Consider the following 67,587-nt stretch of genomic DNA (forward strand, 5'->3'; position numbering starts at 1 on the left):
ACGTGCAGTTAAGATGAATGGATGGATAGATAGACACATGATTGTTGGGTAAATGGATGACGATTGGAAGGATTCATGGATGGATTAGGAAAATGTGGATGAAAAAATGGAAGAAGATGGAAGATGGATGAGTTGGTGGATGAGTGAATGGATGGATGGATGGACAACACAATAGCTATATGGATGGAGAAAGGGGTGATAGAGAGATGGATGGGTTAAAACAGGACTCTCAATTGAAACTATGAAATCACACACGTTATGACATGGTGTGCCGTCATCCTGAGTGAAACTTGAAAATAAGAATGGACTGAACATGAAGTGTGTGTGTGTGTGTGTGTGTGTGTGTGTGTGTGTGTGTGTGTGTGTGTGTGTGTGTGTGTGTGTCTGTGTGTCTGTGTGTGCGTGTGTGCGTGTTTTGTCTGGAGCTGGATATGCTTGGTCTGGTAACCATATTTTCCTCCTCCAATTGAATCCGTGAGAGAAAAACAGGCTCCTGTCTGCTTACTATTGAATAAAGGAGGTGTCACATGTCAAGCTTTGGCTCGTGTTCTGTTATTTAAAAAAACAGCATGTCCTTTCTGGCATTACCATGAATGACAAATGGCACAATTTTCAGGAAGAAACCAATCTGTGTCGGTAAAAAAATGTGCGCATTTATCATAACTAATAATTCACTGGAAGACGGTGGGAGTATGACACGGCACTGTTTTGACCACAATTACGAAACATGTGGAGTCTAGGGAGTTTCGGCCTTGGCTGTTTTGATCGGACTCTTTCATGCCTAATTGAAAGCAGAATGTTAGCGGTAACAGAGACCTGGAAACTCAAATCTGTAGAGAATTTGCAGAATTAGTTCTGACTTGATTAGGGAATAGGTCACATTTGACATTCAGTGTGTTGTCACGGTTCAAACATGCAGCGGACACTGTTACAGATCCAACTGCATGAAGAAAGGTTTTTCGACTTCTACATTGTCTGATTGCTACATGTTGAGCGTTATCAAGTCTGTAAGTCTTCAAATGTTTATCATAAATGGTTTCATTATCCAGCACATATTATCAGTTGTTCATGTCACAATGTCTGAGAGGTATTTTTTGCCTTCCAGGACGTCTATTCCTTCTTTGTGTTTGTTTTTTTACATTCGGAAAACCAGTGACGCAAGACAGGTTTTAACATCAATAATGGTAAACACTGTTCAATGAGCCGGAGATGACGACGAGTGCAAAGACCTGAGCTGGAGATGATGATGGAGATGCTGCTGATGTCAACAGTGAAACCAAACACGCACGCACATACACATACACACACACACACACACACACACACACACACACACACACACACACACACACACACACACACACACACACACACACACACACACACACACACACACACACACACACACACACACACACACACACACACACACACACACACACACACACGCAGCTCACGGTTGACATGCTGATCCAAATACTTTGGGGTTTTTTGATCTTCTGATACACACCAGTTCTGTTGATAATTGTGTTATGTCCAGCCGAAGATTAACACTAAGAAATCCATGCTCACTTAATCCTTCCATGTATAGTATTTATTTGTAATGTCCTAATTCGGCACCAGCTTGTTGGTACTTTCAAAAGAAACGGCCCATTTTATATAGTGGTAAAACAGGTAAAATCGGGAGAAATTACTACTCCCCTGTGACTTGCTTGCAACATCCTGTTTATCCATTTTGGGTCTACAGTTCCAGTTCAACCGCATAAGTTTTTTTTAACAGTACACATATTCTCACAGATGCTTCTTATTACTCTGAGGTTTTTGTCAACCCACAATACACAAAATCGAAAAAATTCAAATTATTTCAAAGTAAAAGTTCATCTGTAGCGTGTTTTTTTAATTTATTTTTTACTTTTTACCTTTTACATTGCTTAGGATTGAACTATGTACTGAATTACATTTAATTAAATTTAGAACACCCACTGATATGGTACAATGGAAAGCTACACAAACAGGGTTTTCCCAGTCCTGTAGACAATACACAGGCACCTATAATGCAGAAATAATGAGCTAGGCCTGTGTTGGCTTACCTTGTTTGATGTAATTCAAACCATAATGGAATTTGAAGATGTTTTCTCTGCTAACAGAGGTTGGGTTTTTTCAGGAGTTTCGCTTGCTGTAGTCTCTGTCTAAACAGGCCTTGACTGGCATGTATGTCATCTCAAATGAAAATTCCCGCATACCAAATGAGTATGACACAAAACTTTCTTTCTATACAGCAGACAACCCAAACACAACATATGTTTTGGGGATGTTTACAAAACCTATTGCGTCAGACAGTTTTTGCAACACTCTGAAACCTTGAAATTTGCGATTGGCCCCGGTGTGAAAGTCTGATCTTTCTCTTTCTCATTTCTCACACAACCACTTCCATGACTTTTCATGACTTTTTCATGAGACTGTGCACTGTTTTCCCATGTCGCTTTTTGTATAATTCTTCAGACAGAGACTTAAGACTCAAGACTACAAAGACACAAACGACACCAAAGCGATTAGAGGCAGTGGGAGGTTTCCAGGAACAGGCTATGACTTTGTGCCTATGTGAGCATACACATAGAAAGTGAAATACCAGAAAAACCCGGGCTATATTTCTGCTGAACCCTTAAGCAGATTTACATTATATGCAACAAAGTGAAAGAGGCAACACTCTACCAAAGTGAAATATCACTTCAGTTGTCCCCTGGAAGAAGAAGAAAGGTTGGATACACGTGGTTCCCCTTTCTAGACGTGTTGAAAGTAAGAAGCTTTCACTTCTCTTTCCATTCTCTTTTGCTTTACCAGTCACACTAACTGACCATAGACACAGAGCAGTTCACACGATAGTGAAATAATAGTGAGCAGAAAAGTGAAATGCAAGTACTAATCATCATGGGACATTCTGTGACATCACAGCCAGGTGTATTCAGATTTGCACAGCGTTCATTTTCTCATCAACAAAATGTGGTGCATTGCATTGTGGGATTATCATTAAGAGAAAGTAGATACATAACATGGCATGGACACTGAATTGTTGAGGGCTAACAGATGTATTTAAACACTCAGAATTCAGACATTCAAATAACAATAACAAACCCTCTGGGATTAATAAAGTTTGATTGATAGATTGTTGATTGATTGACAGGAAATGTGTCGCCCTACTCAAATCTGACAAAAATGGAATGAATCCGTCTATATTTTTCTCGACAGTCCGATGAACTTCATACTTGGCGGGTGAATTGCTGACGACCCAAGGAAGTGCAGTGTCAAGTGTGAGCTCCTGTGATCGACGAGACCTATTTATTAGCAGTGTGTAGTGCATTAAGAGGGGGCCGTATTGTAAATCCAGATGGATTATTTACATCACAATAACGTAACAGCTGGCATCGTTCGTGTCTTTAAATTAGCCACAAGGTTACAAACATATTTAGGACTCACAGTCAGAAAGGTCATCTCATCTCATATCTCATCTCATCTTCATCCGCTTATCCGGGGTCGGGTCGCGGGGGCAGCAGCTTTAGCAGGGGACCCCAAACTTCCCTTTCCTGGGCCACATTAACCAGCTCTAACTGGGGGATCCCGAGGCGTTCCCAGGCCAGTGTGGAGATATAATCTCTCCACCTAGTCCTGGGTCTTCCCCGAGGCCTCCTCCCAGCTGGCCGTGCCTGGAACACCTCCCTAGGGAGGCGCCCAGGGGGCATCCTTACCAGATGCCCGAACCACCTCAACTGGCTCCTTTCAACGCTAAGGAGCAGCGGCTCTACTCCAAGTTCCTCACGGATGGCTGAACTTCTCACCCTCTCTCTAAGGGAGACTCCAGCCACCCTCCTGAGAAAACCCATTTCGGCCGCTTGTACTCGCGACCTCGTTCTTTCGGTCATGACCCAACTTTCATGACCATAGGTGAGGGTAGGAACGAAGATTGACCGGTAGATCGAGAGCTTTGCCTTCCGGCTCAGCTCTCTTTTCGTCACAACGGTGCGGTAGAGCGACTGCAACACCGCCCCCGCTGCTCTGATTCTCCGGCCAAACTCACGCTCCATCATCCCCTCACTCGTGAACATGATCCCGAGGTACTTGAACTCCTTCACTTGGGGTAAGGACTCATTCCCTACCTGGAGTAAGCAATCCACCGGTTTCCTGCTAATAATAATATTTAGGACTCACAGTCAGAAAGGTATTTGTTGATATTCATTCAACTATAGTTCAGTCTGGACCTCAGTCAGCAGTTGACAAAGCAATCTCAGTTAAAGGTATGTTCCTGCCTGTTCTTGAACTTTTGACCTTACCTTATGGTCTCCTTTCAGCCTCATGAAGGAGCCGTTCCTCGTCTGCTGTGGTGCTTTCAATGTGAGCGACAGGAATAAAAAGAAACAGCGTGTCCAGCAAAAGTTCAGCTCAACACTGGGGCGCCTGGTGGATGAGTCGTTAGAGCGGGCGCCCCATGTAATGAGGCTAGCAGTCCTCAACGCAGGACCCAGAATTCGATTCCCACCTGTGGCCCTTTGCTACATGTCGCCTGCCACCGCCCCCCCCCCACACACACACACACACACACAAACACACACACACGCACTCCTCTTTCCTGTCATTCTTCAAGCTGTCCTCGTAATAAAGGCATGAAAAGGCCAAAACAAAATAATCTTTAAAAGAAAATGCTCGCTCACATCTCTTGCTGTTAGGACACACTGTAAAGGGTTTTTCACACAGCAGGAGACACTCTGCCTGGGTACTTGCTTGGATCCTCGGGGTCTAAATGCGCTCCTCATGTGAAAAGACAAGCAGACAAGCAATCTGCGATTTATCCCTGCTGATCGAAACAAGCTAAATTAACAGCGTCATAACTTTCGTAGCGTTACTTTAAAGCTTCAGAACAAGCGAGAAAGTAGTACTTGAGGTGATTTTTTTTTTTGCCAATTGTAAAATTCCTTCTGCATGCTGTTTTCAGCACCTGTTTAGTTTTCAATCCATATATTTCTCTGTGATTACTGTATTTTGGGCTGGGTAAGAGTTTACTGGACACACATCCATGTGTTCAATACAGTCAAGAAAAAAAAGAAAGCTGTTGTGATCTGTAATTACAAAATGGTCCTGTTGGGAATTTCACATATAAAACTACTTCACTGATGAATTGATAGAGTAATAGAGTTCTGAGAGCCAACCATTTAAGGCAATGGGAAGACTTCTTCAAACCTAATAGGTTCTTCTTTGAGCGTCCCACATCAATTTCTTTTATTGATTTTTACATGGATGACTCATCCATAATCTCATTTGAAACACCATCATCATTTACTCAGTGGCGGCTATCTTCACATTGTGTTTTATGAACATTAGATTTTAATAACCCAAAGAGATTTTAATTTAAAACATCTAGGATATCAAGTTTATCAAATTATTGTTTATTAAAATGTTCTACAAGCATTTGTCTGCGCGATAGCGAGCTATCATCACACAGTACAATCCGGCTATGATAGCACACAAGAATGACTGAAATGTTGTGCAAGAGACAGTCGAGTCATATAAGCATGTACATGTTCAGTGATATCAGCAAATGTTATCCTTACACGCTCAGTCAAGTTGTTACTGGAATACTGTGATTGTCATAACCTTTAAAGAATGAACATTTCTTATCAAGTTTTCTCTAGAGAGGTCTTTTACAGGATGTCCTTTAGTACAATGAAAACTTGTTCAGTGTCACTCAACAGTCCCGCACATTCTTCCATATCGCTTTATGAAACTGTAGGTAGAATTTGCTTGAAGCAACAAATGGATAACAAAATTAGATGTTAATTTTATAGCAAGACAAGTTCAGCTATCTTGAGTTTCTGAAAATGCATTTTAGAAGTTTTAGTTTTATAGATTAACAACAGTCAAGGCTCTACCATACAGCTTATTTGGGTGTGGAAATTTAAGAAAAAGGCACACAGGACAGTGTGACCTCAGTTTACACATAACTTGTGGCATAAATAGAACTTATTTGAAAGGTGTCCTCGAAATTTTAGCATAAATGTGGACAATTTCCCATAATCCATTACTTTATTTGCCAGTGGTCCTCTTCATCAACTTAGAAAATGAAGGTCACGAGATAGATATATATGTTTACTTAAAAATGTGTCTCTGGTAAATGTACTACATGAACATCTGTTTTCAGTGCAGTGGTAGATGTGGTTGTGTTTCCTAGAGAAATTTCAAGAAAATACAAGAGGGAGCATCCTGGCGGCCAAGTGTTTAAGGCGATACCACATAACCTCGGCTATGACGCATGGCATACTCCTGTGTCTCTGCTTCCTATCAACTGACAATACAGATTGGAATGGCAAAAACAAGTAAATCATTTAAAGATAAGCTTTGGGTATGTTGTCACAAAAGATATGTTGGTTTTCACCTCTGACACAGCCATCAAATGTGAGTAAACATATTTTATCTGGTCATGTGTATTGTTGATTAGCCTCCTCCTCTCAAGTGATTGCTGAGTCCACTGAAGTTGATAGTGGTCTAGACCATTGGATTCCCAACCTGGGGGGCCCGACCCCTCAAGGGGGGCGTGAAAGATCCAGGAGGGGTCGCGAAGCCCTCTTGATTTTAAGGGGTTTAATAATTTTAATGTAATTAAAATGTTAAATAAATGAGTAGGCTAAGCATTTAATTCATATATGTGACAAAATCAACTAAATCCAAGGGCCACATTAAACATTTATTCGGATATTTCAAATTTTAGATAAATGAATAAGTTATAGGCCTATATCACGAGGAACAGAGCGTGTGTGACTTGAACGCCTCACGTGCAGCAGTCGTTGCTAGGCGGAGCTAAGGGAGAGATGGCGAAGCGTCAGGTAGAGGAGACTGCGGTAAACGTCAAAAAGAAAAAGCGGGGCTACCAAGAAAGTTATATTGAGTTTGGCTTCATAGAAGCAATGGATGAAATTAGAGCAGAATGTATATTTTTAATTTTATAATAATTCATTTTCTTTATTATATTTCAATATGTTACCTGCTTAAATGAATTTGAAAAAAAAGAACTTGTACTTTTAAAAGTTTACAAGTTCTGAAGAAATATGTTGTAATCATACACAGGTTCTCCTCATTGTCCCATGCTGTTATTAAATAACTGAAATATAAAGTATTTCATGTAAAAGAAGTTATGATATTCCTTATTTTATTTTTATTTTCATGGGGGGGGGGTCACCAAAGTTTACAATGGTAAAAATATGAGTGGACAAGGGATGAGATGATTAAGAGTGTAGCACATATTTCTGCTACACTGCTTTGATTTAAGGGACATCATTTTAAGGAACAGCTCAGTTTTGTCGAAGGTGTGAGTTACATGCTGGGCAGATAACTCAGGTGAGATGTGAGAGGAGGCCCAGTATGAGCAGAGACACTGTGTAAGTCCAAGAACCAGCACTGCTTAAACAAAAACACCCTGAAAACTACTGTATCTACTGTAATTTTACAGTACGTTACCACAACAGCTGGCTTTATGAGCCAACAATGATGCAATGGTTGGTGTAGGATGCCCTGTGATTTTGTAAAAGACACAAAGGAAGACAATGCAGTGTTCAGAAGAAGAAAATGTGTTAACAATGTTGGCGTGGTGACAAGCAAAGTGAGAAAGGGTGGCATGAGCCAGCCAGGCAAAAGTGAATCATGTCAAAACAGCAGCTGTAAGACAAAGACAGAGATTTTCCGTTATGGTCTTGGAAAGGGAGGGATTGTGTGTACACATAAAATTAACTATACAAACATTTTATCCCTGAAATAGTAACATTATTTGGGAGTTTGCATTGTGTTAGTATGTTCACAAAAACTCAACAAACACATGCATACATTGCAAAGTGTACACAACTATGGGTAGTGGGTGTGGTGAACTCCAGCAAACACACATTATTTACAATTCACGCATGCATGCACACACGCACGCACAAATTGTATTTCTCTTAATGTTTTTTTTGATTATTTGTTCATTCAGCCGTTTTCAGATATAGTGTCTCAGGCTCATTGTGTGTGCTGCACTTTGCCATTGACAGCTGAATTAGAGGATGCTGAAACACCACCACCTAGTGTTGAAGTGACCGCCAAATCCTACTGGTGTGGCTGAACTCGACCTTTATACATGTATATGTCTAGGTGTTTGATGAGAGATAACAGCGTGGATCAGAGGCTTAGTAAAATAATATCCTACGGCTCTGTATCTTATTATCATATTGGTGGAAAAATAGCCTTAAAAAAGTACTATTTTGTGAGTCACAGATTCTTTACCTAAGCAAAAGTAGCAAGACCACAATGTAAAATTACAATTACGAGTGAAAATCAAAACAAACATACTTAAAGTATCAAGGTAAAAGTTATCATTATGCAGCCTAATGCAACCTAATGCAGCCCGTTTTAAAATATTATTGGAATATTATTTTTGTTGTATTAAAATTGAAGTGGTACATTACTTGGTTGAGGTCGGCTACTTTAAACTGCTGTTATAATATTGCATCCAATTGTATAAACTCATCATATATTTTGTATGTCCAATTGCAGAACTATAGCTTTTTAAATAGTAGTGGAGTAAAAACAATTCCCTTTAAAACAGTGTAAAGAAGTACAACATTTAAAATTTTAGAAATACAAATACCTCAATAAAAACCCCAATATTAGCTAATGCTGTATGCCCTCTGCATGATTCATGCTCACAGTGCATTGATGAAACCAGCATATCATTTTTTTAATACATCTATAATTCTCACTGTTCTGTGAGAATTATTGCACACACAGTTGGGAGCAACATCAGCGGGCATTTCCAGCCTGCCATTACACAACCAGAGAGGGATAATCACACCTGCCCGTGCCTGTGATACTGCAGCTCTTATTGTCCTGCTGAGTGTGCTCCTGTTTCCTAATTCATTTCCCTTATCTACTTAACCAAACGATTAGAATGTGGATGCACATCCAATCACATCTACCTGCCCCAGATAACGCCTTGTTCCATTGGCTGTTGCCTGTCAGCAAGAAGGCGAGGGCTCCTTGTTTGCATTTAGTGTGTGTGGGTGAGAGGTTCTGACCCTAGCCTGACCTGGATTACCACATGCTCCTGAAACGATCTCATGAGCCTCTAAATATAGCCCGCACCTGGGGTAGTGTCTCCAGTGAAGTGCTACGGTGATCTGCCCTGACCCAATCTGAGACTGTCTGGATGGGATTAGTGCTCCTTTTTGGCACAGACACACCCACAGGCGCATCAAAATTAATTAAAGCTTTTAATACTTGATTTATTATGAAATGTTGTTCTTTCTTGCTCAGAATTTTATAGAATATCAGCTGCGGCTATACCAATGGGTTCAACTCTGCAGCTGGAGTTGCTCGCCAGTTCAGTGCTGAACAGGGCAAGGATCTGTCTCAGCACACAGTGTCTTGTCATTTAAGACTTTTTGGACTGAAAGCCTAGTCTGCAGTGACCAAACCTCATCGGCAGAAAGAATGAAAAGGCTATACTTGCCTTTGCTGAGGAGCATGTTGTGTGACGGAGGAGAACTGGTCCAGAGTGACTTCAGTGATGAGAGTACATTATGTCTGATGTAGGACTGGGAAAAGACTGAACCCAAAATATGTGAAGACGTCAGTTCAATTTGGAGGTGGAAATGTCTGCATTAGGAGTTGGGCCTCTTGTACAGCTAGATGGCAGGGTGAATGCAAATGTTTATGTGAACCTCCTTCAGCAACATGCAATAACTTCACTGCAATGGTCTCCCAATCAACCCATATTTTCCATGCAATACAATGCCCCCTAGGAATATTGAGGCAATTAAATGGCCAGCCCAGAGTCTAGATCTAAACCCCATAGAGAATCTCTGGAAAATCCTTGGCAACAATGTAATGGCTAAGAATCCAACAACAGTTACTGAACTGTGGAAGAGACTGCAAGAAGAATGGACCGAGATCAAACCAGAGCAGTGTGAGAAACTAGTGATGTCCTGTGGGCACAGATGTGCTGAAGTCATTCAAAGCTGTGGCCTCTACACTTCCTATTCTTTTTTAATCCTATAGCAAGAAGAAAAGATTGTTGAAATCTCCTCTTCTGACACAATGGTTACTCTTTTACTCTCTTTTTCACTGTTTTTATACAAAATAAAAGTTTTTTTTTTAAATGCCTTGTTATTTAAAAAAAACATGCTAGTACAGCAGTGGTACAGCCACATCCGATATTCTATCTAATTCTTAACAATAAAAAATAAAAGTATTTCAGAATAAATCAAGTATTTATAATTTGTTCTCTAATTTGGAGCTCCGGTGTAGTGCAATATTGAAGAGTGGCATTTGGCTTTAACCCAGTATAAACAGGATGTATGTAAAAAGGGATTCATGTTAAACATGACAGTGAAATGAGGGTGAAGTAAAGCTCAGTCAATTTATTGATTTATGGAAAATATATCACATCTTTACATTTTTGAGATACCTTCAGAAGTTAACAGTCTGTTTACCATTTACTTCCCCACATCCGAATCAAAGCTAATCAATTATAACGCGTAAAGCAGAGCAGTATTTAAGTTTCGTGCTTGGAGGAAATCATAAGATACCTCAGCTAACCTGCTTCTTAAATTTAGCCAACTGTTCCAAAGAAACACACTAACAATCTTGTATCTAAAGCTGAATTCTTGCTACAACTTAATTTCATCCCCATCTGAAAGTCCCATTCTAACAGCCCAAATTAAACACTTCAGCGCCACCACCAGTAGTTTTTGTGAATATACAGTATTTGTATTCTGTTGGGTAAAACAGCAAGCAGGTTGAAGTTTGGAATCACCGGACTACAAATCGAAGATCAGACAACAAGGACAGGAAATGAGTGTAACGTAGGAGTTGTTATAGCAGCAGCAACAGTGACATTTGGTTTCTTTTTCTTCTTTTACAACAATACCAAAGTGCAAATATGTTCAACTGCATGTGTTTTTAAATGTTATAGTAAGTAGATGTATTATATTCTATTGAACTACGAGTCTTGCAAGAAGGTTGAGGCGTTTTAGAGTATTATGGCACATTTCAAAACCAAAGAGAAAACATGTCACAGGTCATCTACTACAACAATAGGCAATGCAATCTTTACGAAACACTATATATATATATAGATATATTTGGTGACCAAAGTTTGTCATCAATACATAAATATTTGAGAACACAGTTATAAAGCATTACATCAATATTGTATCATCAGGATATTTGATTGCAGAACCAATATATTAACCGCAGTCCTCAAGTGTTGTTTTCACCGTTATCCTCCTGGAGCAATACAAGGTACTACTGTCTTTGAGTAGCGCTGCAGGCAAAGCCTGCCACTAAAAACAAGACAATATATCATCCCGAAGAGGACCAAACTGTCATCACTTTTCAGTCTCTCGTTCTTTTCTGAACTCTTCAAGGTATAAGGACTGCAACAGAGCACCAGTGAACACCCTACATGGCAACTATTTGCTCTTGCAATAATCAATAGTGACACAAATTTTACAGATATATAGCTATATAGTATTGTATATACCTCCAGTGTGTACACAGTCTGACCACTACCTCTGATGTCATCAGAGCCTCCTTGTTGTGACAAGAGACCGCCACAGAAAGGGTGCATGCAAGAAGAGTACTCAATTCAGTATTTAGAGTTTTTTTGTTGAATATTGGAAAGAATTAAATAGCCAACTTCTCTATACGGACTGTGGCATGAGTTCCTATCCCTCTGCCTTTTCAGTGTTGCTCTTTCCTTTAATTTAATCAGGAGCTGGGTGACTCAGCAGAATCTTGGTCTGGAGTCCGGGCTTCGGCCCTCTTAAAGCATGGTCCATTAACTTCTCAAGGGATTATTCTGTTGGTGTTTGCTATACAGATACCTTAGAAGTATTTGGATGTAGTGAAGCACTAATTGTTAAATTCTATAAGTGATTTTGGGGGGAAGTTTGTTTATCGTTTGATAATCGTTCCTTTTTTTTTAGTTCTTAAAAGACAGTGATCTTAGGAGGACAAGCAACGTTGAGATATATGTCAGTGTCCTCTTCACTTGGCAGTCATCATCTGGACAAACTCTGTGAAGAGAACACAAAACAATGCTTAACTGAAAGATAGAGGTAGTGAAATTTTGGTTAAGGCGTTTGGTTCGAGAAATTTATCAAATTACAAGTGCGCCTTATGAAAGTTATGTTGTGACTGACATTTTTTCCTAGTTTCTGTCTTAGTAATGTAACAATAAATGTATTCCCTGTTCTGAAAAGATTTTTAATGAAAACTGAAGTTGTAGTGAAAACAAGTGAAGTGGCAAAGAGAACAAACTCACAAGCAGCTGAAGGGTTGTAAGTATTGATGTTAAAATCTGCAAACTTAAAACAAAAAAAGCCTTTTCAGAAAGAAAGCATCCAAAAAGAACATCTCACCCTCGTAGTTGACCTGACCATCGCCGTCAATGTCAGCCTCGCGAATCATTTCGTCCACCTCCTCATCGGTGAGCTTCTCCCCTAAGTTGGTCATGACATGCCGTAGCTCTGCTGCACTGATGTAGCCGTTACCATCCTGCCGATGACCAAAAGAAGAACTCTTGTTATTGCATCCATTTACCATTGTAAATATCAGTACTGAAGTTAGTTTTGATGTCTTTACTGTGGCGTTTGTTGGGTCAGTTTTACCCTCTACGGTCCTCTGCGGATATGATTTGACTGCTATCATTGTTGTATGGTCTAACTCATGTTAGGGAATTAATGCCATATAACTTTCTTTTATTAATAAGTTTGACAGTCAGTCATTACGGATAAAGAACAAACAATATAAATAAATAAACAACTTTCTTCAGGTCTAAATTTTGTGGTATCATATTGGTGCATACACTTGCGTACTCACTGAAACCAAGAACAGCGTCTTAGGTAGTATCTGGGCCATTTTTAATACTGGTATTGGTGACGGAATAACTCTTCTTCTCTTTCTGTACTTAGAGCTAAATGCTTAATGTTTGCATTTTAGCATGCTAAAGACTGTCATTCAGCTGGGAGAGAGAAACTAATGAAAAGCCTTTTAATGGACCAAAATGTTTCAAAGGAAAATAAAACAGTGACCTTAACGGCTCAATAGCATGCATGAATCTCTCTCTAAACGTACAGGACTGTATTACATGAAGGGATTGACCGAGCCCCCACCACAGCGACTTCCTGGTTGATCCAATCAGGAAGTGCCAAAAACTGCAGTTCTCCGAGTGGCCACTAGGGTAGTTGGCACACTAGCACAATTTCTCATTGACCCCCATGTTAAACAGGCTATTTTCACAGCATAACCAAACCTGTTTAAGGCCTGGTACAAAAAAAAACTTCTAGTCTGTATGTTTAGGTCATATCTCCATGACAACGCTGAGGGTGTGATTTTTTGTACCCGGCTAGTTTTTATTTTATTGGAGGTTAAGTTTATGAATAATTAGGGGCGTAGCCTCTTGAGTGAGCCAGATGGAAGTATCTCACTCCCCCTCAACGTCACATACATGCCCTTTTTTGGCAAGAGGAAATGAGGCAAAGACAAAGTCTGACAAGATCGCAACTCCCGAAGGCGAGGACGATTGGATCAGGTTGAGAGAACGGACCTCGACGGGTATGCTATGTCCATTTTTTTTTTACAGTCTATGGGTTTGACCAGGTTTTAGTCTTTTCTAAACATGGGTAACTTGCTATCATATGGACTCAATGAATATACAAATCTGTTGCAAATTTTGTTGAGTGGTGCTAGTTAATATTCTCGGTCTACTCCTTCCTAACGTACCTTGTCAAAGACTCTGAAGGCTTCTCTGATCTCCTCCTCACTGTCTGTGTCTTTCATCTTCCTGGCCATCATGGTTAGGAACTCAGGAAAGTCGATTGTACCATTACCTACGCAATCATACAAACAGAACTATATTAGAGTAAATGTGTTACTTTGTTCACCAAGTCATTACAATAAAAACGGACTATATGAATACAGGAGGATTTAAAACCTTCATGGCACAAAACATAAGGGAAATAACTAGAGTAGAGCCCAACTTACACATCTGCATTGCTGATACAATTGGCAAATGTTTAGCTTATTTCAAATAACATTAAGATTCTGGTCTATTACAAAAGGTAACAGGGAGACGTGATCTGGAAGGCAACGACAGTCAGCAATGAAAATTGTCACATTTCTTAAGGATGGCATGAATGTCATGACAGTAATTTAAAGTGCATCTACTGATACTGTAAAAAGCTCCACACTGCAAATTTTATTTCGGCAAGAGAAACATTTGACATGAAGATTACCCTTAAAATTGCAGTGATTATAAGTTTCAACAAGAATAATTTTCTTGTGCATTTGTGCTTTTCCTCCTCACCATCAGCATCCACCTCATTGATCATGTCCTGCAGCTCAGCCTCAGTGGGGTTCTGTCCCAGAGAGCGCATCACGGTCCCAAGCTCCTTGGTAGTGATTGTGCCATCACCATCCTTGTCAAACAGCGAGAACGCCTCCTTGAACTCTGTGCATTTACAGAAATAACAAAGTTAGAATGCCACTAGCGCTCACATCAGTATGGACACTTCACTTTCGGTCTTTCAAGCAGTCTACGTAGAAAACACATTCTGAGCATTAACAGGCTTTGTGGAGGACTATTTCAATGCTAGGGAGGAACAAAGCATGCCGGGCGCTGGACTGATGACCCTTTATCTACACAACCACACCACCTGAGTAAAAGCACTGGTGCATCTGATGCAAAATTTAGAAAATAAATGTGCATATTGTGATCTTTTAATTGAGGTTCCATCCTTCGACTCCACTACCAGTTTATATCCTCCCACAGCTCTGGTTACTTTAATCTCTTAGACCCTCTAGTTACTCATGTTTGGCAGAGAATTAAAGAGCTGCAAGACCTAAAACAAACCAAACATGATTAAGGTATGCACTCACCAGCAATCTGCTCCTCAGTCAGCTGATCAGCCTGTTAACACAAGAATAAGACAGTCCTCTTAATGAAATGTATTTATTTTATCAGATTGTTTTTTGGGCAGACAACAGATTTCACTTCCCTCACTGATGGCATCTATGGCTGTAGTTGCTGGAGCACCTTAAGCCCGACTATTGGCTCCATCCAGAGACGTATGATAACCAAACTTAGGTGAAAGATGATGACACAGAACTGTTACATCCAATCCAGTAGTCTATGTTTGACTATGACTTCCTTTAAACCCATGAAGCTCCCCCAAAAAAAGAGATGTTATGGGAGGTCTTTCAAGAATAAAATGTTTTAGATCAGTTTTCAATGTAGTGTTCTCTAATGATTAGAAACTAGATAACTGTTCCAAACAATAGGATTTAAGATACAGTAGATGTACAGCAGTACATTAACAGGTTTTTCCCCCTACCATTGCAGTCACACATCAACAAGACACACCTGCTGTTGTTTGTGAAGAAGGAAACTACAGACTTTTAACATTCACCTTTCGTGCCTCGGTGGGTGAGTGTTTGATACTCAAAAGATTAATTTTGGGTGGATGCGACATTAAAATCTTCCAGTACAATTATAGAGATGAAAGCTTAGGGTAGGCCTCAAGAGGAGCACCTGCAGCAGACTTCACTGTTTAACCAACATACACAGCTCTATGCCAATGCAAATGCACTCTAAACAAACTCATTCAAAACAGACTGTGATATCATCTGACAGCTGGGCCCGGTTATTGTCTGCGACCTAGCTAAAGACTATCAATCCAGATGCAAGGTAATAAAAACAGCTCAAATATTGCCTGGCCTCACTGTCCTTTGTTTGGAGGGCACTTAATGGATAAATTACTTACTTCTTATACTATGATATATTAAAGCTCATATTTTATACAATACAAGATTTGGCCACATCTATGGAACCTGAAATAAAAGACTTGTTGCATTACTGGAGGAAAGTCATAGAACAAACACAGCCATATTGCTTTCAGAGAGTGGAACTGCATACATATAAGTTTAGCAGTATCATATTTTTAATGAAGAGAAACACACTAAACTAAATACTTTACACAATGCTAAGATCTGTTTGGAACTGGAAATATTATCCAAACCTGCTGCTTTTAAGATGACTTTCACCTTCTCATTCTTACATCCAATGGATTTTTTATTTATTTATTTCTACTTCATCTGATATGTCACTATCCCATTCCCGTGAAGTCTTACCAGGCCTTTCTAAGTCAGTCAACATGCCCACTTCAGGCTGAGAAAGTGTGATGAGGGACGGGTATAAATACTCCACAGCCCGAAATACACACGCCTGCTATAATTAGTGAGACACGAAGAGGGTCGCCAATGTAGCACACTGAATATCACCGCAGCTAACCACCTCGTTGTGCCTTTTTCACTGAACAGATGTGAGGCATGATTTATCATCATAGACTAAACCCCTGGGCAAACTGTTGCTTGAAAGTGCCGCCTTGCTGCTTTGTGTGTGTGTGTGTAGTCCTTTGTGTTGTCAGGAAAATACTCTCAGATGACTTGGAAAAAACTGGCATGATCAGGCTTAACAAAAATGAACTGCTACATACAATAAAACCTAAAATAATATAGTGCTGACCAAGGACTAATTTGAGTACAACCAAAAGTTGTTATTAAATCAATTGATGTATTGATCAGGTAAGTATGTCTGTGCCAATAAAGCTACAGAGCAAATGCAAATAAAAATCTTGTTTATATTGTGCTCTTGCACCACAGACTCGAGCATAAATTGGTTCCCAACAACCCCTTGCCTTTTCAAAACCAATGAGATTAAAGCAAACATGTCTGTAGCTCGAGGTGGTGGTAACGCCATGTGTTCTTCGAGTCAGTTTCAATGAGTCACCATGTTGGGGGGCGGGGGGGTAAAAAGAAGGGAGCAAGACAGACTGCAGTGTATTCACTGTCTACTGCCAACCGATTCGGTGGTGCTGAAGCAAGCACCGTCTGGATGAGAGCAGGGCACAGTTAGAGAATTTGTACTGCCGCTGTGTAAAAAAAATGCTCAGCAAAATAGTATTGCTGCTACTGCATCAGTAAACAAGAGATCCTGACACATTTTCTTATGTCCAGTACAGAAAACTACAGAGGCTGCAGGTGATTTTGTTTAGTGATTATTTCTTTTTTTAAACCACTCAGGACATGCAGATTATGTTTGGGCAGCTTGTGACTGAATAGGACATTGTACTTGCCTTCACATCTATTAAAAAAAATGGATAAGACAGGGGCATGGATCCATTTTTAGTGCCACAATATAGTTCTTTAAAATATAGAGTTCCCATTTTGGAGGGTGCACTGCGGGTCCTGACAGCCTACTCAGGAGGCCCTACTGCACCAAGCATGGTTGGTTCAATGCGGGGGGAAGGGAGGCGCGTAAGGAGGGGTTGCAAAAGAGGATCATTCAGCAGGAGCAGAATGCGGTTCAACGCGATGTCGCAATACGTAACGGGGGAGATGCTGTCACGGTGGTGTTGTGAGCACACACGAGCCAAAAATACTGCAACCTTCACAGCCATAATGATAAAACAATTGTTGCTAACGGTAGCAGCAGCACTACCTGCGAGCCGTGCTCTTATGTAATGGTGGTGGCGATTACAACCTTTTTATGGCGCTTGTTGCGCATGTCACTGCATCCAAAAGCACCCTTGCTGACGATGTGCATGCAGTAGGGCACTATGTGTTGCAGCAACTTGTTATGAAGGACGCCAAAAGCCAGAGTTTTGGTATCTGTGACTTGCAAGATTAACACTGGCCGGTCTATTTTTAAACACAGGACCTCCTTCACCAACACCACCACCACCGACACCACCACGCCTACTCTCGAAAAGCAAACGAGGGGGGGAAACGCTGCAAACCTTCGAGCTGAGCATGGAGCTTAATCCAAGTATTTACAAACACGTTGAGCAAAATCATCCTAATCATTAGTACAGCACTGCAGCTGCAAACAGACCACCTCGTTTGCTCTCGCCACACGACGTGTTACATTATGCTGCGCAGATGACACATAAAGAAAATTGTTTTCCTCATCAGCTGTTAACTGGGTAACAGAGAACCACTGACAACCGAGCGGCAACCTTGTTTAAAAAAAACCATAAGAAAGCCATGGTTGGCTCGAGCGGAGGAATAAATTGGGTTGTTATAAGACTAGCGGAGGATATGCTCTAATGCAATAAGGATTACTTGGTGGCTGTTATTTCGAAACCGACGCAAACCTGTGTAATCAAACATTTAGCCTGTAGCTACTCACCATTGTCCCGTTGACGTTTCGAGCTCCGTGAAGATGACAAAAAAGGGCCGGTGTAAGGTTTCGGACTTTGCTTGGAACACAAAGTACTTAAACGACACCAAACTTAATTGCAATATAGATATTTTCTGGAAATCTGTGGAGACGTTATCCTTGTGTTCTGCACCAGAGTGTAATTCAGCCCGGAAATCTCAATCCAGCCAGCGACACCGGTGTGCTCTGCCTCAGTTTCAGCGCTGTATCCCTCCGCCCGTACATCTTTTGGTCCTCCCCATGGATGTAGGTCCTCCCACTTGATGCATTATTGCCAAAATACTGAACACTGCGCATGTGCTTTGAGTGCAATACACGTTCGCTATCCATTATTACTGAATGTCAATTTGACACGCTACAAAGCGCAACACAAGCTAACTCAACACACAATGTTTAAGCGCGCAAAGATACCACCCCGTCTGGAGAAAGGATATTGTATGGAAGATTAACAACGTCCAAAATAGAGTTAGGCCTATTAGGATCGCTGAAGTGTATGTCTCCTTTCTCTATTCTCATTTCACTGAAACCTAGATGGCATCGCGAATTTCTGCATGTGATGCTGGCACCTCTAAGGCCACATTTACACATACCCGGGTATTTAAATACATGGGTCCCGTTTTCAATAATAGAAAGAAAGAAAAAGAAAGCATGCCTTCATTAGTCCCACAAGGAGAAATTCACTTTTCACTCTTTTGTTTTTTAAACACACACACAGACACACACACACACACACACACACACACACACATGCATTAATGGAGAGATGTCAGAGCGAAAGCATTGCCCCATGAGAAGCACCCGGAGCAATTTTTTAGGGGTTCGGTGCCTTGCTCAAGGGCACCTCAGCAGTGCCCAGGGGGTGAAATAGCACCTCTCCAGCCACTAGTCCACCATACTATCCGCCCTACTCCTATGGGGACTTGAACCTGTGACCCTTCTGTTTCGCAGCCAAGCCGCACCCCAATAAACTGTATGATCAAAACTATTTCATGAATTGTTATGAGGCACTGTTCAGTTCGGCATAGATGTGCATATTTTGTGACCGCTCCTGTCTCCTTTAAACACACCTTAAGTAAAGCTACATCCATCCTTTATGATGCAGTCTATGACTACAGTACAACTCACTCCTGGCAGATGTGTCCGCATGTGGCATCCTGTCTCTGCACTGGCTATTAGTTGCTGTTTGAATCTGATTCATCATGACACTGGTATTGCCTTTACTAGTCCACTAATAAACCACTATAACCACTAGTTGCGCTGTTGGAAGCAGTCAACTTTTCGTGGATCACTTATGCATTTATGTCTGTTGTCATGGCAATCTAGCAGCCAATGCAAAAACCTCATGCCCAGGGCAGCCAGACCGACAGATATAGAAACGACAGCCAACGAGGTAACTATGTTTCTGTTTCTCTCTTGATGTTGTGGCCAGTTCTGAACTTTTGCGCTTAGACTTTCACATTACAGGGGACCGCTTCCTCGACTCTTACTTTTCTGTCCACCTCAATGAAACACAAAGTCTCTTTCTCCGTTTACATTAGTTTATTTTGATTTTTCACAAAACATTTTATGCTGGATTAGGTGAGGTCGAAAACAGTGTCCATCCCCCTTTTACTGTGCACAGTCCGCTGCACTCTTCTAGTGCCAATCTGCCTGCTACTCCCTCACTATATGGAAGGCCCAGTTACCACCCAACAAAGTCACAACTTTTTGCTGTCCTTGGTCCACAATGGAGGAATTAACTCCCCATTGTTTCCAAAAATAGCTTGAAGCTGCAGATTGTACAATCGTTTACTCAACTATCATTAGCATCCGCCTGCCATTAGCGCCACGTGACAGAATTATAGTGAATGGAAGTTTCCTGCAGAAATTCATCTTTAGAGTCACAGTTAAAATCCCCCCTGATATTTTTACATAACTTTTACCTTTCTACCATGGTTTAACATAGTAGTTGATATTTTTGGACTGATGATTTAAAGCTGCAGTCGGCAAGTCTGGTACATCGAGTTGACTCAGTCAAATTTCAAATGTTTACAACTCTCACGCCCCTCCCCCACTACCAATGAGCTCCTTCGCTGTGTCCCATCGAGTGCTCATCACTGCATGTGCACCAGATTTCTGTGACCGCTCTCATCGATAAACAACAACAGTACATGCTACACAGAGGCAGGTTGGCTAACTTACTCATAGATAGCAATTGCTAACGTCATTGAGTGTATGCCTAGCTTGAGGCGTGTGTATGTGATATTGTAACATGTGCGAGCTGGGAGGGGGAATCTGTGGTGTGTGCACGAACTGTCACTGACAGTCAGCTCTCTCACAGCCCTGCACTGAGTGGACAGGGTGACAGGGGTGCGGTTGATTTTTGCAAAACAAACAACAGGCTCTAGTTGCATGTAGAGGCGCGTTTTTTTTTTCCTTAAACCATTTGATTTATGTTGTTCTATCATAGCATAGTGTCGGTTTCAGTGAATAGGATCAAAAAAATGCAACCAACTGCAACTTTAACCACAAGAGTTGCATGCCTAACCAGACTCTGGAAGTGCTTTAACTTTGACTCTAGGGGTTAGGAAGTGCAACAATCATTGTGACATCACATGTACTTTGGAAGCTAATTGTGGTTCATGTAACTAACACTTGAGTGACACAAAAACACGGAAATCTCCAGGTCACATGCAGAGTGAATGGACTTTTCAGTGAGCTAGAAGGCATTTTGTGTTCAGTGGTTATACTTTAACTTACAACACTTGTGTATTTGTAGATTCAGAATCAGTAGATGTAACACGGCTCAGCTCAGGGCCCACTACTTTTCATCCAGCACAGCATTCATTGATATGCAGATGACACTCCACTCAACTGTCCATCTTGATGATCTCACCCAACTTCGCCTTGTAAACTGCCTCTCTTACAACGAATGCAATATTTCCTGAATCAAACTCAGAAACAAAATAATATATCCTAGTTCACAGTCCAAAAAAGCTAATAAGGATCTTAATATTGACTCTGATCTCACTTTCCAGCTGAGATCAGTTCTATCATTTAAAGAAAATTCTCAAGAAGAAGACATACTTTACTTATTCCAGAAGGATATTTTTTTTCAATCTGTTTGTGTTTGTATTAAACACATCACACACACACACAAACAGTACCTATACACATACATTAAATGGAGAGACCTCAGAGCAAAGGCCGCAGCCATATTTAGTTGAAAACGTAATTCATTATGCAAATGTTGCTGGTAGAGCCCTCAAATCCATTATCTGCTAAGACTACTAAAAACATGACCTACGGTGAAGCTGAAATCTGCAGTAATTTACTAATTTAGTTAGTCCCTAATTCTTAACCCAAACTGCAGAATGTTTGTTTCTGGATCAATTCAATTAAGACTTAAAACACCTAATAAAATTGACATTTTCATTATTATAATCTGCTATTACTACTCCAATGCCACTTTTAAATTATAACCTTTTCTGTACAGTTTTTGAATATTACAGAAATGATAATGATGGTAATTGAATGGCTATTATTGTTACTGGTATGATCGGCATTCAGTCGGCATTGAAAATCAGCAAAAAGGTGTCTTACCCTGCTTTTAACTCAAGGTCATATGAGTCTATGATATGATAATATGAATCACTAGGACCAGCTGCAATTTTCTGTTAAAACACACAGACATTAATATGATGTCAACCTCAAGAATAGATGAGCAAATACCTATACACGTACTTGGTATAGGTTATTTATTTGTGCAGGTAAATTGTACTACACTTCAGTGACTTGCTTTTTCACGTGAGTTACAACTTGTAACTTATTGGAAACACCAGCAGAGGGAGATATTGCTCAAGTATTGTCTAGCAACCAAAGAAGGTCCTCCAGAGTGCAGACAGTGACACAATGTTACTTCAGAAATGAGAATGAAAGAGGATTTCAGTGAACAAGAACAAATTGATGAACGCAGGAAACAAATTCAGGAATTTGAAACATAGCTGATAGGCCTGTGAATGTTCTCATTTGTCCAGGTCATCGTTATCCTCAAAGCAATTTCAGTCAAAAGCAACTGGACTTGGTTATTTGTCTAGGAAGACGTTTCACATCTCATCCAAGAGGCTTCATCATTTCATGTACTCATCTGACCAGGCTGGGACTCGTCCAACTATCTGGTGTAGAGATCGCACCAGACCACATTTGCCAACTTCTGGATTTGTACCTGAACACCACCTATTTCCAGTTTAAGGTCACTATTTACAGACAAAAACACGGCTGCCATGGGTTCGCCAGTAGCCCCTATTGTGGCAAACCTATACATAGAAGAGGAAGCGGTCAAGGCTTTGAACTCCTTCAAAGGAGTAACCCAGAGCCATTGGTTCAGATAGATGGACGACACATGGGTTAAAATCGAATCCAAAGAGGTGCAAACTTTTAAGAAACATCAAGTTCACCGGAGAAAAAGTCAAGGACAATATTTTGCCTTTCTTAGACTGTGATGTCCACATGGATAATGACAGGAGCCTCCACATTGGGGTATACAGAAAACCCACTCACACAGATCGATATCTATTGTTTGACTCCCACCACCCCCTGGAACACAAGCTTGGAGTTATCAGAACCCTGCAACACAGAGCTGATAACGTACCCACCAGCTCACAGGCCCAAGGGGAAGAACGCAAGAACGCATGAACTGATGAAGCCTCTTGGATGAGATGTGAAACGTCTTCCTAGACAAATAACCAAGTCCAGTTGCTTTTGACTAAAATTGCTTTGAGGATAACGATGACCAAATGAGAACACTTACAGGCTTTGCTTTTTGGGTACATCTCCAGTCCAGATAGGACAGGATTTCACAGAAACGATAACTTCCACAGCTGATAAACATAAACACATTTGATTTTCAACTCATCTGTCATCAGAGCATAGTTTCTTTTTTGTTTTTTCTTACACGGCTGCGGACTCTGGAGATGATGCTCAGGGGTGGAGTGGGACACAAAAATCCACCGGGGCAATTCTGACTGCACAGACCCAACCCATCCCGTCCACCAGGACAGGGGTGTGTCTATGTGTGTGTGTGTGTGTGTAAAACTCGTGGTGCAGACCGTGATATGACGACACCAGCCTACTGAGGAGGAACTATGAAGAACTCAGCTCAAATGTTTTGCTAATTCGCAACAATGTCAAAGCTTGAGCTTTAATAATCCGTGATTTTTGACCATTTTGATGCGCTCTCCTCCAGCATCTGCTTCTTCTTCATTGTGGCCGTTTCAGCCCCTCCTTTCTCCTTTCTCTTCTTGCCCTCCATCAGGTGTTACTGAGCAAATCAAACACGCAAATCCGATTCCTTTTCAACTGTAAGAAAATCCACTACCTGCTTTCTCTCTGTCTGAGAGCCGCTCATTCATCCCCATTCGTTCATTGGATAAACGCAGAGCGGTCATTGGAGCGATACGCAGTTCCCATTTCCCATGAGACTTTGCTCCGACCATTCTACATTAATTTATGAACAAAAAAACACATTCAGTCCTTGGCCATTTTATATTTGTGGTCATGAAAGTTATGTAATGTCTGAATAAAAACAATTAGATCAATGGGAGGCTAAACAAAAATTAGTAGGGTGGCTTAATGAGAGTGAGTGTGACACTGTAGCAAACATGAATTAGATGTAGAGACTTACCAAGTGTTGCATATAGAGGTTGGACTATACATGTCTATGGTTTTTAGAGATTTCTGTGTTTTTCACAGGAACGTTCTTGATTCTGAAGAGTTCTAACTCAAATGGGCCGTAAATGAACATCACACAGGTGCACAAGGCAGTCTGCCAGCCGGTTCACTTGAGCTTTTTGGCTACCGGCCAACCGGGAAATCTCCCAGTTGTCCCGATGGCCACTCTGCCCCTGATGATGCTTGTCCCCTCACGAGAATCCCACAAGAGATCTTTTCAGATGATGACTTTAGAGTGTATTTCTGCAATGTTTTTTTAGCAATAGGTTTTACAGAAGTCATTTTAAAATGTTTGTTTTTCACAAGACTTCCGATAAATGAGAGCATTAAGAAGCATGCCCTGCAGGGCATGCAACAACATTTTAACCTTTTGATCAATAAAGACAACTATAGATTAGGTCAAGTAGGCAGCAGCCTAGCATAAATTATTTCCCTTTTATATGAACAATTACCCTGCCTTTTGCAGCGATCTCCATATCCATCTCTCTGTGGCACACTGTTTCCACTTGAGCAGCATCACAAAGGCATTTACCAAGAGCACTGGGAACACAGGACTGCCACATCATACCATGGCCTGAACTAGAAACTGCTTGCACTTGCTGTCTATTCATGGTGTCATCTTCACAATGAAATATAGGGGGCTCAGAGTCGGAAAAACTGAGTTTGAACAGTGGTCTGGCTTGCAGCCTATTGCGGATACCACTATACATCCAGACCAGTGTCCTCTGCATCCAGTTCAGTCCCTGTTTAATGATCACAGAGATGGCGTTAAAGAGGGAATAAGTGCAGCACACTCCCAAGAGCATCAGGAGACAGTTTGCAACCTGGTACATCCAGGTATCTTCATGGTGCTTTCTCTGTCCACTAACAAAGTCCCCAAAGCCGACTGTGCTGAACGCCACGAAGCAGAAGTAGAGGGACTGCATGTAAGTCCAGCCCTCCATGGCTGAATATAGAGAGGCAGCCCCACATGCAACCAGCAGGACAGCAACAAAAAGAATGAGCGTGACTTGGTATACAGATGGTTTCCATTGTTCATTTCTGTTATCTTCACTGACTCGGCCCTCCAGCTCGCTGTGTCCGACTCTCCTTCTGTGGCACCGGAATATAAGGAGGCTCAGTAATGTTATGACTCTCTCCAGGAAGAGATTGAAGAAGAGTATGGTAGCCGAGCAGCCCAGCAACCCATAGAAAACAAGCAAGACCTTCCCAGTCACTGTGGATGGGGCCGTCACTCCAAACCCTAAGAGAAGCACTTATAGTTAAAGATCTCATTTGTGATTACAGACAAATAAAGACAGGTTGCAAATTGTTGTGTAATGTACACAAGACTGTATTGTGACACACAATGGTATGACAAGTGAACATATATTTTATGCCTTTTAAGGATGTCAGAAGTTTAACTGTGTACTTTTTAACACTGGAAATGCATTTTTGAGTTATGAAGCAAGAAGATGTGCAAAACACAAACTAAAGTCAATGTTTAATCAATATAAATAACACTATATACATGAATATATATACATTAATGAAAATATGATCAGAAATCTTTAACTTACAATGAATTATGTAGACAAATGACATCCAATCAGCTTATTTAACTGCACTTCTGAATTTTCCGGCTCATAATATATGATTTAGTTAGCATGCTTAACAACAAAAAGGTGTGCCAGTCAAATTAGGACTTCACTGATTTCCTATAAAAAATGTGTACAACAATACATGAAAGCCCGGTTTATTTTGGAAGTTCCTTGAACTATAACTTGACCTTTGTGTCATCAGGCAGTGATGTAATTAAGTAGCGGAGGTAGTGGTTTCCCTCCTTCCCTTGGTTCTTGTTTGACAAGCGAATGACTGCATTGTATTGAAATCTGGCAAGCATTTTCACAGGAGACGGAAATCTATTAATGTTGGTGACGTCCCCCCAGTAACACCGTACAGCATTTACAGTAATAGTTTGAAAAAGTTGTCTGTTAATTTAATGTTCAGTTGTTGACGTTTTGGACATTGTTTCCTTCCTGTACAGCAGTTATTCAGTCATTAATGCATGCAGTGGTTTTCTCTAACATCCTCCTCATAAATAAAAGGAGTTGCTAATGTTACTAGTTTCCTTGGTCAAATGTGTCTTTTCCTTTCCTGTATTGCGCAAATCCTCTGTATTCTTCCTGTGGTTTCACCAACTCTATCCTCTCTCACACAAGGCTAATCTGGGTGGTCTGGAGCCCAGATGAGACAATGAAGATTTTTTTTAATGTTTTGACGCTCATAGGGTCAGCTTGATGTCATGACAGAGGGTACAGGAAACTGAGGGAGATATTCCTGGATGAAATCAAACGGGCTACGTTGAAGTGTTGGTGGTGGTGTGTGCTGTAACTACTCATCCACTAAAGTGTTCCAGCTGTGGAGTCTGTTTTGAATCACAGCCTTTATTATCACCTGAAAAAGCAGTAGCAAAATAAAATCAACTCAAATGTAACCGACTATCATGAGTTTTATATACATTTTAGAGAAGAAAATAACTGATGAAATACATCTATTTTATTACTATTATTTTTTTTTTAATTGACAATGGTGGGAATTGTCAACCCTAGACTTGTACTTTAACTGAGAGTGAACATCATCTAAAAAGGATATCCATGTCAGCCAATTGGCTGCTGAGGTTGGCCAGTACTGTACATACAAATGTCTTTGGACAGTGTTTTGAAAAGAAGGAAGGAAAGACAGCTTATTAGTGAGGGAGTATAAATGTGGGACAGGAAGCCATAGCCATGAGTCATATGAAATAGGAAATATTTGATCCTGGGAAACAAAAAAGACAGACGGAACAGACTTTTTCAGGGCCACTAATCCCAGATGTATTGTTACATCATGAAATGATTGCACTCAGTACATACAGAAGTTGTTCAGTACATACAGAAGTTGTTGTAAAAAAGAAATTGATCAGGGCTCAGTGCTGTCCCTCAGTTTCCACAGTGACAGAGAGTGCCTAAAGATAGTGGATACAATTGGCAGGCTGTAAATTGATTCTCAGAGATGAGGCTGGTTTAATATTTATCTTGGAGATGTATTTAGACTCTATAGGTCCAGAGGAAATATGGATTTTGTTGAATTGTCGTGGAGTTTGAAACACCTCTACCCTGTGGGCCTCCCACAAATCAATATAGCTTTATACTGTATGTCCTTTCTAATTAGGTAAATACGATGAGATAGATTGTGTGTAATTCTTATTTGTTTTATTTGGACATGGTATTGATTGGTCGTCAAGGGATTCTTTCTGTATCCGATCAAAACATGCTGAAAAACTGGCCTCTAGCTTATCTTTTTCTATCTTTGATTTCTCTTGACATACAATTTTGACTGCAGCAGTTCCAATGATACAACATTCACTGCATAATAGGGCACTTCGCATTTAACTGCAAAACTGACAAAGTTACGATTTGACAGGCTGGTTATTCTGGGGTGTAATTTGAAGAAAACAACCCTAAAATAACAATAATGTTGTGCAACACAATCTAGGAACTCATTTTTTGTTGTTTGTTTTTTACGTTTTACAACTGTTGGTATTAGTGGACTTAGAAGATGAATAAGCATATGTTACCGTTTTTATACCATCATGACTCACCAATAGTGGAGACTACAGTTCCCACAAAGTAGAAGGCACCTGGCATGTCCCACAGGGCTCTGCTTCGTTCAGTCCGGATGCCCGCGGTCCTAGCCTCCTCATAATGGCGCAACAGAGATTTCAGGTTTTCACAACTTATATTATGCCTGTGACTGAAATCTCTTAGCCTCCGTTCCCAGAGCTGGTGGGCATTTAGCTCCGCTGGTCTCTCCAAGAAAGAAAATATGGCTGCACCGGCCAGCATGTAAAGAGCAATGATCACACAAAGCAGGTAGAAACGAGCGGTTTCCCTGCTGGGGATCAGGGATGAGCAGCAGCGAGAGAAATCTTTCTTCATTGCCTCTTGTAAAGACAGCGTGATCAAGATGAATGATATTTCCTCAGCTGTTTGACACCATCAGTATACAGGTGTTACAGGAGAGACCATTGCTAGTCCAGTTTGCTCTCCTCTCTGTCTGCTGTTATCAACTTCATCAATGCAATTATATATTCAATGCAATTCAGACTGCTTATACAACAAACGTGTAATGGTACCTGTTGCTTCTGGGTCTGCAGGTGGCTTTAACAGTGGCTTTAATGATCTGTGTATGGCTACTGCTTATCACCAGCTCAATAATCCATCTTTACTCTCCAAACATATGCACTTCTTCTCTGCTCTCCCTCAATCTTTACATACTGTAAAACAGACATTATGTGTCTGTTTACTGCCTGAGTTTGTTTCAGAGATATTGATCTTTGTGCTTTCAGGTCCACTCTTTATTGTGATGTGAGATGCTAAGTTGTGTCTCTTATTTCTCATAATTATAAGATTATTTCATAATACATTTAGAATGTATTTATATGCAACCCATTATTACACTTATTGTAGCAGCAACCTCTAGTAATTATTATGTTGGGAACAAAGGAGAAGGTCCGGAGACATGGTAGGCCTATAAAGAGCGACAAAGTCCACAAAGGGAGGAAGACAGGGTGGATGGATGGATCAAACAAACACCAGACTCTCACCCAGGAGACTGCCTGTTTGTGTCCCATGTTAAATCAAGTTAACGTTGACTTCTTTGAACTTAAGTTACTTTGAACTTAATGCTACTTTACGAATGTAATTATGTCTCATCATGGTTATGTACGTAACTAAAGTTACATATCTTATTTTAACCCAAACCACAATCTTCCTAAATATAAGCAATTTGTTTTGATGCCTAAACCTAACCAAACTGCAACCTTGTCACAACATTAAAGGGACACTGTGTAGCGTTTTAAGTCATTTACTACCTTAGATCAATATCTTAATTCATAAAATAAGTCCTCATTGGTGTAAATTACCTCTGCCAACAATCTGACTTATCCCCTGAGTCAATAATTCCTTATCTGTATTTACATGGGCCAGGTAAACTCTATGGATGCTTCCGTGTCCTTCCGGTCTATATAAAACAATAAACGGCCGAGAGGGACATAAAGCACTACATGGTACTGGTTAGGCTAAACACGTTTTTGCTCAGAGCCAGCCTGCCGGTGAAAGACTGGATAAGGAGCTCAGCGAGAGGGGTTTGCCACTGCCCCGGAAAATTTGAAAGCTTGAGCTGCACTTTTGTTCAGAATGCAAGATCATACTCATGCCCAGCACAGGATAAGAAATTGCCATCACCAAAAAAGTGAAAAAGAGAATTAAAAAGGCGACGTGGCCGCCAAATTAAGAAAATAAGGGGTTAACAGCTTCTTGGCACATAGCACCTACAGTAGTTACGCATGCTTGAAAAAAGCGATATCACTATTTGTTTGAATGCAATATACAATGTTCTCACAAGATGAGAAAAAACCTACACAGTGCTCATTTAACCATGTGTTTAAAACTGCGACCATTATGTTTAGGTATGAGGCCGTGTTGTTCAACAACTTCCACTAGGGGCACTAATTTAGGAAACACTCATGTAGGTCGAATTAGAGGTTAGGAACAAACAACCGTGTAACTGTTTTCTTTTGTAAGACTTTTAGATGTAGTCAGTTGGCAACAACAAACACAAAATATGTGGGACACCAAACTTGTTGTGCTTACTTTTAAATGACTCAGTCCATAATGGCATGTTAAGTATGTTGGTGTCTCCCTAACGGCAGCCAAGACATTGTTAAATATGTCTGGAATTTCTTATTTATTTAGACATTCCAGTCGGCAAAAAAAAAAAACAGTTTCTCATGTGATTAACTGGAATGGAACAAAAGCAAAACAATACGTGTCAAGTGTATAGCACAAAGGTCAGTTATCATCACTTATGTGTGTGTGTGTGTGTGTGTGTGTGTGTGTGTGTGTGTGTGTGTGTGTATGTATGTGTGTGTGTGTGTGTGTGTGTGTGTGTGTGTGTGTGTGTGTGTGTGTGTGTGTGTGTGTGTGTGTGTGTATGTATGTGTGTGTGTGTGTGTGTGTGTGTGTGTGTGTGTGTGTGTGTGTGTGTGTGTGTGTGTGTGTGTAACCTTAAAGCCTCAGTTCTGCATTAATTGCTCTCTCTGCCTATGTTGTTTTAAGGTACCAGAAGAGCTGATTGCAGTACCAACCCACCTGTGCCCAGTGCAAGACTATAGCATTTACCAGCATATATTTGTGATGGTTTTTCATACCTTGTTTTAGAATAAGAGAGAAATAAAGGAAGGGAAATTATGACGATGTCAAGTGTTATGCGCTCCCTCTGCTTGTGTTAATATTGTACTAACCTGTCTCTCCACTCCACTACCTCAGGCTGCCTGGCTGTTCCTGAACACTGATTGGTTAATTGAAGGCTCCTGGCCCAAGCTGCACCATGTTGGCCTAATGAAGCCTCAGCTTATAAAGATAGCTGTGCCTTCACAGTCAGGTTCCCTCCCCCTTCATTGCATAATTTTCTTTATGTAGTATTCATTAAATTTAATCGTATTTTGCTTGGGAAGGATGGGACTGACATTACTGTTTTTGTGGTTCAGTTCAGAGTCTCCTGTTATGCTTATTTTTTACCAGCCCATCTGAACCTTTCTGTTGTTTTGGTCCAGGTCTATTTCTTTTTGTTAGGGAAAAATAAATAATTTTTGCATTTGCACCTGCTTTTGGCTTATGTTATTGGCCTTTGTGGCATCTTGGTTACCGTCACAAAGTCTTTTTTTTCTACAGGCATTAAAAAATTGTATGCGTGTGTTCAGGGATGTATGAAGCTAGGGGTAGTATAATGGCAAACACTTAAATTTACTTTTGACTTTCATTACACTATATTGTATAAATAGTATGACAAGCTAATTTATCACCCAAAAATGACATGATTTAAATATACTTATTTTATAAGCATACATTAGTGATTCCAGCAAGGTAATAATAGCCCATACCTTAAAAACAGTCAAGTTTATTCACTAAGCAGAATTCAATGCATTTGCATGTTCTGTGATCCTGGTTGGATCTGTTGGCTCAAAGTCTCTGGATAATGCCAAATAAAGCAATAGGTTTACTTCAGCAAAGATGCTTATGAACGACTCTACAAACCAACACAGAATACCAGTATTATCCAAGTTTACCTACTTATCCCCATGCACTTTTTCTCTTGTACCTACAGTTCAATATCCTGCACGTGTATTTGGTCCACAACAGAAAACAAGGGATGAGGGTGAATACACCTCACCCTCTGATCACACTTCCTTCAACCTTCCGATAAAACATTAAATTACCTTTGAAATCCGCCCCTGTTTGGAGTTCCTGCAAGATGGATGTATGTTGTGCCAAAGATTAACTTCAGATTGGAGCAGGAAGACCAAAAACGTCATGATTTTCATCAATGGTATATTATTTTTTGAGGGCTTTATTGCAGGATTGGAATGAAAATAGATCCATAACAAGCTGTGACCAAACCACACACTTATTTATGTTATTTTTACTAGGTATGAATAAATTATGAATACATTTTATCTAGTCTTATTAAGTTAACATAAGTAGATAAAGGATATTTCCTTTAGTATACTTAATGTAGTAAGTATACTAATATCAATGAACTAGTAGTATTTTAATACTGCTTTGGACTAAAGTGGCCCACTTTTAGTTAAAATTATACCTTTAGCAGTATATGAGCAGTAAACTTCAATTACACAACAATTGTATCTTTTAGCTATCCTGTCTGCATATAAAGGCCCACGGGAGAAAAACAGGCCACTGTTTTTGATAAAATACACATCCCGCAATGTCAGGGTATTAACTATGAACCTCCACTAAGTTTCACCCAAGCTCAAGCCCAACATTTAGTAACATAAAACACAACAGGTTTCATTATAACTGTTTTTTATTTAGATAAAATGTATAAAACACAAAGCACCCATAATAGATCCTGTCATATATTAACCATGCAATAATAATTGGATAACAGATGTGTCATCAAACATATTTAAACATGCAATATTATAAGTTTCTGTCGCTTAAAAATAAAAAGACATAGAAAATATAGGCTATAGATACAACAATAGTTTTTGATAAAATGGAAATAGCTAGTTATTAAGAAACCTAAATCTCACCACAGGTCATATTTGGATGATTGGGGTTTTGTTTCCTTATAGCATATTTATATCACTGATATTTTTGAAGAAATGTTCATCAATTAGCTTTATAAACAATGATAAATCATGTCATTTACATGTAAACATACAACTGTATGATTGAACAACTTGTGCAAATAGTTGTCATTTAGTGCAAGAAGAAAAACAATAAAGTACAAACGTACAAAAATAGTACTAAGTACTAAAAAAATGGTAAAAACTTGCACAATGTTCTGAAAAACAAATGACATTCACTGATAGCTGTTTAGCTTATGTGAAAATCAGGCTACATATAAATATTGTTGCATGAACCACAGTGTCACATGTCACTGATTAGTTAGTTCGTTAGCTAATGTGAGTGTCTATATACACCCAGGTGAAAATAGCTTTTACTGCACAATCTGGTTTTTACACGTGACGTCTCAAAGAGTGACAAAGTAATGCAGTAGTGAACTGTGGGTGAGTGGGATAAGCATTGGACTTTTACTCAGGAGACCATGGTTTGAATCCAACCTGGGAAGTAACTTAAAAGTTTTGTTGACTTATTATTGTTGCAGTTTGGTTAGATTTAGGCAGAAAAAAACTACATGATTAGGATTAGGCAAAAACAATGGGTGAAAAAAGCATTGTTGGCTAACTTGGCTACCGACACCCGGGTACAAATAGCATACATTGATATTTGTACCCGGGTGAAAATAGCCCTTGCCTTACTTTTTTCAATTACAACTGATAACATTAAAATTAGATTTTAGATTAAAATGGCTAACCCTGACCATGTAACAGTGGTGTCCTAAGGACGAAAGCACCTGGAAATAATGAAATGGAGTGACTGGGGAAAGGAGTCATGGTTGAAATCAGTGAAGACATTAGCTTTATCAAAGAAGTAGTTCTTCCCAGGGGTCAGTTTAGGGAAGCTGCAGTACTCCGGTGTTTTCAGGACGTGAGGCGAGTCCAGAGGTGTCACGGCGGCATTTCTTCCGTGGATTTTCAGCACACTGCTGAACACAATGCTGTGCAGAGACACACTTTCCACAGTCCCAATATGCACTAAACAGTGACATAAACAAACACATAAAATTGACAAATTAACATATATTCATAAACGGGTGTGGGATCCCGACTTCACAAAAAAAAATCTAGATTATAAACCGATATCTTACTCTCGTTGCAAAGATCTGCTTCATTCAGATTGTTGACTGACAGAAGTCTGGAATCTGAAAAAGAACAGAATACACACATTATTGTTAAGATGCAGAAATATGGCAAATGTGGAGTCATTTGACCAATAGGTGGTGCTGTACAAGCTAGCAGCAGCATCCATCTATTTAAAGTAGGAGCCTATCTATTTGTGTATGGATGTAAGTATTGTATGAATGTCCTTCACATAACTGAAGAACCGTTTATCCAATCAAATTGACATTTGGCAAGTGTATTGCTGAGGACCCAAGGGGGTGTGGTGTGGAGTATCAGTTCAATTGGTTGAGTGGTTCTTGGAATGCTACAAGCAGGAGACCAAGCAATCGGCCTGCTCCAAACGGGCAAGCCCTAAACAGGCACTGCCCTAATCAAGCTAATATGACAAAAGATCAAATACTTTTATGTGAATTAGTGTCCCAGTATCGCATAACTGACCTTTAATCATCTCGCTCTGATGCTTTCCTGGTGGATCCCCTGGACTCAACTTCCCCGCACAGCATGTCCAGAGAGAGGCGTTGAAGTAGAAATGACCACAGCATCCGAATCCTGTCTTGGCAGAGTAGAGCGCCTCGTTGTCTTCACTTGAGCAGCAAACACTCTTGTTAGAAAGAAGATATAATGAACAATATGAATGGTCACAATTATGGTCAGAACATTATTGTTGTGTACTCATTCGTCTGTTAATGAGGGGAACATGAGACTAGGGAGAATGGCAGGTAGCTTGTAAGCTAATTTAATGGTAACACGGGACTGAGGAAATACAACAACGAGCACGTAAAACAACAGGGCGTGGCGGTATTCTAGACGGGACAAACTTGTTGGGTCAAAACACGACAATTATGAAAATAGAAAAATAGGATTTCCTTCTGATATTACTGATTACTGCATGATAAACAGTAAGCAGATCCAGAGCGCACGTTGTGGATCTCTCCAGGGTTATAGGCCGAAGCGCTGTGACTGGTGCACCAAACCAAAGAGTTGAGTTTTGCTTTAGTATTAAAAATGAATAACTTTAGGCTATGCATAATGTGCAGAAAAATATTATACAAATAATTAAGCTTACAAATGGTGTTATTTTAGGGAAACATAATCTCACATGTACTGTCCGCATGTTGAGGTTGTGGGCTCTGCACGCCTTTACTGTGAAAAAAGGCTGGATTCAATGATTTAAAACATGTCAAACTGAGGAGTACAGATCGAGGGCATATTTTTATTTCTTTTGACAGAGCTTGTCTTGCTGTTTAGCCCCACTTTCAGACTGTTCTTACATGAGCTTAAGTATAAAGTGTGTTTCCCCAAAAAATGTTTTCCTCTTTCTGGGTACATTTAAGGTTTGAAATAGGCACATTATTATAATTATAATCATAAAATAATAAAAGCCTACCAGCGGAGTGTAGAGTGGAGTAGTGTAGTGTAGAGTGGCTCCACAGCACTGCGCATCATGTCCAAGCTTGCCGGACAACGGGTGCAGTGTCCCTGCACAGCACTTCATCTGTGGGTCTTTAATGTTGTAAGCTTGTACCCCACAGCAGTGAGTGTTTTCTTTTTTGGGATGTCTGCATAGAGAAACAGAGCTTGTAGTTAAGGTCAAATCAGGCGAGTGATATAAAGAGGTCATTATTATGTTATAGAGACAGATCATTTAACATTCAAAAGCTGGAAGGTGAAAGCAGCATGTCAGCATTACAACTTCAGTACTGTGGCACGGATCACAGCAGGATAATAAATAAGAAAAGGTGAAAAAAATAGATTTGAAGCTGTAATGGTAAATTTGAATATTCCTTTTTCTTTGAGAAGCCTCCTCACCCCGCTTTCCCCCCAAGATATCAGATCTCTTTTTCTTTGCTACCCATTTGTGTGTTTTAATGTCTAAACCTTGTAATTGTATTTCAAGTTTTGGAGACAGCCAACCGCTCACTGTCTCATGATGTATTCAGACCCTTTTGTATTCTGAACTGTGTTGATCAGACCTCTTAATTATACGGCAGGATGTCTGTGAAAAGTGAACTGTGTTGACTAGACTTCTTGATCATACTACAGGATGTCTGGGCTGATCAACCCCACAGTAGACAAAGGATGTAATACACATTCAAGGGGTGGGCTTTCCCTCATGTATAAATGTTCAAGTTTCCTGATGCTCACGGTCTTTCTTCATTCCGAACCGCTCGCATGTCGATTGACCTTTTCTTTGCAAAGAAAATAAAACTTTGTCGGCCGGCAAGAATTTGTTATTTCATTCTTCACCAAGAGCAGAAAATTTCCACGACAAAGCCCATAAAGACTCTTCGGGTTGCTACATGCGTAAAACTTATGATGCCACTGTAGATGTAGAAGACAACCGGTTTCTGATGGCTTTGTTTTTTTGTTTTGATTACTCAAAAAGGCTGTCAAATGTTTTCAAGTGAATAGCAAACATATCAGCAAACACTTGCCAACTTCCACATCCAGCCCACTTAGGGCAAGTGTCTGCATGCGTCTCTTGTCTGGTGGGGTCTTTTAGTTTGTTAGATTTTATTACTGCTGTTAACTGTTAACTTCTGCTGTTTGGTAGCGTACAGAGTTGGAAACGACTAGCTACTCAACAAGAAAGCAGCTGAACCATAAGGTAAAAAGCTGAACGATCAGCTGAGTTTAATTTTACTTAATTTAACTAAAACATAACGAAACCTTTAAATATCAGAGCCCTGTTCAAATATTGTAAAGCCCTGGTGGACAGAAAGAAAAAGCAGAAATTTGTCAAAGCAGCTGCAAACCGAGACAGACAAATGATGTCTTGGCTCAGTAGCTTGGTGCCTTTTAAGATGTTTCCACACATACAAAGGAGCCGCAGCTGAGGGTCAGTGTTGCTGGAATGTCCGTCTGTCTTGGAGACAGTATGAAACCAGTCTGCCAGAATGTTTCCATGACACACATGTCTGAGTGCGTCTGTATCCTCGCCCAAGACAGCACAAAACATATACCGGATACTGCAACACACCAAGCTGCTTAAAAAAAAAAGGTCTCGCAGTCTCACTGAATTTCATCAGTTTTTTTCATGGATAAGGGTAAACACACATGCACACATAATCACCTGTGTCCTTCGCAGCAGATCTCCTTGTAAGGATCATAGACTTCTGTACCGCAGTGGTGGTGTCCAGGCCAGCCGTGAAACTGAGAACAACACATTTTCTCTTTAGCTGTGTTACATCTAAACATTCCTCTCCATCTTCTCTGTCCTCGTACAAGGTCTTAGCCAAGTCAAACAGCGTCTCTCAGAAAAAAAAATAAAAGAAAGCAGCGATACAGGCACAGGCACATGCTCAAATGCACACATGAGAACATACATATGCATGGATTCTGACAAAAATATATTCCAAAACAAAAAAAAGTTAATATCCTTTTGCATTTTCTCTTCACATCACCAGTGTTAGCTCTGCGTTTCATCCGTTAGACACAAAACCCAGTCACTTGCTGTATATAAGGAGCTGGGGTGGAGCTCCGAGTACTCTCGATTCTTTTCTTTTTACAGCAATAACTGGGATGCACTGCTGTTAGTTCAAAAACTGAGAAATTATTCTTTGCATATATTGTATTAAAGGGATTTGGTGCACTTCCTAAAACCAACAATCCCTATTGATTAAAAACACATTAGGCAGGAAAGTTTTTAAGGAAGGAATGACGGGAAAAAGGGTGGTTTACATTTCCCACAGAAAACACAGAACATTTCAGCAGCAAAGAATCCATCAGTACATACATGATTATTTTGATGCTTCCACTCAGACACACAGCCATCACAGCAGATGTGTGTACGTGGGTTATACACAGTGGGGGCATCATCACATCGACCTTAAAAGACGAGGAGAACGGTTAAAGGTGGGCGGAACAAGCAAAAACAGTTAGGCTTTATCAGACGGAGGAGTGCGATGAATGACGTCTGAAAAAGATGACTCAGGATATCAAGGAGAAGTTAAAAGAATAAGACTTACAGGATCTTATGTCTGTTAGACACCTGTTGTCTAAATTTGTATTTCTCAAGACAATACCCTCTCACAGACATGTCAGAGCCTGTCTGACTCCAACGTGCTTTCACGAGGCACCTCAGGGAAGGGTGGAGACTCACCAGTGTCTTGCATTGTAACGGCAGCTCTTATTGTAAGTCTCCCCTCTGCCCTTTCATTTTACCAACGATATTCCATGAGGTCAGTCGAGCAAATAAAAAAGATAACAATGTTTTTATTCATGACTAAATAGGACTAGACTTTATGGTCTGGAAACTTGTCTGGAAGCAGTCAGAAAAAGGAAAGGTGTTGGCCAGTGTCATATAAAACCTTCCATTCATTCCTCCAAAAGACAAAAATGTAAATAGACACACCCGATATCCCAATGCTGTTTTTATAAGATGTTTCTGATGTTTCGGCTATTCCCTCTTAAATGGTCAATTATTCATTTTGCTTCAGACCTGAAACTCCTGTCTCTTGTGACATTCCCCCAAACTTAACCAAGTAAGGTGACGGTAAGTGATGGTTATACAGAAAACTTTTGGAAAGAACAGGCGATGTCGTCCTGCAGATAAGGGTGTCAGATCAGAAATCAATTATGTCTTGAATCTTATGCAGGAAAGTTACAATAATTATAGCTACGCATAACTGACATAGAGATAGCAAATGGAAGTACATTGGCTGAGGAGTTTGTGTGGCTTCACAAATACCATGTAATGAGACCAAGAAACAAAGAGGTTAGGCTTCAGACCAGTGGCGGCTGCTGCTCTTTCAAGGAGGGGAAGCTCATTTTTCCGGCCTAAATCATAAATGTGTTTGTTTATTTATATGTAAATTCTGCCCACCGTTCCTTTTCAAGAAAATGATCTGTGACCTTGTCGTACCAACTAGGCGTCTTTTCCAGGGCAAGACCAGTGTCCTCTCAATGGCCAGCAGAGCTAGGCTGCTTAAACGGCCTTGGTCCAGCTGGAGCTGCTGCACCAGGCTACTGTGAGTGTGACCGCCTGTGAGTGTGAGTGTGAGTGTGAGTGTGAGTGACGGGGGGAGAAGCTCCACAGCTGCCGCTGCTCGTTGGGGAAAGAAACCGCAGAGTGGCAGAACAGAGTCACCAAACACAACGCTAGTCGTTCTTAACAAAGATAAAGTCGCTGGGGATCGGTAAAGTCTCCGGATCAATTCAGAACAACAGAATGAAAAACTTGGAAAATGCTCCGGTGGATGTTTATTTTTCAAGATCACTGATTCGCTCATTTAGCTGTCAATCAAAAAAAGGATTCTGCCTCAGACAGCTCATCCGATCATCATGCAGAAGCCGAGCGTCCGGGCAGCCCAATGTCCCATAGACCCCCAGAGGCGCTGAGCGTCCGATGGGCGGGACAAAGCCCAGCATTTATCCAATAGTTTCGCTGCAGTAGAACAACCTGCTCTACACTTCCCCATCGTAGTCAGCAGAAGCTGAGCGTCCAACTTTGTAAAGCGCTGTGGATGAATGAGTCTGACTACTCCTTTAGCAAAAGTCTCTAAGTAAACCTACAGTTTAGCTTAATGAGAATGTATTTAATTTTAATGTATTTAACATTGGTCTTAGTGGTGGTACTTGAGAGATCCTGATATTTTCTGAAGTGGTACATCATTTACAAAGTTTGAGAACCACTATTTAGACGATTTAATTAAAAACCACAACAGCTCAGCCAGGGCAGTGAATGTTTAAATAAAAGTCAGGTTAACACAATAAAGCCTTAAGGCTTATTTCCAATGGGGATAGGGTGTTTAAGAGGATATAAGATGAGGCCATATTGACACCAGAAAAATAAATATAATTAAAAAACAATAACACAATACAGTGCAATACAATCCTCCCCGCTGGAAATCTAACTTTTCACAGTTCACATCCACACCCATCACTCCCATCAGATAACAACTGACAGAAGCATCACCCGCATACCCAAAACACTGTCATCATACCTGGGGAGCAGCACCTCTGAGGCTCCCCCTCGTTTCTCTCACAGCAGCGAAGGTAACCTGGATTGTAACATGATGACCCACAGAGACTCGTGCCTTGCTCAGTGCTGTGGATGTGCAAAGATACGATGCATGCTGATGACACGATACATGTTGCTATCAATAGTTACACAATAATCAGGAAATGTGTTCAAAATGTTTTTCAAACCATAATCAAACTGAAATATGTATGGTTATGAACTGTAATAATCTACTCTAGTTCTTTTCAAACTTACACTTATGTGCCCATCGTTTTTGTACAATTAACAATACATTTCTGAAAGTTCAAGGGTTAAGACCCACTGATCAACACATTGGTACTTGGTTAAGTTAACCAGGTACTGTGAACCAAACTGGGTCAGTATTTAATTATTTGATGATTGTCAGTTTGTGGCAAAAAGTTTTGTTGGTCTCAGTATAATAGTTATAACATTTTTGGTTGACTTACCAGCTAGGTTGAGGTGCAGGTTTCTAAAAAAAAAAAAAAAGAAAAAGAAAAAAACACAAAAATGTAAACATCTCAAAAGCAACCCACTGCCTCATTGCTGTCTCCCTGTTCTGCACGGTTCAATGCAAGACAATCAACAAAAGTCAGCTTTATTACACTGTAGCAGACTGCAATGTATTGTCAGGTGTTTTTTGTTTACTTATCCAACCCCTATTTATTAAAGTGTATTGCAGATAGCAGTTAAATGTTATTGTTATGGTGCATGCAATTTTGTGCAGCTTTGACACAGCTGACTTGTTGCAGCAAAATACATCGTATAAACTTTACATAGCAGAGTTTTTCTTACCTGTTGTTGCAAACCTGCCAAAATAAAGCACATATTATATTTTGATTGTGTATGTACATGGGAAAAAATAACCTGATTCATTGTAGCAGATATGTCAACAAAGTGTGTGTGTGTCTTTTTCTCCTTTTTATATAAAAGTCAAGAGCTAATGTCTGTGTCTTATCCTGCAAGTTCAAATATTCCTCTCCAGCCTCCCGAGACATAAACAACTTATCAACAAAAATAAATACAATACTCACTGCAGCATAGGTTACTTCACATCATAGCTTCTAAACACAGACTTTGTTTTAGATGGTGAAAACAAGGTTTCTTGATTTGACACAGAAAAAAAATAGCATTGCATTTTGCTGTAAGAGATACAGGTGGTTTTTATAATTACAAATGCTATGGAATTGTACCTAACCAGTATGGAGATATCATGTGGGCAGATGAACTTCAAATTGTTCAATAATAAACATGAACCTGCTACTGCAATCTTGGATAGAATTTATAAAATTTGCATGAAATTATGTTAGACAGGTGAGGGACACCGTTCAGACACACCTGACTCCGGGCAGCAGCTGGAATTGATGGGCTGTCTCCTGAGGGGTTTTGAGCAGCAGCACTCAGTCTTAGTGCTGTACTGGTTATGACCACAACACACGTGGTCACTGGATTCTTTCCACAGGATCGTCCTGTTATGATGTGGACCACAACACAACTGTGTGTCTGTAGTAAACGTGCCTGTGGCAAAGAAAGCACTGTACTTAAAACCGCATTACTTTTACCTTAGCCATGACACGGCTGACACAAGTTTCTTTTCCACCAAGACACTGTGTTAGAATTCGACTTTACTCACTTTTACCACAGCATTCAGCGTTTGCCGCAGGTTTGGCTACAACGGTCGAATCACAGCATAGTTCATGGAATTTGTTGTAGGTCTCCGTCCCACAGAGATCTATAAAGACAAAGATCAAGTCAACATAGAAGCATCAAACACATTAATAAGCCTTTCACAGTTATAGCATTCATTCATTCATTCATTCATCTTCAACCGCTTATCCCGGGGTCGCGGGGGGGCTAGAGCCAATCCCAGCTTACATTGGGCGTGAGGCGGGGCACACCCTGGACAGGACGCCAGTTTATCGCAGGGCACATAGAAACGAACAGAGACAGACAACCATTCACACCTAAGGGCAATTTTGTAGAGTCATCAATTAACCTAACACATGCATGTCTTTGGACTGTGGGAGGAAACCGGAGAACCCGGAGAAAACCCACGCAGACACGGGGAGAACATGCAAACTCCACACAGAAGGGCCCAGGCCAGGATGCGAACCTGGAACCTTCTCGCTGTGAGACGACAGCGCTAACCACTACCCCACCGTGCAGACCTACAGTTATAGCAATCCGATGTTTTTAAGATTCCAGTGAAAATCTGGGTTGTGTGGAGGCCCCTATATGCAGTGCTATTTTTGGGCCTCAGATGAAAATTTGCAATCATGATGGTTGTCAATCAAAAATGGAGAAAATATAAATTCTCACAATGTGCTCTCTACAAACTAAACAATCAGAAAACGACATGTAATGACAAACTGCAGCCAACGTAACACTTTAAGCAGTTACAGATGTAGAGTATACATGCAAAAACCTCATTGGCATGTGTAACCAGTATTGTCCCTGCGTTCCAATTCTCATACTACTATACTACGAGAATGAAATGTAGTAGTTTGTGTTCAGCTCAAACGTGAGCCAGACAATCAACGTCCTGTGAGGATCTGGCAGTTGAGGGGTGATGGGGGAGTTGGGATTGGCGCTCGTTCAAAACAACAATGGCGGCTCCTAAAGAGGTTAGCTTAGATGGTGCAATAGCATCAGTTTTATCAGAACTGAAGAGGGTTTTTTTCATCGAGAGAGGAGAACGGCACTGAAGGCTTTTCTCTATGGAAAATATCCTTTCTTTCTTTTCCTGAATGACTTTGGCGAGATTTTGCTGGACACCTGCCCTTTCCCAGTTTCTAATGATGCCTTTTCACATGGTTCTGTGAAACAAATCATTGGACGAGTCAGAATAACATGATATCACATACTTTTTATTTTTACTTTGAGTAAGTACTGCAGCTGCCCTTATATCTACCATACTATTTAGTATGCCAGAAAAAGATTTAGTATGTTCAAATACATAGAATGCCAAATGTATTTTGCCAAAAATACCAGAATGTCCCACTAAATCTGGTCGCATTTTGCAGTATGCAAGCCAGCATGCTATTTTGGCTATTTAGACCCACAATCCTTTGCACAGCATGTATGATGCAGAGGGTCAAAGTTCAACTCACAAAGTTATGTTATGTCTCAATTGTACTGTATGTAACAGTCCGTACTACATATATAAGGGCATTTGAGTACATACTTAAATTAAAAAGTAAAAGTATGGGATTTGGAACTGCACCTGTATCTATTCTACGCATAATTTCTAGTTAAGTTAAAAAAAACGCCAGCAGCAAAACCAAAGCTTCACGCAGCATTTTTTTAAACATGATAAGGGTGCACATTAATCAAAGTGTCTCTGTTTGTATATTTCATAATTTATAAATAAAAAACATGAACATGAAAGCACAATTTTAAACAGCCAGCAATGAAACTGCGCCAGGCAGGTGAGAGATGACATTCAGACACACCTGACTCCGGGCAGCAGCTGGAATTGATGGGCTGTCTCCTGAGGGGTTTTGAGCAGCAGCACTCAGTCTTAGTGCTGTACTGGTTATGCCCACAACACACATGGTCACTGGATTCTTTCCACAGGATCGTCTTGTTATCATGTGGGCCACAACACAACTGCGTGTCCCTGTCGTAAGCATCTGTGGAAAAGAGCAGAATCCTGCACATCACAAGTGTTTTAATAGAATACAAAAGAATAGAACAGATTCTGTGTCACATGTACAATTGTTTAAGATTGAGATGAGATGAAACAGTTGTGAATTTCTGTAGATTACTTGTGTAATTTCGTATCATGAAATTATCATATTTATATGTAAGTTGTGGGACCAAACAAGGTGTATGTCTTTGTATATGTGAGGTGAAGGTCCCTTTAGCTCAGCCCCAGGGTTGCGGTTCTTACGCAAAAGTTTAATACTCCCTAAACAAACATCTGCACCGTAGGTGTCTGATTATGCTGTTCAGTTATAAACACCTGACACCTGCCAGCCAGTCAGAAGAACTGAGTATTTTTCAGTGGGAATGGTATACAGTATGTTACAATAACGAAATAATTACTGTATGTGCAGAACTGTGGTGAGCTTGTTAGTGATAGTGGCTAAACAAGGTGGTTAATTGCCAAGGGCGAAAGTAATTCACCTTCAATTTAGCACATACTGCTTTGTATTTTTAAGCAGATATTTAATGGGTTTTTAAAGTGGAGTTGTACGAGATACTTCTATAGTATATATACTTCTATATATAGTCAGCGTATTACCTACTAAAGAAGCAGACAGGAATAACAGCAGGGAAGCTAAGCAATGATCACATAACCTGTTTGTGGTGTAATAAGTGTCTTATTTGCCAATCACTCTATTAAAGGATCAGCGTATCGTTGATAATGTCGGGTCTGGTAGTTGGACCTGTAGTTCACGCAAGGTATAACGGGGTTTAGGTCACTGTATGTTTATATAATGATTTATATCCATCAGTTGTGTCCAGTTGTACTCACCTTTACTTTTACCACAACACTCTGCATTTGGCGCGGGTTTGGCGATGACAGTTGACTGACAGCATATTTCATTGACTTTGTTGTAAGCCTTCAGTCCACAGCAAGCTGACACATTCTCGCTTATACCCTCTGTAACAGCTGTGATCGAGTCAACATAGAAACAGAGACTAAAGTCAAGATACAAACACCAGAGCGACAGTTACCGCTGAAAGTGCTAGGTGTAACATGAGCCAGTTCCCACATCCCTTCTCCACCTCATACCTCCCTACTTCTCCCACACCTGCTTGGATCACACCCATTTTTAACTCTGTTTTCATTATGATCTCATCTAAATGCTTTAAATGTTTTGTGACTGTATCTAGCACGGTTGGCTGAAAACAGACAAAACACCTGCCAAACTACTGAAACCTGCCTCTGTGTTACGTACTGCTACAGTTGGTGTCTCCAGAACCACATTTTACCATGACATCAAACACACAAACACACACACACACACACACGCACACACACACACACAGTAAAAACTATACCAGAGTTGCTGTCATGGCTGGTAAAAGAAATGGTAATCCCATTTGCTGGCACACAGTTGGCCCCATAAACAATGGCTACGTATTGGAAGCCCTTTAGGTAAGGCAGTTCATTACCTAAAACTTACACAGTATTAGAAACACCTTAGGAACACCAGTCAAACGTAATAAAAAATAACAGCACCACAAACTGCAGACTCCAAAATGGCCTTGTAGTTGAATCAAGACCTCTCTTAAAAACTTTGAACAAAAAAACGGAATTTAAAACCTTCATGGAGTAGAAAATATTGCAGGTTTGTTGTGTTAGACGGCCCCAGTTTAACCATTTATAAACTGGTGATTAATAATATAATATTTGTTGTGGCATGTTTTAGATGTGTTGTGCTCTTTCTAGAGACTAGTCAGCATCATTTTGAGGTTGAAACAAAGTAATCAAGCAGCCACTTGAAGTCTTTAAATGTTCGTAAATTTCCTTACTGCATTCAACAGCTCCCATACATTATCTGGGGACGAAACTTGACACAAATGTGTGGTTATTACCTGCTTTGGTGACTCCATCTCCTACTTTACAGCAGGTAGCTTCTTCAGAGTTGAAAGCCTGTGCTCCACAACATGACAGCCCTGCCCCTTGATGAAGTTGATTCTCACAGCACACGGATTTGCGGATGTCATGCTCTCTTCCCATACAAGTTTTTCTGCAAGACAGTCATTATTATTGCATAGACATTGCAGTTAATATGTAGAAAGTACAGTTATTTTACATATGAAGGAGTGTCCTTTCATATCTATGGACATTTCACCCTTAGCCTTCATAATACTGCCCTCTGTAGGACCCTTTTTAAAACACTCTGACAGGTACCCATATCGGTATACACACATTTCCACCCTCGGTGTACACGTAGTACAACATATTGCACAGGATACAAACATGACCTGTAGTAATGGATCACATTTTAAGATTTGATTTTTGATCTTTCATACAGTTTTTCTTGATCTGGCCCCCAGAGTTTTCTCAATTGCTGTGGGTGGGGGCTGACAGAACTCAAATCTCCTGAACGCTCTGTGCTATCGGCTACATTTGGTGGACATGCGCGATTCTCTGCGTTTCCATGAAAAATTTGGTGTCATTTGGCCAAAAGAAGGAATGTTTGACTTTGCACATCTCAAGAAACATTCATCCAATCAACTTCACACTTGCGGCAGTTGTATGGCTGTGGACCCAAGCTCTGTCCAGTTCATCGAATTATCGGTTCTCAAGAACGATACAAGCAGCAATATCGGGACCAAGCAATCGGCCCATTCCGAAAGGCCATACGTAGGCTTTTCACAACTTAATACCGTCCTGACTTTTCACCAGGGTATACGGTATATGATGGTATTTATGTTTTAAAAAAAAAAAAAAAAAACATAGTAGTTGAGCTAACGGTAGTAAAAGTCCGTCTAGCTTGTCTATTCTACAATGCTGTGTGTCTAATATGGAATTTGCCTACTTAAACAGCAGGGTAAAATAATGAGACCCATATCTCTGTGTTAGCTAGTTCACTTTTATCATCATGAAAAAGCCCAAAATAATCCAAACATGGGCAGCAGTATTTCTTTTACTTTACAAGTTCGTCAACTTGCAGCCCCCATGTTTTTTAGGGTGGCTGTGGAGACTTGCACTATAATAGGCTACATCACCTCGATACATCATCTCTGTATAAGTTAAATAGAAAGAGTAGCATCTGTATTATAGATGGCATAATACTGGTAATACCTTGATAACGCCCAAGCCTAGACATGTGCTTTGAACAAGCACGTCCCAAACGTGCACTTAAGTTAAAATAAATGACAATGACTATTTCAAAAGTTCAAGATGACCTTGCAGTTAAATCAAGACCTCTCTTAAAAACTTTGAAGAAAACTGAAATTTAAAACCTTCATAAAGGTAGAATAACATAACTGGTGATTGATAATGTAATATTGAGTTAAATATACATATATATTTTACAGCATAGGTAGTTACTAAACCTCTTTAATCAGGAAATACTGTATGACTCAACATACAATACCATGTTGTTTAGACCAACTGCCAAGGTTCAATTGTCAACGATCTATGTGAATGTTTTTGCTCTGTTTTTTTTTTTTGAGTGTTCATTTAGGTGACATATTACACACTTTTGTTTCAATGGTGAAAGCATTTTATCTCATCTCATCTTCATCCGCTTATCCGGGGTCGGGTCGTGGGGGCAGCAGCTTTAGCAGGGGACCCCAAACTTCCCTTTCCCGGGCCACATTAACCAGCTCTAACTGGGGGATCCCGAGGCGTTCCCAGGCCAGTGTGGAGATATAATCTCTCCACCTAGTCCTGGGTCTTCCCCGAGGCCTCCTCCCAGCTGGACGTGCCTGGAACACCTCCCTAGGGAGGCGCCCAGGGGGCATCCTTACTAGATGCCCAAACCACCTCAACTGGCTCCTTTCAACGCTAAGGAGCAGCAGCTCTACTCCGAGTTCCTCACGGATGGCTGAACTTCTAACCCTATCTCTAAGGGAGACTCCAGCCACCCTCCTGAGAAAACCCATTTTGGCCGCTTGTACCCGCGACCTTGTTGAGATAAAATTGACAGTTTTTAAAAATAGGTGACGATGACAATTTGACCAGTCATTTGCAAGACATGTCAGATAATCTGATTGCTATGGGATTTTTACTATTATCTTTTTCAGTATTGTCTAACATGAAGAACATCAGACTTTAGTGTCAACATCAAATCAGCATATCAGTGCATCCTACAGCATAGCATAAGTATTTATCCCTCTGTGCTTCTGTCACCACACACACACACACACACACACACACTACATCTACTGTATGTACTTCTGTAACTGACATAATGCACTCTTTAGACCCCAGGCCATGGCCTTGGCCTTTAAAGGACCAGCCAAAATGTCTTGACTTTGCCAAGATGTCCTCACACATGCAGGGGGAACAAACTCACCGGTAGCAGTTGTTTTCAGAGGCTGCAGTAACTCCCACAGCAGACTCTATCAACAGACATAACCAAGTTATAAGTCACTAACAATAGCAGTACAGTCATACAAAATGTACACTGTCAACATTTGGTTTGGAGATGAACATAACATTTGGTTAACTGTAATGACATCCAGATTACCTTTTTAATTAGGTGCAGATGGGGCATAATTAATCATTATGTACTTGGCCATCTCAATTTTTATGAGGTGTTGTATTTGATTTCAAGCCAAAGTCATGACTTGCTGTGTGGAAGGAACAAAATATGGGAATGAATAAGCAGTCTAGCAGAGAATAAGGGGCTCCATTGATTTCAACAGAAAGTGCAACAGTTCTACATGTTTGCTGAACTATTTTGGTGTAAAGCAGTGGTGTTTCTGGGGTCAGCGGTTTCCAAGATCATGTCAGAGGCACACGTCAATCAACCACCTGACATCCACACCTTAATTTACTGTTGCCTCTCTCCTCACCTTTGAACCTTTCCATTAATGCTACAGGTGACGCATCCACGTCCACGCAAGGAAATGGGGTTACATTATGCCATATTTAAGAAAAAAAGAAAGAAAGAAAGAAAGAGAGAAACTAAATGACTTTACGTCAAGAACTTGAAACGTGCTGTGTATAATGCTGAAATTTCCCTCTGCATCTCATCTTTAAATGCCGGATTGGTCACACATCTTCACAATAGCGCGTTTTAAAATCCATCCCGGTTTTTAAATGTGGAAATTATCACTGATTATCTGCTTTCCGAAAGCACGAGACCATCGCTGACTGCAGGAGACGTTCATTTCCAGACGGAAGTACGCAGTTTACGTAGCCCGCGCGCCCCTCAGCCCCTAACCTTGCCTTCAACTGGGCTCCGTTCTCCATCTCCCTTTCTCTCTCACGCACGCACGCACGCACGCACACACATACACACACACACGCGCGCGGGTCGCTTACACTACTGTCAAACTGCATTCCAGCAAGGTCGTGGGAATCCTGAGCAAACACATCATGATGACTCAATGAAGTAAGTTAATTAGTTAATCAGCACTTACCACAAACATGCGCGAAGCCGTAAATGAGCCAGACTGAAAGAATATAGCCATAAGCATGATTATATTGGTTACAATCTGTCACTGTCATGAATCCCATTTCATTTGGAATAAGATAAGTGCCCGTAGCCTACCCAGGAGAGCCGACCGCCGGAGCATCTTGGAGTTTGTTCTTGCGCTGCTGACAACTGACCTGCTGCACTTCCAGAGAGTGGGTGAGATGCATAGCTAGAGATAGGCCTGCGTCTAAATAGTGCCAATAGGGAACTCCTCCCACACTCAAAAATATGTCACTAATAGCCTATAACCTGTGGAGTCATAGTCGCGTGATGCACACACTTTTGATCTCTTAATGAGGAGGCTTTGCTTTGTAGAAGTACAAAGAATTGGCATCAAAATATACTTTTAGTAGCAAAAGTAGAAGTACTCATTATGCAGAATACTGTACGATTTCATAATAATTTAGCCCATGTACAGTATATTCTATATTATTATATTATAGATTCATCACTTTAATGTTGCAGCTGGTCAAGATGGAGCTTTAATTAGGTGTACTTTGAATTCTGCTGAGCAGTTTAATCTGTAATGGATTTATTTTAGATTTATTTATTTGTACAATAAAAACATACAAAACATAGGCAACATAAATAACAAAAGCATAGAAAACTTAAAAAAACAAAAAACAGATTGTGCAGGTGAGATTAAAAAATACCTAGAGGTTTATTAAGGAAATCTCACCTCAAAGGTCGTTAAATGTAAGAATCTAAAAAAAACATTAAAAAAGGGAGCTCTGGAGAAAAATTACAACGGTGATTCAGGCTGCTTGATGCTTTTTTAGTGGATGACACAGGCTATCTTCAATTAACTGACTTTATCGCATGAAGCTCAGGCGGTCCTCCAAAAGTCCCACCTGAGCCCCAAACACAAAGACTTCCAGGTTAATCCAATACGGAAAGTGCCAAAAATCGCAGTCTATCCAGTGTCCACTAGGGGCATGCTTCATAATAGAGCAATTTTTCATTGACCCCCATGTTAAATAGGCCATTTTAACAGCACAATTGAACCTCTTTTAAGCCTGGAACAAAAAAAACATTCTAGTCTGTAAGTTTAGGTCATATCTCCATGACAACACTAAGGGGGTGAATTTTTTTGTACCAGGCTAATTTTTATTTTATTGGAGGTTAAAGTTTATGAATAATTAGGGGAGCGGCCTCTTGAGTGACAGCTAGCCGCTGGCCCTCATTTCGCCTCGGAGGTATACGTCAGCCAGATGGACGTATCTCCCTTCCCCCAACGTCCCATCAATGCCCTTTTTTGGTAAGAAGAAAGGAGGTGACTCCCGTAAGCGAGTACGACTGGATCAAGTTGAGAGAACGGACCCTCGATGGAGATGCTACGCCCAATTTTTATACAGTCTATGGTCCCACCACCTTATGACAGTCCTGTTAACACATGACCTGTTTGTGTCATTTCTGTTCCTCTGTTTCCAGCTGTTTGCCAGACAATAAGTCATTATGGTTTACATGCAATGAACACCAATGCATTTACTCTTGTGTGTTAGTGACGGGTAAATCGGCCAATCAAATGTTGCTGTTAGTGGGTGGGACAAAAAAAAATTCTCTCTTTCCTGAAGGCCACTGACATGTAGACGGGTCAGTGAGCCCGAAGAGTTAAATCAGTACAGCTACAGCTGCTACTGGAGAAAGACAACAACACTGCAACTAGCTTGATAGCAGTGACTTTTTCATGGACCAACTCCAGCATTAGAGGAAACAGAGAAGGTGGAAAGTGTTATCAACGCCATCTGTGGATGACAAGAAAACTAACGGGTTATATTGTTGAAGTTGCTGCTTCTTTCCTCAGATAAATCGTCAGCCAGAGCTAATAGAAGATTTACTAGCTGGACTAACCGAACAAAGTCAAGTCAGCGTCACCAGGGTTCTACTGAACACCTGAACACTATGTGAGTTTTAAAACATTAGGAGATGTCAGAGTAGACCAGAATTATCAGCATCACAAATTCTGTCTCCTTAACAACAAACCTGCAGAATAGATCCCTGATTTTTTTTCACTCCAAATCAAAGCAGGAGACACCGTACGCATGCAGACACGGCACAGTTGGGAGCCTGCAGTCGTCATCAGACAGTGAGATGAACCATGTTCCCACACCGTGCAGACACCGGCAGGGAGGATGCAAATGGAGGAACAGGCGACATCTGAGGAAGAAACACCTGAGTCTGTTAAGGGACACTCCCCTTGATGGACATTTGGAGTCAGAGGTGCAACCCTCTCAGGCACCTGAGTCATTTGACTCACCACCACCAGAAGACCCACCAGACCTACAAGCTACATCAGAAGTGGCAGAACAGTCAGCCGCTCTGCCAGGAACAGGGACTGATCTCATGGATATTTATGTTGCCATTCAGTATGTGTACCCTAAAAAAAGAGGGGGGGGGGGGGGGGGGGCACCTCAGTATAGTTGCAAACATGCAATGGAACTGGAAAATAATTTACATTAAGCTAACATCTAACCCCCACCCGAATTTGTCATCAAGCATCTGGTTGAATCCCAAGTTAAAAATAGAGAAGAAACCATTTCATTGGAAGCATTGGGTGGATAGATGATTTTTGGTCCTGGGGTATTTATATGATAAGGCATAACGAAATCATTCTTAGTACCGAAGCAACAATTTGGTCTCCATCAGCAGCGCTGCAGGAGGTCCTGACTCACAAAATGTTGCAGAAAAAAATCTGATAAATTGATCACAAAGAGGTGCTAAATTAAAACAAAGATGATGCAAGATGACTTAAAATAGAAAGCTGATTGCAACACACATCCTGCCGGCCAGGACGTGGTTTTCTCAGCTGTATTATGACTGCACATGAGGGCCTTTTCATTATGCTGAGCAATCATCTGGAGAAATACAGTGCTAAGGGAATTGCATCGCCTTCATCAAAGGTTCCTAATACAACTATATGACAACATATACGTATGAACGTATATGTTTTTCATTTTATTGATTGATTTGTGTAGTTTTGATTATTTAATTTACTTGCCCTTAATTTTCTACTATTGTTAATGTTCTTTTAGCCAATTTTTTGTGAGCATTGTATACCGTTTAAAGATGCCCTACTACGCTACTTTTCAGGGTCATATTGGTATTTTATTTCTGATATTGTCCACTGCTGCAGCACCCCTGTGCGGCAGGCTCTGTCTGAGCTTCTGAGCTTCACCTTCTGAAGTATAATAGAACAACTAGGCCTTTATCTGTTTCAGATAGATAGTGGTCTCTGCCTATGAGCTCTCCAGCTCAACACGCTGAGCGTCATGTGAATTTACCTTTTATCAACATTCTCCAAGTCAGATGTTGGAAAGAAAAGTCTAAATTTAGATTTAAGTCTTGGTTGGAAGAATTCAGACTCAACAACTGAATCTATTTGTCAAAATGTGTGGGAATACAGTATACGGTACTGTAAATGTTAAATGGGAGTATTTGGATTCTGAGCGAGCAATAGGAGTTTTTTCTGCTATTTGTCAAACCAATGGAGGCATCAGGGAAGTGAATGCCTAAAGTTGCTCATCTCAAGTCCTCCCCAGGACAGAGCTGCACTATTGTCTACTGTTTGTATGTTTTGGCTGCACTTGCTGATGCCAAGTGCAACGAACTGTGCTGTGATACGGTAAAAGATGTTATCCCCTCTTTGAAAGAGGTTATTGTTCATATTGAACATTCATATGATATCAACAGGGCAGGTTCACATGTACATGTTCATGTATTGTAAATTTAGAATAATACTAAAGCACCCTGCTTTAGAACAAATATTATCCTTTATTAGATGAAAATATGTCTTAAAACACTAAGCTAAACACAATACTATTATGCACAAAAATAGTTAAGCAACTGTAAAATAATAACAACTCAACATTATTGCACAAAAGAGAACAAATACAACCAATGATGTGTTCAATTGTAACTATTGTACGGCAGTGAGACTCTAAATGCTTTTTACTGGTTGCTATCTCAAAATGTATGTTTTGGATATGCTGTTGAGGAGAAAGAGTTGTTGGGCTTTGGACTGATAGTTCTTCAATGTGTGCTGACACACCTATGTGCTTTTCCTAATGCTGCAGGACAGTTTCAAGGATTTTACAGTCAAACAAACAAGTATTGTTGTCCATAGGACACTTTTATCATAGGTACACATCACTGTGGATTTATAGTGCTGATAGCATCCTTAATGCTCACATTTAACATTTACAGTTAGTATGTAAGTGTAGTAAGCCAGAGATAAAAAGTTGTGATTTCTAACATTTTGAATCATGCACTTGTCACACATGGTTTTGTCAGGACCCTTTGGCGTCACTTATCATAGCCATAACACTACGTGGTTAGGGTTAAGAAACATGAACGGGACACTTACCGCAGTGTCTTTGGTGAAAGTCTGGTGTTTGTTTGAGGTCGCCCATTGGTGGTTTCAATCCTGGAGCACTTGCTCTAAACATCTAATATCACCACAGATGGCTTTACAGTTAAAAGCCTGATGAGGCCAAGGGCCGTGACAAAAAGGCAGTAAGTTTGTCACTACAGAATGAATGACCCCGGTCGCATACAGTCACTGGATTAATTGTGAATATTTAAATATTCCATCCAACACTTTATTATACAGCCCATGACTTATAACTTAAATACCCATATTACACTTACGGTGTAATACTTTCAAATGAATCAGTACATTTAAATACTTACTGGTTCCTACTGTTACTCATGCACATATGAGAACTCATTGGATTGTAGCAGTTCTTCAGAAATGGTCTTTCATCTATTTAATTGTCTTTGAAGTTACTATCTATCAAAGAGTGAGTTAAAACGATGGTGATGGATCATATGACCCACTAACGAAAGCACTTGTACTTGTTTTTTTTATTACGATCAGGGCTTGACACTAACTTATTTGCTCACCAGCCACTGTGGCTAGTAAGTTACTAGCCACTCAGCATTTTCACCAACCACAAATTTGTATATATAGTATATTAAGAAGAAAAAGCCCTATATAAACGTTAGCTTTATATAGGGCAGCTTTATATAGGGCAGCTTTAAGCGGTGCGGGGATGTAGAAGATTAATTAGAGAGATAACTCTACTGAAAAAAAAACTGTCTGTTTAAATACAGCATTTATTAACAACACTATTTATCTATGACAACATTAAACACTGAAGTCTAATGCAATTCAAATACATACAATTCATAAAACATAGAACGTTTAAATATTTTTAATTGAAAGCCTTGGTAATTACTCTTTACACAGGTCATCTAAGCAGCATTCACGTACAGGTGCATCTCAAAACCTAAGACGATCATGACATTTTCCCCCATATATTAGATGAGTTACTGAAACTTTGTGTTCCTTTACAGTTTCACATTTGACGTTTGCATTACACATCACAATCGAAACCTTTTGCTTTTTCCCTGCTGTAAGAAAATACAATCTGTGCAGTATTTTGTTTTCCTAACACCATCATACGTTAGCCACACTCTACCTGCCTTCCACTTGTCTTTTTCTTTTTCCACCACATGTTGATAGTTGCTCATCACGCCTGGATCTACTTCTCTAGTTGTAGCCTTGTTTCTCAACTTAACTGTTGTTGTTGTCCGTCCAACACTGAAGAGTCGTCCCTCATGAGTGCTCATGGGAATTGTAGTGTCATTGTATCACTTTGCCGACAGTTTATTAATTTAGATTCCCTTTGAGAAGACTACCATTCAACCAGCCAAAGTGGCTAGTTGGAGCAACTGTGTTACCCGCCACGGCTGAAATTCACCTGCATTTGGCTGGTGGGTGGGTGTTAATGTCGAGTCCTGATTACAATCTCTGTGTCTGTGGCGACATTCCTGGGCTAGATGTATAAGCCGCCATGTTAGTGATGCTGCTGACAGCGGTTGGTCTGAAGGCATAACTTGTCACTGACAGTTATGCTGCGTTCACTTGTAATCGAAAATCTGGAATTTCCAACTTCTGAGTCAGCCCACCACCATGAACGTGACACAAGATAGAGGCTCTGAAAGAACAGGCTCGCCTTCAGTTACATCTTACTGCCAACGAGGCCCCTATAAACAATTCCTAATCTTACAGATTATGACTTAAACTTGGTTATTTTTTACATCTGTCTTTACTTTCCAACTGTAAATAACAGAAGTGCTTTGAATGAGTCTATTGAACATGTTTTTGTAGATTGTTTTCATGTTATTTCTTTGGGGTTTGATTTACAGAAGTACCTTTCAAAATGTGTGGTTAAAAAAGTAATACTAACAAAAATGGATCTATTACTCATTCTTAATTCCTCTCATCCCAAATATTTGTCATATGAAACGAACACAATTAATTTAAACATTAACTTAGCAAATTAACATATCCATGAAATGATTTGGATGAACAAACTACCGTCCTTTTTATATTTTCAAACATTCAGATTTTATATCATATTTGACCACTATGGAAAACTTACAACTCAAAAAAGAATAAATTGGCAAAACTGTTATTTATTTTCTCCCTAAGTTTATCAACAGACCACATATATATATTCCAAGACAAACAAGCAAGTCCAGTTGCTTTTGACTTAAATTTCTTTGGGGGTAACGATGACCTGGACAAATGAGAACATTCACAGGCTTAGACCACATATATGTTTTTGTTTTTGTCATTCTTCATTCCTTTTCTATGTTTTACTGTCTTTGTACATTTTCATTTATGTTATTATTATTTTTACATTTAGAAATGTACTGTAAAGTATGGGGGTGGATATTTTTTTTCTATATATCTTTCTGTGAGTATCTGAATCACATATTATTTTTTTGGTAAACACACGTACAGCTAAATGTGTGTTACTTTATTGTGCGTTGATTTTTTTTTTGCTTAGCACTCGGCAAAGCGTTTTCTGTTTTATTTTTTTATATATATATATATAAGAAATCTGTTGGGCTAGGAAGCTCATTTCTATTTTTGTTGTAAGTTATAAAGAAGGATCAGGGGTGGGAGTTTATAAGTTTCACTTCTTCTCACTCCTTTTCGAATATTTTATTTCATGATGAATGCAATTACTGCTGTAGATATGTATGTGCATTCATGTGTATGTACACATATGTGTGTATTAATTTTTTGGGGAGAAATATTCGAAATAAATGCAACAAGGCAAGAAATACATTTTTGGCATTGTGTATATCTCATGAAGATGTAATAAAAGTAATTCTTTACACAAATTTAGTTTTTTACCTGTCAATCTACCGGTGTCACCACTAGGCGGCGGTGACGCGTCTGTAAGCTGCTTTTCCATTCGCCAATAAATGCACCGAAGAAGAAGACGCAGTAGCAACGTCGTCGCAGGTGGCTGATGAACTTCTGATGCAGATAACTGGAGCAAACAGTGAGTACGTGTGTAAAGAAACATCCAGGGGGGCACGGAAACCCTTGTGCACCTTCGGTTAAACTAGCACACTGCAGTAGCCACTGCTGTTAGGGAACAAAGCGTGATTTTCGGACATGTTTTGTTCAAAATAACCAGCTTTGTCTGAGCTAACACGCTCACAACAACCTTAAACATAGAGTGAAACGACTTTTCAATGCGACATGTGTGTTTGGTCTGTGGGGCGACCTTACCTGCAGCTTTGTAGGTAGATATGTTTGATATTTGTGAGCTTTAATGTCGAACATGTCGCATACAGGTTCAGGTAAGCTGTATAAAACTGCGTTTTCTCAATAACATGGAGCCATGTCACTCAGTGTAACATGAAGCGCATCACAAGCACTAAACGCAACCATTAAAGACAGGGTATCAAGAAATCCACACAAGCCTCTTTAGATACATTAGTAGCTTGATTATCTCTCTTTAAAAAAAAAAACATTTATCATCAATTGACAATTGAAAAAGGAACAAAAAACAATTCAAGACTTGACAAGGGCACACATCGAAATATGGACAAACATTATCTAAAAAATAATATATAGTAGGTACCCTAAATATGAGAAATACAGAAATAACAAAATAATAAGTAGATGCATTAAATAAATAAATAGGTCTAATAAAAAATATTAAAAGGAAATTAAATTAAGTAAATAAATAAAAAAATATATAAAGGGCAAGTAATAATGGCTGACAAGTTATCTGAATGTAATTTGAATAAAATTCAATGGCTAAACATTTTTCGTTGAATTCAACATTAAAAAAAAAACAAAATATATTTTTTTACTTAAAATAATGGGAATGAAGGGGTTGCCTTTGACATTTTGACTTTATGTATATGGACTTTTTCCTAGTAATATGAAGGGATTAATTATGTTACATTTATTATTGTGAGAGAAGGAGCCTAAAATAATAATATTCTCATCAAGAGTGACACCTAACTGTAGTTTTAGCAAAAAGAAAAAAATCTTTTCAAAATGGACACTTATAAAATAAACGGATGGTACTTTCTCTATTTTTTTTACAAAAGGAACAGCTGTCATCAATGTCAGAAAATGTGGATGTGTATGCATTAGTAGGTCAGATGTCATGTAATAGCTTAAGATTTAATTCTCTAATTTTGTTAGAAAAATCATTACTAACCAAATTCAAATTAAATTAAATGGGACAAGCCAAGCTCTACTCCAGTTTGTATCATTAAAGAGGGAGTTCCAATAAGTCCCCTATGAGGGGTTATTTTCCTGCTGCTATAGGGTTAATTAACTCTAAATCATAGGTTTCAATGTTTTCTGATGCTGCTAAACACGTGTGACCTATCTCATAGGGCTGCTTTTTATTATTTATTATTTAGTGAGCAAGAAAATTTCCAATAATAATCAAGAATGTTGATCACAAATTCCCTAAACAACGTAATTCATTCAATGCTTTATAAGTGACATAAAACTAGAAATGATCAAACTTTTGTTGATCAGTTGAATGTTTGTAATCAATTTTGACTGCTTCAAGCTCGTGTACGCATATCCCAACAGGATCAGGATAAAATGCATAAACAATCTCACGATTCAAAGACGCCAGCACCCTGAGACACTAGATGCTCCCCAAAAGACAATTTATTAAGTACAACGATGTCAAGGAATCAAAGTACATTAATCGTTTTTAATGATTAATAAAAACACAGGAAAAACTAAATCCTTATTTTTAGTTCATGAATTTAAACTTCTTGATTATCCATGTGAATATACTGTATATGCTGAATTAATGTATTTTAAAATGTCTTTATAGAACGTATATTGCCTCGCTTGTTAATGTTTTTTGTTTTTCTTTAATTGGTATTGGCAGAAAGACGCAACATGGCAACGCCGGTGTCTGTGCTGCGCCTGCCAAAAGGGCCCGACCCCAATGGCCGCGGATTTGACCCCAGATCACCCCGTTTCATCGCTCTCTGTCGTACCTCCATTCCCACTTCTGCTGCGTCCGAGGCAGACGCCGAACAGCTGCAGAGCGAGCAGCATGCGCGGTCTGTGCTGAGGGAGAGTTTCCTCCGATGCCTCCTCTCCATGACCAACAAGAAGGTTCAGTTCAACATGCATGAGAAGGTGAAGGTGGAGGCCACGTTTGGAGCGTCTGACATTGACGTGATGAACTTTCAGGTGTCGGACCTGCACACTCCCATTGGGGTTCAAAAAGAGGCCCTGATTAGGTGTCAGGATGTGATTTCATTCACTTTTGATGCATGAACCCTTTTGTTTCCTGATAACGTGCCATTTCGGATGACAGGCACTTGGTAATCTCATTTGCTGGTGATAGTGAGCTCTATTTTCACAATGTGAGATAGTTTGTTAAAATGGGTTGTCTTTTTTCAATCCTGTCTGTTCAGTTCAGCGGGTCTTACTGCTCTGGGTGACGGCTTTCAAAAATCAAACACAGAGGGTCAGTCCCACTCTTTCAGCACAAGAGGGAGTTGTAGGCTTATGTTTCAAGATGGTACCTGGGATTTGTACAAGGATTGGGTGATTTTTGACAAAGCGTTGACCAAAATTTTGATAAAAGGATGATGTTTTCTGATGACTTCCAGTGCTTTCAGAATCTGTTTACCCACAATAACATCTAGGAAGTAACTCTGGCTGAGCAGGTAGAGACACCCACTGTTTGTTTTTTATTGTTTCTTTCAGCTCTAATAGTTTACTAAGTTCAGAATGTTACAGAACATAATGGTAAATCACACCAATATTTAGCCTTGCATCACAGTGTACCAGTTTGGGTGCCATCTCTGTAGATCGTCAGCATTGCTGTCTTCCTTTGTGAGATACATTACCATTTCATTCTGAAACTGAAGCAAATGAAACATTGCACCTGAACTGTTTCTTTTGAGTTAACCACTTTTGTATTTTGTATAAAACAGGAATAAAATTCCACAGCAAAATTGAGTTTTCCAGTTTTCTTTGATTGTCCATAAGTCTCAAAGAGTTGCCTAGCTTTATCTCTCTTTATCTAACAGTATGACCAATGTAGTTTTTGCAGTGCGTAGTCCATCGATCAAGAGAAAATTCATCTGCAGCTATTTAATAATCAAAGCAAAAATCTTCAAACATTTAATGGTTTCAGGTTTGCAATTGTGAGACTTTCGCCCTTGTCTTACATCGAAGCAAATTGAACCTTGCAGTTTTTGACTGGTTGTACAGAAACAATTGACAACAACAAATCCTTAAATGCAACCCCATTTGCAGTAATGGCAGATTTCTTTTTTCAACATTTAATTATTCAACTGGGTTATACTAACATGTATAAGCCCTATATAAACATTGGATACATGCTTTATAATACACTATAATGTTTATATAAGTGTTTATTAATGCATTTATCAACAACTTAAATATGTTATCATTGGTGTAATTGTAACTGGGGTCAAATCTTATACGTTAATAAACCACTTGTAAACCTTTTCAGCTATAGCATATTAAATGTATGTATGTTGCTTAGGCTAAATAAGGCTACTTATAATGAATGACTGATGAACATAACTGGAGGAAGTCTTGTCGGTTATTCTAATACTCTACTGTAATTTATTATGTTTGTATTTTCTCTTTTTCCTCTTACATTTTGCGTCTTGTATTGTCTCATTTAGGTAGTGTGCATTTCTTTGTGGGCATCTTATCTCTGTAGTTATTTGTGTCTGTAGTTGTTTTTGCATCTCTAGTTGTTTTGTGTCTTTTGCATTTCTTTCCAAAAAGAAAGAAACTAACTTCAAACAGAGGTTGAAGTAATCCATCCCTAAATACAGAACTTCAGTCATATCTGAACTGGTAAACACAAGAAGAGCCTATAAATGCATTACGTTGTTTTCAGTCACAGATCCAAAACATTTATAGGGAGGGATATTAACCCGAATTAAAGTAATAGGCCCTAAAATATACTGAGGTCTTAGATGGATAGGGCGCACATCAGATCATTCATCCTGAATGTCTCAGTAATGTAACAGCCGACACTGTGCCCACGTCTGATGGCAGCGCAGATATTTGTTAGTCACTTATTTAAATCATCAGTCATGAATAACATACAGGAGAGCAGGATTCATCATTGTTTAGCCCCAGCCTCATGTGGAGGGCGAGGAGGGGGCATCAATACTATTTAATCTTACTAAAAGGTGTATTTTGCCAGTTCCCAATAAGTCATTTTATTTGAGTGCCATTAGGCGGTCCTGCTGTGCCTGTGTCTCTTTTTGTACCTGAATTATCTGACCACTCAGTGGAGACAGTCATCAATGAGGCAGTGACTCATCCTCCCTCTCACTCCCCCGCTCTCCCTCGCTCGCCCTCCCTAATCCGAAATATGACTTAAACCTTGTATGACGTCATCGAGTCTGTGTGATTCAATCAGGAAGCCCTCAAGGACGACCAATGTTAATTTCATATACACAGGCGTGCTCCTTCAGTTCTCGCACTCACCTCTGTGATGAGTGTCCGTTTAACAGCATGCTGTACATAAACATGTATTTCCATGATTTTATGCTTTTCCTTCGTTCCATTTCTGATGTAAATGTGTTTTTATTGTACCAATTAAACATACAAAACACATCAGTAAAATATGACAAACTGTTAAGATGAAATTGCCCAAATGTATACAAAGTAGGTCAAATAAGTTGCACTTAAACCAGCTGCACTATTAAATCCCTAACAGTCTGATGAAGTACTTTTTCTTTGTTGTACATTTACTGATTGATCTGGATCAGAATATTTCTCACAACTAAACATACTTTAATGTGCAAGTCATTACACCACATTAAGTTAGAGTCTTAATTAGCAAATCGTCTTTGGCTTCACCATACCGAATTTAAAACAACATAAGACAATGAGAACAAACACTGAGACAAGGCATCAACAATGAACTTGACTTTTAAAGCACAAATTAAGAAAAAAAGCACAGGGATTTTTTTTTTAGTTCACATAGATTAGTACCAGTCTGGTCAGAAACGTACATGAACTGATGAAGCCTCTTGGATGAGAGTTGAAACGTCTTCCTAAACAAATAACCAAGTCCAGTTGCTTTTGACTGAAATTGCTTTGAGGATAACGACGACCTGGACAAATGAGAACATTCACAGGCCCATATAGATTATTATTTTACTATCTGACCGTAATAATGTGGTCCAAACCTCTAGCCAAATACTGCCATCATTCAACAGGCTACTGTTGTGTTTGCCATCTTTAAAGCAGCTAATCAATATGTTTTTCTGTAAAGCAGTTACACAGACTTTCAACTGGTTATGAACCAGTTGCAATTTAATACTGATGCCTCTACATGACCTACATAACAAAACAAGACCATGAGCAAGAAGAGTCGGTATTTTATAGTTATTCTTGATAAAGTTTTGCAGTGAGTTATCCATTTAAAAGGAAGAAGAAGAAGAAGGAGATTTTTCTTTAGAGAATTTATATGTTGTGGTTATGACTGACGGATAAGCGGTTGAAGATGAGATGAGATGACTGACAGTGGGACAGGATCATCAAAGAGATAAAAAAAGAAATGCTTAAAAGGGAAAGTGGAATGGAGAGAATTCCAAACTGATCCTAAGATGGCAGGTATGCAATATGTCTATTTTTATATGTAAAATACAGTGCAAGATGTGAATTTTCATCTGTGTATGAATTCACGTTGGTGCCATTGTCGTTTTACAGTTATTAATCTTACACAGCCACAATTAAATGCATTACCTCATCACTATGCATCCTGTAAACAGCTGTGTGTAAAAAATACACAAGATGTGTTCTTTCACACACTTCAAAAACAAATGCACGCGCTAGCCACAACAAGATCTTTACGACATGAGGCGATGATGCTCATGCAGGAAACGCTACTGCTTTTGTCCACCGGGACGCCACACAAAATGAAGTTAAGTCTAAGTCCAAAATTAATGTTTCTTGTACCGTACTTATCGGATTATAAGTCGCAGTTTTTTTCATAGTTTTGCCAGGGGTGCGACTTATACTCTGGAGCGACTTATGTGTGAAATTATTAACACATTACCGTAAAATATCAAATAATAGCCCGGGCTATTATTTATCTCAGTCACGTAAGAGACCAGGCGTATATCAGCAATCGTCTCACACACACGTCAACCAATCAAAATTCGGCGGGGACGGGTAATGGCAGTAGTGCATTGTGGAAAAAAAAGACGCTACCTGCTAAAGCTTGAGCTAAGCGGCGCATTGTCTACCTTTGGAGTTGGCGGAGTTGTTCAGAAGTGACACAGAGGAAGAAGAGTTCATTGGATTTAGTGATTAGGAGTGACAGATTGTTTGGTAAACGTATAGCGTGTTCTATATGTTATAGTTATTTGAATGACTCTTACCGTAATATGTTACGTTAACATACCAGGCACGTTTTCAGTTCGTTGTTTATGCGTTATATAACAACGTACACTTATTCAGCCTGTTGTTCTCTATTCTATTTTTATTTTAAATTGCCTTTCAAGATGAAATGTCTATTCTTGGTGTTGGATTTTATCAAATACATTTCCCCAAAAAATGCGACTTATACTCTAATGCGACTTATATATGTTTTTTCCTTCTTTATTATGCATTTTCGGCTGGTGAGACTTATACTCCGGAGCGACTTTTAATCTGAAAAATACGGTAGTCGCTTTACCAATGGCTGAAGTGACTGTGGGTTCCCCCTGGTGATATTATCACATAACTCCTCTTTATAGAGCGTTTTAGCATCTTTCAGCTCATTGTTTTGGTTTTCCACTCCACAATTTTACTGTTTTGCTTTACAGCTTGTCTCTGCTGACCCCATGTGGCTGAAAAAAAAATCAATAAAGGTCAGTCTACATGGGAATCCCTGCATGGCTTTATACCATAGACTGTATAAAAAATGGACATAGCATACCCGTCTGGGTCCGTTCTCTCAACTTGATCCAATCGTACTCACCTACGGGAGTCGCCATCTTTTCAGAAATTGACTCCGCTTCTTTTTCTCATACCAAAAAAGGGCATTGATGTGAGGTTGGGGGGAGGGAGATACGTCCATCTGGCTGACGGATACCTCCAAGGAGAAGTGAGGGCCAGGAGCTAACTGTCACTAAAGAGGACACGCCCCTAATTATAAAAAATAGCCTGGTACAGAAAAATTCACCCCCCTCAGTGTTGGCATGGAGATATGACCTAGACATACAGACTTGAATGTTTTTTTGTACCAGGCCTTTAACAGGTTTATTTAGGCTGTCATAACAGCCTGTTTAACATGGGGGTCAATGAGAAACTGCTCTATTGTGCAAACTACAGGGAACTGTAGTTTTGGGCACTTTCTTATTGGATCAACCAGGAAGTCGCTGTGGTTGAGGCTTGCTTTATACAAACAATTCTCAGGACTTTCTGTAAAATTAAGGTGACAACAACTCTAAGAAATGTAATATTACTGCCATCAAAAACAACAACAACAACCACAGAGACACAAAAAGCTTCTTAAAATTTGGAGTGTCTTCTTCTTCACTTGCTTCACACCACTAAATGTAGAGAAATGACACGATTAAGATATGAAACTGAATATATACTATATATATATTTTTATTAGTATTATTTTATGTGAAATGGCCATAAGAAAAGATCTCTTCTCTCGAGTGCTCAAGCTGGATTCATGTTCTTTCATTTGTAGCCGTTCACGGGGACACACTGTCTCAATGTTATCTACTCTTACTGTTTGTCTTTCCTGACAGTCTGCTTCTCCCTGATTTCAGTGGAAAAACATGCTTGCCTCTTAGTATGAATGTGAATTTGTGTATGTGTGTGTGTGCATGCGTGCGTGTGCGTGCGTATGTGTGTGTGTCAGTTATGTTGGTACAAGGAATCTGCCCCTTATAACACCACTGGCCAACAGGAAGCACATTCCGCTCCTTCCTGTTTGTGGCTCTCCCTCACTTCCTGGTAAGTGTCTGATAACTTACAAAACCACTTAATCACCTTTTTGCCCAAAGCTCCTGCCAGCAGATTAAAAGAATTGGGCAGTGACCTCACATTCATGTATTTTTAATGGGTTTCATTGTGGAAGTGATGGAGGAGATGATTCATGTGGTCACATTCATTTATATTTGAAGTATCCACTCAGCTATTATTGTGTCATCTGTTAACACGACATTCATTGAATTTTTAATATTAATATTAGTGAAGCAGTGATATGGGGAATTAACACAGCTATATGTCAATGAAACTGCTTCTTTGCATGGCTTCTTAAAAACAAAAGAAAAAAGAATGGTTCTCTGTCATCGTCCACTCATAACTGACTCTTTTCTTCACCTTTGAATGACATTTTGATAGAATTGTCTTCCCTCACCTATATCCGCCTTTTCCCCTTTCTGTGGCTTCTGTGCATCTCTAGCTGTAGGAACAGGGATGTCGGTCGGTTGGTCGTTCTCCCAGACTGAAATACCTCAACAACTATTGGTGGATTTCCTTGAAATTTGCTATGACATTCATGGTCTCTTGAGGGTGAATCATTTTGACTTTGGTGATACCTTGATTTTTCCTGTAGTGCCACCAACAGGTCAAAATGTTCAATTATCCTCCAAATCCTTAGAAATAAATGATGCATTGGCACAACATTTGGTTCAGACATTCATGGGCCCTAGGTGCAGTTACTGGATTTTAGCCTTGTGCCATCATCAGGTAAAATTAGTTAAAGTTTGTCCACTACTCCAATTTATGACCAAATACCTTCAAAACTATTCCCATATACCTGCAACAGCATGGGAATATTTTCATTGTGAGCTAGCGTGGCTCTAGAAGCTTAGTCACCTATAGTTCAGTAGTTGGGTATTTGGTTCTGTTGCATTCACATTGAACTTCGTCAGACACACCAAACAGTGTTAACAAACGTCTCAAGTGCAAAGCACTTACTCGTCTTTAGGATAAAATATCCAAGTAAAACTTTCCGACACCTCCTGGTCTCTTTTTGTTTATGTTTTGAGGTGGACCACAACTGGGTGGTTTTGTCCACACCAGAGTTCGAATAAGCTTTCAAACCACCCCAAACCAACCAGACTATCCAACGCAATGCTCCAGGGTTCGGTTAAAAGGTACCAAACAGCTCAGGTGTTAAAGCACCCTTGTTCTGTGTCTGAAATCACACCCTATTTACTATCTAGTGCTTAACATTTACTTTCCACCTAAATGTCTAAACACGGAGTGTGAATTTCTTGCACTTTAGGCCTATTAGTACCCTTAAAAATGATCACAACAGTCCCACAATTCAATGCGGACTATAAACTATTAAGTGTGCATTACAAAGAGAATCGTAAATTAATCCATGAGGGAGTGTTCTTCGAGCTTTAGTCTGCTTTTTTAATGATATTTTGTTTCTTTCTTCATTGTGTGGAGACTTTTTCAATGGTATTATTATGATCTGAAGTATGGTGTAAAATCCTTAATCATAGCCATCAATGATTACGATATGAACGAACCCCATCTACATGAATGCATGCAATACAATCATTATTGAATTACTTTCTCTAAGTATGAGTCCGTGGTTATTACGTGCTGAAGGTGTTGTCAAAGCAGTCAGACAGGTGGACACAAGAGGAATGGCTGAGTCACAGTCGGTCCCCAGGTTTGTTTCAGCTGCCACTGGGGGGAATGTTGGAGCAGCTCCAGCGATTGTGAGGACCAGGCTCTGTGTGGCAGCCTCACTTCCCAGACTCAAGTGGCCAGAGAGATAAAGAGGCTGGCAGGGGTAGCATGCCAGCTGGACCCCATTGAGAAGCGGCCTGGGCCCCAAACATAAACAAACGTTACTTTTTAATTGTGTTTAGGGGCCATATTAATGTGAATGCAACAGCCTATTCAGCTGGCAATCATTGCTAGTTTACTTCTATTACTGATTTTACACTTACACTGTCCCTTTAGGCAACTTAGAGGAATCAAAACATTGGTTTTCTTTGTCAAATATTATGTATATCAGTCATAACATGAGTATGACCTGCAACCCTGTGAGGTCAGTGAATGCTGTAAATGTCAGATATGAGGGGACATGGGAGTTGTGTATGTGATCAAGGTGTTACCACAGCATCATATGAAAGGGGGTACACATATGCACAACTCAAGTCTAGACAGGAAGACATATGAGTAGGTGGGAGGAGAAGGGAAGTGCTCATTAAGAGTGAGATTAAAGTTATCTTAATTTATTTATAAGTCTGTAGTCTCCGTCGTGGCCCACTCCCTTTCCCACAGGAGTAAACACAGGAAGATGCTGCTAATTAGTGTCTGTGATGCAGAAGACACATCAGAAGTGGCAGTGCTGACATTTTGCTAAATGGGTCGTGAGTCCTACTGTGGGAAAGTGCAGCATCTTGTGTGTTTTACTCATGCAAATGCCAAACTAGTGAATAATGTTTACTTTAAGCCGTAGAGATGGCTGAAAACCAATGCTGGTTGGTCGGTCCAATGCTTGTTCCGACTGAAGTGTTTCACCGAATACTGAATGGACTGCAGTAAAATATTTTATACCATGACGTTGATGTTTATGCGGCAAAATTTAACTATCTATAAAGTAAAGAACTAACTGATGGATTTCCATGAAATTTGACATAGACATTCTTGTTCCCCTCAGAAAGAACTGTAATCACGTTTTTGATCCTGTGACTTCATATAGTGCCATCATCAGGTCAACATTTGTCCATTTGTCTAACACTTCGGTTTATGACAAAATACCTATGACATTAAGATCACTAAGTAGCCTTTGTTAGCATGCTAACCCGTTAAACTAAGACACTGAACATGGTAAACATTCATTCATTCATCTGCAACCGCTTATCCCGGGGTCGGGGTCGCGGGGGGTGCTGGAGCCAATCCCAGCTGACATTGGGCGTGCGGCGGGGTACACCCTGGGCAGGACGCCAGTCTATCGCAGGGTACATGGTAAACATTGTATCTGTTAAACATCAGAAGGTTTGCATTGACCCTGTGAGAATCTAAGGATGCTCACATTCACATTTAACTCAAAGCACCACTGCGTCTAGGTCTACGCCTTGCAGATTCTGTTTTGTTTTATACTGCCCTAAAATATAGCTGATATACTAGAGTATGTACGCTTTACAATGTAAACTTAACATTGTTAAGGATGCAGTTATTGTCTTTTGAATTACACACACACACACGAGTCATATTTATTTGATAATCACTTATTCTGCTTGTATTTGTCGTCTTAGGTTAGTTTTACAGTTCTTACAAAAGTCCTTACTTTTGTCTTGTTTATTTCATCTTTACTTTATATTTGTTCATGCATGTTACGTTTTTTTAATTAAAGCATTCATGTATTCTATGTTCACCAGTGCAACAGTCACTTTTCCACAGGTGAGACATTTAAATGCATCATCCTATTCATTATCTTTAAACATAAAATTATTTCCTGCCTCCTCACCTCTAAAACATGATTTGAATCGCAGGTTGCATAAAAAACTGAAGAACCACTTGTTAGCCAGTGCCTGCTGCTGAAGCCGTTTCCATTTCAGTGCAACAATCCTTTAATTAGACGAAAATAGGAAGTAGTCATGCGGTATTTGAGAAGTGGTTTCCCGTTGGAACCGGCTGTAGGCACAGACCCAATCCTGACTTCTGCTGTATGTGCCCACTCTCAAAACGGATCATATTATTATTATCAGGATCTTATGTGGGAAAACATATGGTAGCACTCCAGCGAGCAGAAATTCCTTTAGAAATGTTTCCATGACCTTAAATGACTACATTGCTTTTAAAGATGTG

The 67,587-nt window shown here is 39.9% G+C and overlaps 4 protein-coding genes across 5 annotated transcripts; 1 reads left to right on the forward strand and 3 right to left on the reverse strand.

The window, feature by feature from the left end:
• Positions 1 to 10,415: 10,415 nt before the first annotated feature.
• calm3a (calmodulin 3a (phosphorylase kinase, delta)) lies at positions 10,416 to 18,477 on the reverse strand. The gene is made up of 6 exons (XM_083914104.1): positions 18,263 to 18,477; positions 14,953 to 14,983; positions 14,381 to 14,524; positions 13,798 to 13,904; positions 12,435 to 12,570; positions 10,416 to 12,089 (listed from the first exon to the last, which is right to left on the reverse strand). Exons 1-6 carry the CDS (start codon positions 18,263 to 18,265, stop codon positions 12,061 to 12,063), a joined length of 450 nt encoding a protein of 149 aa, XP_083770230.1. The 5' UTR covers positions 18,266 to 18,477; the 3' UTR covers positions 10,416 to 12,060.
• Positions 18,478 to 24,426: 5,949 nt separating this feature from the next.
• On the reverse strand, positions 24,427 to 27,960 carry LOC310947428 (potassium channel subfamily K member 13; the record flags this gene model as incomplete). The annotated part of the gene is made up of 2 exons (XM_083914216.1): positions 24,427 to 25,244; positions 27,624 to 27,960. The coding sequence occupies 2 exons, from the start codon at positions 27,958 to 27,960 to the stop codon at positions 24,427 to 24,429; spliced, it is 1,155 nt and encodes a 384-aa protein (XP_083770342.1).
• Positions 27,961 to 32,946: 4,986 nt separating this feature from the next.
• Positions 32,947 to 40,234, reverse strand: LOC310947429 (uncharacterized protein; the record flags this gene model as incomplete). Its single annotated transcript, XM_083914217.1, has 9 exons — positions 40,126 to 40,234; positions 39,780 to 39,802; positions 39,296 to 39,399; positions 37,087 to 37,178; positions 36,424 to 36,503; positions 34,738 to 34,909; positions 33,789 to 33,951; positions 33,317 to 33,370; positions 32,947 to 33,203 (listed from the first exon to the last, which is right to left on the reverse strand). Exons 1-9 carry the CDS (start codon positions 40,204 to 40,206, stop codon positions 32,947 to 32,949), a joined length of 1,026 nt encoding a protein of 341 aa, XP_083770343.1. The 5' UTR covers positions 40,207 to 40,234.
• Positions 40,235 to 55,735: 15,501 nt separating this feature from the next.
• gemin7 (gem (nuclear organelle) associated protein 7) lies at positions 55,736 to 58,764 on the forward strand. 2 transcript variants are annotated; one of them, XM_083913571.1, is made up of 2 exons: positions 55,736 to 55,801; positions 57,677 to 58,764. In XM_083913571.1, the coding sequence occupies exons 1-2, from the start codon at positions 55,780 to 55,782 to the stop codon at positions 58,072 to 58,074; spliced, it is 420 nt and encodes a 139-aa protein (XP_083769697.1). In that variant the 5' UTR covers positions 55,736 to 55,779; the 3' UTR covers positions 58,075 to 58,764. The 2 variants fall into 2 exon arrangements, with proteins under 2 accessions (XP_083769697.1, XP_083769698.1); XM_083913572.1 differs by having other exon boundaries at positions 55,760 to 55,805.
• The last annotated feature ends 8,823 nt before the right edge of the window (positions 58,765 to 67,587 follow it).

Source organism: Echiichthys vipera (assembly GCF_963691815.1).
Source record: "Echiichthys vipera genome assembly, chromosome: 5".
NCBI classification, from domain to species: domain Eukaryota; kingdom Metazoa; phylum Chordata; class Actinopteri; order Perciformes; family Trachinidae; genus Echiichthys; species Echiichthys vipera.

Excerpts from the sequence above, each read along its gene's own strand:
- calm3a (XM_083914104.1), bottom strand. Across the intron at positions 12,571-13,797 it reads CCTTCAGAGTCTTTGACAAG|GATGGTAACGGCTACATCAG; the intron begins GTACGTTAGGAA and ends GGTCATCGGCAG. Across the intron at positions 12,090-12,434 it reads TGGTCAGGTCAACTACGAGG|AGTTTGTCCAGATGATGACT; the intron begins GTGAGATGTTCT and ends TTCTCTTCACAG.
- gemin7 (XM_083913571.1), top strand. The coding sequence starts at position 55,780 with ATGCAGATAACTGGAGCAAACA. Across the intron at positions 55,802-57,676 it reads GCAGATAACTGGAGCAAACA|AAAGACGCAACATGGCAACG; the intron begins GTGAGTACGTGT and ends TGGTATTGGCAG.